Source organism: Pinus tabuliformis, chromosome 9 (genome assembly GCF_031772625.1).
Source record: "Pinus tabuliformis cultivar Carrire ecotype Pingquan chromosome 9, CPIR1, whole genome shotgun sequence".
NCBI classification, from domain to species: Eukaryota; Viridiplantae; Streptophyta; class Pinopsida; order Pinales; family Pinaceae; genus Pinus; species Pinus tabuliformis.
Window position 1 is genome coordinate 1,434,602,808 of NC_142307.1, and position 72,089 is coordinate 1,434,674,896.

A 72,089-nucleotide genomic window follows, 5' to 3' on the forward strand; every position below is an offset into this window, starting at 1 on the left:
TAGGAGGGGATTTGTATTTTGGGAGGCATTTATCAATATCTAATGAAATTAGAGGAATTTTTTAATATCCCATGAATGCACATGCTATGGCATATTTTAACTAAGTGGATGCCCCATGGTTATTGCAAATGATTTTTTGGTTTTACAATAAAGTTCATTAGATTCTTTTTGTTTTGAGATTAAGTTTTAGTGTATATCTAATCATTTTGATCAAACATGATAATTTATTTTTTCAACAATTTTTTTCTAAATTTAATATAATATTTAGTAAAATTTATAAATCTATATGGTCGATGTAAACTTTGATCATATAACTTTGTTCTTCATTGTTTTTATTAATTTTTAATGCCTCCAACTCATGGTTATTAATGTGAAAACATGCTATCAAAGATGTAGGTTAATGATTTTAATATGCAAATAAGAGATACAACATGATATTACATTTTTTAAGTTTTTGGGAACATAATACTCTTGGTTTATGCAAACTTGGGTTATTCACTTGAGAGGAAAATGAAAAACCTCAAGTGAACATGAAAAATCATGAGAATTCCAAGAGACCTATAGGATGATGAAAGCCAAGAATCACACAAATTACATTTATATGTATATTTGTGAATATATGCATTTCATGCTTATTAAATTTGAAGTACAAGTTTAGTGAGTTTAATAGTGTTATTCTCTACCTAAATAATTGTTTCTCTTCCATATCTATGGCATTTGCAAGTCTCTATTTTTGGCAGTCCTATCCTTTGCTATGCCATTCTCATACAACAAGTACACCAATTTGTTTTAGTGAAACCTAGCACTTATCTAGTTTATAATTGTGCTTGCTAGGTCTTCCTTACCTCTACATCTAAGTTTTCCCTAGCTACATTTATTCTTGGCATTACTCTATCAATATCCCACGACTACATATGTATCATAATCGTTGAATGTCATGTGAAAGCCTGTTACTCCTCATATGTCACTCAACATGTTCAAGAGGTGTTATGCTAGTGTGTTTGTGACCTATTTTCTCTACATTATTTCCCTATTGAGCCTAGAAACCCTACTCTTTAGTTTTCTCCTTATCCACTTTAAATGCTTCTCTTTATGCATGAGCATAACCATAAAAAATTGTAAAGGCTCTAGGCAAAGCTCTTGCTACTTCAACTCCAAACTTTTTCACCAACTCCATTCATCTAATTTGTCAGGGTCACCCCTCTCACAATGACTTCCATTGTGTTTTGAGCTTGTGGTCAAGTTACAAGATCCAACATTAAATTTGTGTAACCTATAAATCATTAACAATAAATGGTTTATAATTTATTGAATTCCCACCGCCACGCTGATGCAGGACCATCATCCCTAAGAAACACATTTTGCTTCAGATTTCAGGGGGTCCTGAAATTTCTGAAGGGGAAACATTTTTCCTCCAATTGTAAAATTATATAAATCAAAATTAGTGAAATTTAATATGTGCACATGTATCTTGATTCTGGAAGAATCTAGGACTGACGGGTATTAGGCATTTTTTATTAGCTGTAGGCTGTTTTGATGAGCCGATAGTTTTACCAAATGCGCCTGTGTAAAGGTAACAAGAGTTTTAGCTAACCGTTAGTTAGTTTTAGATTTTAGGGATAGGTGTCCCATATTATTATTCTATGGAGATATTTTGTATTCTAATAATATAGAGAGAAGCACTCTCGGAAAGGGGACTGGGAATGAGGATCTTGGTGAGTGGGTCATTGTTTCCCACTATAAATAGTCCTTTCTGAATTTTAACAGAGTTAGATTAGAAGTACGAGGATTTTGTAATGTTCTTGTTTAAATAGTTTTCATTTGGAAATAGAATGTGGACTTTTCTTCTATGTGTATAGTTGAATTTATGTGAAGTCCATTTAGTTCCATTGGAATCCCTTGTAAGGGGAGTTGTTGGTATAATAAATCCTCAGTCAAATAGTAAGACCGGTAAATGCCTATGTATTATGTTCATTGTTTTTGAATTTATAGTTGTAGGGATTAACAATCTTCTTTTATGCTTGGAGTGAATTTAAGTTGAGTGGTTGAAATTTATGTTCGGGAGAGTGAAATTCTCACCATTAGCTATCAATCCACAAACCACATAAAGGATTTGTGGATGACAAAGCATGGGTATGTATAATTAATTTGTCGAGTTATGAAGGTCGTTTCTAGCAGATAATTCTGGTCAGATGACAATTTCAGTAGTAACGTGTGTCCAAAGGAAATCTAGATTATTATAGCTAATCTAAGTTTGACTTGTCTATTGAGAGGGGTACCTTTCTTTGATTGAATATTGTGTAATTGGCATGAGGAGAAGAAATTTAGGGCTCAAGTGGTAGCAGACTTTGGTTGGTGCAGAAGAAAAAGGAGGCACTGATTCAAATTAGTTATAATCGAGAGATTCATGGCCAATAAGGAAAACTCGTAGTCTAAGTGGCATGGGTGGATCCTCCACCATTGAAGAGACCAATTATTGATTTATTCAAAGTCGAGTAAGGTAGGAAAGGAGTTGGCCTACAGGTTTATCAAAGAAATGTGTGCATCAAAGGAGGTCGACCTCCGACCTTCAGTCGGGATAATTTGGATTGAAGCATAGTTGGTTGACCACCATTCCTCATAGTCGAGTTTCGAAGGAACATCACAAGAATGAATTTTGACTCAGAAGTCGGGGCCGACCCTGACCCATTTTACTGGGACCCATAACGTATATAAACTAGGAACTGTGGTTATATTTATACAAGGGCTATGGTTTCTACCACAAGGATTGATATTTCATGTGAAGGGTCTTGGTGTTGTGATTTTGGTTTCACCCACTGACATACAAAAGAAGAATCTTGGGCAAATCAAAGCAGGTCACCAAAGGAGCCTACGTCATTTGTGGTATTAGAGAATGTGAACTCTCACTAGAGAACAAGGCTTGAACAATATTTATTTGAGGAATAGAAATAGCACATAGGGATCTTTGAAATCCTATTTGGACATGGAAGTTTAATGGAGAACGAGAACGTGAGTAGAAAAGTAGAGGAACCAAAACCAAGGAAGAGACTGAGAGAGACTAAATAAAATTACTCATGAAGTCAAGATAGAGAAGAAGGTTGGAAGAAGACAGAGAGAACCATCCATAAGCAAGATTGAGGAGACTAGAATTGTAGAACTAGATAGGTAAATCCTGGTTTGAACTTTTGATTTAATCAGTAAGAAGCTGAAAAATTTGCAAGTAGCGGCCCATACAACCATAGATGGTGTGAATGAGAATATTTCCTAGATAGAGGCAAAGAATTATGGAAGATAACCTTGGAGCATATAGGTTGCCTAAGAAAAGGAGTATTCCACTTGGGATTGGAAAATAGAGAAGGGGATAAAGGAAGTCCTTAAGAAGTGAGAAAGGTGAAACAACTAGAGTGGAGTAGGGAGTGCTCGATAGGTTCTAGTGGAGGGAATGAGAGAAACACCAATAGTTAGGATAAGGTGAGGTGTTTAGGTAACAAGGGAGGTGAGGCTTGTTATAGGGATAGGTTGCAACTCATTATGAGCATGGAGAAGCTCATACAAAAGAGAAGTAAGAGCCACAATAGAGGAGAGAAGGATGATAACAGAAATGGCATGAGGAAAAATTTAAGCTAAGAATAATTTGATAGGAATATGGTTGAGTTCAAGGAGAGACTCAACATCATAATGCAGTTGCTAAAAGAGAGGGAAGAAGTCCAAAGAAAGGTGTGGGATCTAATAAAAAAAGTTAGAATACCTATTAGGCACCAGGATTTTAAGAAGAAATCCCTAAAAGTTAGAAAGGTTGGAAAAGAAGGATGAGGCATTTGATAAAAGTGTGGATTGAGGAGGAAGAACTCAGAGTAGCTAAGCCTAAGGAAGGGACAATTCATTATTGTGAAATCGAAGAAGGAACACTCCTTAAATATAAGGGGAAGGTATTTGTGGAAGATCCAAGGAAGAAATAGATGATAGAATATGCTTGACTCTACAGCCCAGGACAAGGAAAAATCCTTGAAAATGATGACGATGAGGAGGGGATACTGATGGATAAGTCTCATGGACAATGTGAAGAGTCAGAATGAGCAAGGGGATTTTTTTATAGAAGAGGAGGTTAAAAAGCCTTGCATTTTCTAAACTAACACTTTGTGTGTGGATGTAATTTTTCCCAATGAGGATGATGAATGGAAAGAGATGGGACTAGCTAAAGGTATCATGGACTAGGGGGTAATTTCAAATATGTAATAGGTGTTAGGAGCCTCAATGGAGACCGAAGAGGCTCACTCTTTTACAACTCATCAATTTTGTTTATATACAAACTATGAAGCAGGGAAGCCATCACAAGTTGTCATAAAGGATAAGGGGACTGTAAATATTTCCTTAAAGAAAATAGCTGAGAAGTAGCTGAGATATGTGACCAACGAATTGAAGAAGGAGCATATGATCTAGCATTACATTTTTTAGAGAATGTGCAACCCTTGGAATTTTTCATAAGAGTTGTGGCTGAAAAAAAGAGATAGAAATCTACTACAGAGGGAAGGCACGATGAACCATTGTCTCATAAATGTCAAAAGCATGGAAATATTTCTCAAAGGAGAATGAGAATAAGAAGGAAGCTATAATGAAAAGTGCATACATGTAGAAAATTTATGAAAGAACATGCAAAGAAGAGAAATGGAAACATTCAAATATTTTACTGTCACAATATGAAGAGGATTTAAAATTTTTAGAGGACTCATTGGACAGTCCTAGGAATGGAGAATATTGCCTAGAAAATAGATCCATGGGATTAGAAGAAGTTTAAGTGTTTGGGGGATCAAAATTTTATGGTAATTTGTATGGAGAATAGGTTGTTGAGAGTACATAATAACAAATGTTCTAAAAGGAAGAAAATAAGAAAGAGGAAGAAATGCCTTCCCAAGGCATAGAAAATCATAAATTCATTATGAGAGGGGATGGCACATTATTGTCTCATAACAGAGGATAACATGTAAATCATATACAATGGTTAATTACTATTATAGGAGTTCAATTACAAGAACTTGTTCATGAAGAGAACCATGAAATATTAGGTCATGAATGTGAAGACAAAAAGAAGCACTCAGATGAAATGCTTCTAAAATTTGAAGAAGAATAAAATTGTTGGAAAATTTTTTGCGAGAACCTGAGATTACAATCAAAGAGAAGGAACATTCAATAGTGCCAAGTAGGGAGGGGTGCTTATCACATCCAAGGAAAAGAGGAAGGATCTTTGTTTTCAAAATAATTACATGCTTGTAGGCACGAGAGAGGAAGAACATGAAGTTATACTAAAAGAGATAGAAATGATGTTGTTGTAGGAAGAAGAAGATGAGATAAGGAGAGATGGGAACAGTCTATCCCATAACAATGAAATTACATTTCATTTCCAGCAGAGGGATGTGAACCGTTGAGTTTTTTTGAAAGGAAATCAAAAGGTTGCAATAGGTAAACATGGGAATCAACAAGAATTTAATAAGAAAAGAATTTATTGTAAGGAATGTGAAGAAGATGAGAACCAATCTGTCATAAGGAAACCAAGGAGAAAGAATTAAATTCACTTAAATATCTTTAAAGGTGTGTATAACTGTGGAGATGATGAAATGGGAATAACAACCATAAAGTTTTTAATATTGTAGCTGAGCAATGTTAGCGTTATGTTCCAACAAATAGATAGGTTGGACAATAAAATTGAAGAAATGAGGATGTTGATGGAAAAAACACCTAACAAAAATTATTATAGGGAGAAGGAGGTAAGCAGTGGTGTGATCTAGCTAAATACACAAATGTACATAGGAAAAATTTATGGGAAGATGAAAATTAAAGTGTGGAATCCTGGACAGTCAAAAATGATAGAAGAAGAATCAATGAAGCAATATCAAAGAGTGGATTCTTATCTACAACATAGAGTTTGGGATCTTGGCAAGTGAAACACAACAAAAGAAATGTGGTAGGACAATAGAATAAAAAGTTTAAAACAACATAAAGTTTTTGATCCAAGAGGCTGTGTTTTTCCACCTAGGGAGTCTAATGCAAGAGAATCATATCTAGGAAACAAATTTTTCTCTATATTTCAAGGGGTCTTTAATTTTCTAACAAGATGTTAGAAAGTGTAGCAAGAAAGGCTCAATTTGACTTTAACCTTAGTCTAATTGAGTAAATCAATTTTCCACAACAACACAACAACTTCGAGGCATTTAACTAGTGTGACATGTCTCTTGACACTTAGTTAGCTCAGTAATTTTGAGTTAGTGGGTTTTGAGTTCAATCATGCATGTGTGATTGCTAAATTTTAGCAATCTAGTTCAGTTATTTTAAGTTGTATTCAGTTAACTGGTATAACTATTAATAGGGTTAGTTGAAGGTCAATTAAGTAGTGCGACAATAGTATAACTCATAGATCTCTCAGTTAAATTATCAATAAGCAAAAAATAGCTCATGCATGCATGGAATCCAAATTACTTAGCTGGAGTGGAGGAGACAAAGGATAGTGTGACAACAAGTGTATACTAGTTGAGTGTATAATTGTTGCATGCAGTCAAGAGATCAATTCCTTGGGAATTACACAAGGAAATAGGGGTGTCCTTATTGTTTAGAAGCTTGAATTAGCTCAAGATTGCACAAGGAAATAAGAGGCTAGAGGAGGCATAAAGTGGCTAAGTGTTGGCCAGACGCCCTCATTCAGTAAGAAGAATAATTTTACCTTTGTAGGTTGTGCTTAGCGCTAGAGAAAGCAATTGTAATAGTTTCTCTATTCAACTTATTAATGCGAAAAGGCTTGAGGGGGTTTTCCCAGTTGGGTTCCCCTAGAAATAATTGTGTACTTGTGGTTTTTCTTGTTGCATGTATATGCATCTGTCTCTAAATTGTGATTTCCATTCCAAAACATTGTAGAGTAGAATTGTGTCTCTTGTTTTTCAATTTGAAATCTTGAGTGGTTGCAATTTCTATCAAATTTCTACACGAGGAATCGTTTTCCTCTAATTGTAAAATTATATAAATCATAAGTAGTGAAATTTAATATTTGTACATGTATCATAATTCTGGAAGAATCTGGGACTGATATATATTATCTAGTTTCAATTAGTTGTAGGTTATTCTGATGAGTTGGTAATTTCCTCAAATGGGCCTATGTAAAGGTAACAAGTGTTTTAGCTAGTTGTCAATTAGTTTTAGATTTCAGGGATAGGTGTCTAATATGATTAATATTCTAATGGTATATTTCTAATTATAATAACATTGAGAGAAGCAATCTTGAAAAGGGGATAGGGAATGAGGATCCTGGTGAGTGGGTTATTTTTTCCCACTACAAATAGTCCTTTATGAATTTAAATAGAGTTAGATTAGAAGTGAGAGGATTCTGTAATGTTCCTCTTTAAATACTTCTCATTTGGTAATACAATGTGGCCTCTTATTTTGTGTGTATAGATGCATTTGTGTGCAAGCCTTTTATTCTAATTAGTTCCATTGGAATCCCTCATAAGGGGAGGTGTTGGTATAATAAATCCTTAGCCGAATAGCAAGACTAGTAAATTCCTTTGTATTATGTTTTGTGAATTTTTGGTTGCAGGGATTAATGATCTTCTTTTATGGTTGGAGTGAATTTGAGTTGAGGAGTGGTTTAAAATTTAGCCCGGGATAGTCAAATTCTCACCATTAGCTATCAGTTGATGAACCACATAAAGGATTTTTGAATGATAGATCATGAGTATGTATAATTTGTATAGTTGGGTTATGAAAGTTGTTGCTAGTAGATAATTATGTTCAGAAGACAATTTCAATAAAACATGGGCCCAAAGGAAACCTGGATTATTATAGTTAATTTGACTTCAACTTGTTGACGATGTAGAGTACTTTTCTTTGATTGAATATTGCGTAATCAACATGAGCAGAATCAATTTGGAGCTCAACTGATAACAGGCTCTGGTTGTTGTAGAAGTAAAAGGAGGTGTCGATTCAAATTGGGTATAATAGAGAGGTTCATGACCAAGAAGGACAACTTATAGTCTAAGTGGCCTTAGTGAATGCTGCACCGTTGAAGAGACTAATTAAAGATTTATTTAGATTTGAGTATGCAAGTAAAGGATTTGACCTGTGGGCTTATTGGAGAAAGGTGTGCATCAAAGAAAGCTAACCTCTGACCTTAATTAGATCCAACATCTGAACTTTAGATGGGATAATTGGGATTGAAGGATAGTTGGTCGACTAATAGTCAGTATGTTTGGGTTTCAGAGGAACATCATGATGAGGCTCATCCATAGGTTAATTATATAGGCCTTAATGCCACTCTCCAAGTTATTAAAATCAAATTTTCTCACATTTATTTACATATTTTATTATATTTTTCTTAGTGAGAACGGTAAAGGTGAGATGTTATTTCATGTGGCCTAATGTGCATTAATTGCAAGATTTGGAGTAGATTTTGGCTAATTTAAGTGTAGGAACTCGAAGTAGACAAGAAAGAGGGATTTTAGGAGATTGGGTATCCCTCCTTAACTCCTCAACCACTCAAAGATTCCTTCACCAGATCTCATGAGCTCGAAGTTACAAGCAGCCAAGCCCACCGAGTTCATTTGCAGCCAAGCGAGTGATAGTTGAATAAAAGTTAATCTTGAGTTTGGGAGCCAATCCTCCCTAATTTTAAGGAAGCGATTGGAAGCTTCAGTTGTATAAATAAGAAGGCATAAGGCCTCATTAGGATTGAACTTTTTATTGTAGCCAGGAGGCAATTTTGGGCTTAAGCTATTGTGATTGTTATTCTCATGTTATTTTTGACATTTTGGTTATAATGAAAAGGTTTTATTTGATCCAACACTGAATTGACTCAGAGGATTAAAGCTCTTGGGTTAGGGCCAAACCCTAGCAGTAGAAGTTCCTCTTCTTTTTGTACATGTATCCTTAGATTTGAATCGTAGATTAGCTACTGAAATTATTCATGTTTTGTTTAATTTGCAGTTATTTGAATGATTGGTTAGTTTTTCTTCCATTAGTTGGAGAAGTAGATCAGTGTTATAGTAGTGAAAGAAAAGACTTTAGAAAATCTTGTGATAGTGGGCTCATCCTCATCTCCCTCATGGGATCATGGTTTGAGGGTCCCACTCCCACATCCCAAAAACATAGTTATCTTTTGGTTATTACATAGATTAGGGTTTCTTTTTGAGTAGGTGATTGTTCATGATTTCTTAGAAGCACTTGCAATTGTCATTTTTGTTTCTTAAGTTTGTTGTAGATTAGAAATCACTCCATTCCATATATTTGATCCACTAGCCATCAATAAACCAGTTTCTCAAATTCAACTCATCTTTTTAGCATTTACATAAAGTTGTGCATAATTGAATAAATGAACGTGTTGTTGCAAGGGTTTTTGATCTACAGAGAGAAATCATTCCACCAACCTCATCTAAGTCTTCTCCACCTCTCGCCAAGCCTTACCAACCACCAATTCAGACTTCTGTTTTGTATCCACCGTGAATAGCCACCTTGAGAAAATCCAACCATCCTGTAGAGTTAGGTTGATCCTTGGGTAGTGTGCACCTTCCCCATACCTTATTCCACCATCATACACTTCCGAGCACTTCCTTTCACCTTCCCTAAATTCCTACAACTTTCACCTAAGTTTCTTGTAGTAAACCAGGAAATCCTGTAGCAACTACAGGAAAACCTGTAGCAGCTTGTTTTAGACTATTTTGTGTAGAAATAATGATCAGAGCCTAGGTTAGGCCTTCAACTTGACCTTCATACCCCTCAATGCCATTTTTGACTAGTTTTCCCATACCTTCCTCCCCTACAAAATATCAACTTGATTAGATTAACATTCACATTTCTAAATTGAAAATCGAAAGATTCTTTTCTACAATATTTAGCTAATGCATGCAAACATCATTCTTAGTAATGTTAGGATCATTTCCATGCCTACTTAGTCCAGATAACTAGATGATATAATGAAAGCTTAAATTAGGCTTCTTTAGCATGTAATGCGTGTTAATTCCTATCTAGGTGATTTCACGTCATTTTCATAGCACTTTCATTTCCTTAACATAGGGAAGCCTTTACTTTCTACATTAAAGATAACATTACATTCACTGTCAGTAGTTAGCTTCCTTCTAGTCAATAAAAGACTGGTGTGAAAAACCCTAGTGGTCTATCGCCCTAGTTGAGAAGTGACAAGAGAAGATTGTTAAATCTGTTGTGCATAAATCATTGTCTCCTCCAATTTTTTACAAACCCCAGGTTAATAAAGTGAAGTTGGCCACCCTAGGAGTTGCAACATCCTTGCTGCAATACTAGGGCTCATCACTTTTTGGCACCGTTGTCGGTGAGGTGTCTAGGTAGATGGGGTTTCTACTTTCCTTTCTATTTGACATTCATAAAATAGATGTAATTCTTGCTTTCCTTTTGTTTTGCATTCAATAGATAGTTTCAATTTCTACTTTCTTTACATTCTGCAAGTAGTTCCATTCAGAAAATAGTTGGAATTTATGCTTTCTTTCCATTCTGCAAGTAGTTCTGAGAAAAAACCCTAAAAAAGAAAAGAAAAAGCTTTCATGCCCCATAGGAGTAGAGACAACTTAGCTGGAATTTTTTTTCCAAATACCCCAACACCATCAAACAACCAACCTTCTCTCTTCTTTGGTGGCTATGAGGTAGAGGACCGATTAGGTGAACAACCAGAGATCTTTGAAGACCCTATTGGGGAAGAAGAAGAAGAAACCATTCCAACAACCTACACCATGGCTGAAAATAGAAACGGGTTTGAAAATAGAAATGGAGCTGAAAAAATAATTGAGGGTGATTGTCCCATCAAAGAAACTAATAGAGATATTAGGATTAAAAACATAAGCCTCTCTTCTCTTCCTCACTTCCATGGCTTAACCTCAGAGGAACTTGATACCTTTCTGTTTGCATTTGTTGTCATCTGTAGAACTTATGATTATACCTCTAACGACTAGAAGTTGAAGTTGTTCCCATCCACCCTTAAGGATTCAGCCTTGTGCTGGTTCATGGGTTTACTTGGGGACAACATCACTACCTGGGCTTAAATGCAACAAGCCTTCAACAACAAGTATAGGGATTATTGTAGGTCCAAACACACCAAAGAGGAAATATTTAGAATGACCTTAGGACATGATGAATCTTTGGAAAATTATGAGGAAAGGTTCCAACTTAGCTACAAAATGGCCAGATGCACCCTCGACCCTAAATCACTCAAGTTATTCCTTCTTAAAGGGACTAGGGAAGATCTCCTCGAAACCCTAAACATACTGTCAAGAGGGGACATCCACTAGTTATCTTATGATGATATCAAGGCAATTTTATAAAATCATTCTATGGAAGCCAGAAAGAAGGGTAGGGCTAGTCAAGCTTTGGCTAGTTCACCCTCCTCCAACACATCCATCAAATTGAAATCGGGAACATGTTGGAAGACTTTAAGAGTGAAATGTTGCATACCATTGCTCAGAAAATGGACACCATGCGAATCAGGAGGAAGTAGGAGGAAGCATAAAGATCCTTAGCTATCTCTTTCCCTAAATGCATCAAGAGGCACCCTAGAAATGAATGTCCATTGAATCTTATAGAGATCTTCTCAGTCTGTGAGGAGAACCACTCCACAGACAAGTGCCCTTCTCTGCCTGGATTGAAAGTTTTGTATCAAGGAACTGAAGGTGTGATTGAACAACTCTAATATATCAATCAGAGGAGGCCTCAAGGACCTCAACCATACTATCAAGGCATGCAAGGGGTGTCATATTCATATTACAACCCTAACCAGAATGCATCCATTCCCCCTTAGTGTCATCCTGCTCATCCTTCATGGTCCACACCTTCTCCCTGGTCTTTTGCACCTCAATACCATTCCCAACCTACCAATCAATCATTTCATCCATATTTTCCCCACAACCTTAGTGGAATACACCGTCATAGGGTTGGAGGCCCCCATATGACCAATCTCCAACCTTACTACCTCCACCTCCATCTCAACCATAACTCCTTCACCCTGCTCCACCTAAGCAACCTCAGATGCATGCTCATACAAATCCGAACCTGAACAAAAAATAAGAATAACAGGTCTATAGTGGAGAGACATCCAACCCTGCCTATTATGTGAAAATTCAAGAAATCAACCTCAGGTCTGGAAGATTTCTTCTAGATAATCAACCTCCATCTCCACTTGAGGAGCTTAAAGAGGAAAATGAAGAGAGTGTTCCTCAAGCCAATCCACCTCCTTTTCCTTAGAGTTTAATCCATCCTAGCCAACACACCCTCGAAGAGATTAAACTTCTGGGTGAGTTGAAAAACTTGTGCATTAAAATCCCACTCCAACAAGCTATCAAGGATGTCCCCATCTATAACAAGTTAATCAAGGAGAAATGCTTCCAACATCTTGGGAGGAGAAAGAAAGACACCCTACCATTAATGTCATTGGACAATTGTCTGACTTAATGTTGGGGTGAGTGAAATTCTTGAAGTATCTAGACCCTGGATGTCTTGTGGTAGATGTGCACATCAATGGTATATGTTGTAAGGGTTTGATAAAAATGAAGTTGTGTTCCTATCAGTAAGCGAAGGAAAGGCTTTGCATCTGAGTGTGTGGAGGCCTAGAAGAGTCCATAATTGAGTGCATGGACCCCTGCAGCTGAGTGTATAGGGTAGTTGAAGTCTGTACTGGAAAGAATATAATTAATTAAGACTAACTTTGGGTTGGAAATACTTGCATCTATCTATTTAATTTTTATGTCACTTTCACTACTATTTATGTAATTCAATGTGTTTTCTCCACGCAAATTTGGTTATTTGAACATCTTTATGCTTAACAAGGTGATTGAATGATATTCGTGAAGTTCTAAATCTATGTTGGGTTAGTTTCTAATAAGGAAGGTAGGTCTACACGATGACAAATCTAGATCTCAGAAGCCCTAGAAGAACTATTCAGTTGCGCGAGAGTAGCAAACATATCATGTTAGGGCCTAATTAACACAATTAGCTGGTCGCGCAAAGAATTGAAGGTATCTAGGGATGAATTAGGAGTTCTAACTCCATCGGAAGCATAAATCTGCACGTAAGCAGACCTAAGGCACTGAAAGACATCACACCACTCTCTAGATGTCGAAACTTGGTTCCTACATCCCCCAATACTGCTTCAGGTGAGACTAAAACCCGTGCTACATAGTTTTTTTTCGAAAGGGCCAACACTTGAGGGTTTTGGTGGTTGGCACGAACAACTCTGAACTTGTGGCAGGCTCCCTTAAGCCAACATAGACACTCTATTCTTCTCCTTAAGAGATTATTTTCCTTAAAAGTGTTGCTTTCCCTCTCTTTCTCTTGCATGTTATTCCAAGGGATTTCCTCCCTCTCTTTTGTGCTGAGGGATGCCTCTGTCTTCTCTGCTCTTTGCACTAGACTCTCTCGACTATTGTCGAATCACCCCCCTTTCTTCCCTCTCTTATGTGCCTCCTTTTGATCCCTTTACCTTCCCATCATGTTGTGCGGCCATTGAAGGTTGTGGGAACATTGTCCTACTAGTGCAACCCATTCCATCTAATTAATTTATTTTTCCCTTTTCTTGTGGTTTTTTCCCAAATAGAGTATGGGTTGTCCTTGTTTTTCCAACCAATTTATTTATATAAGAAACCATTAAAATCACACTAGTCATTCCATGACTGATATCATTAACCACTTTCTCAATCTTCCAACTTCCTCCCCAAGCTCTAAAATTTGTGTACCTTAGCCTTTTATATTTTATTCATAGAATTATTACAATAGTTTATAAGAGGGGGATTTACCCAAAAGGAATGTCACAATTATTAGGGTTGAATGGGTCCTTCAAATGTATGTCCTTTGTTGCCATCTTCCACTGTTGAGCGCAACCTTCTATAGTTGTTTTTTCCAATACTTATATTTGTGTTATGTAGTGCTCAATGGCTTCTTGTATATTATGGGCCATGAAATCTGCATGTTGTTAGGAGTTCACCCAACTGTCATGTGTGATGAGGATGTCCTTGGGCTTGTAATATTCTCCCCTAATCCATAGATTAGAACTAAATTTATTTTCTACTACCTTGTGTGTAATTTCCTAGTCATCATGGTTATTTAAGTAAGACACAAAGGCTCTTAGCTAGATATCTCCCACAAAGTGGTTGGTATTCCAAGCTAGATCATGGTATAAAAAAATGTTATGCTAGTATAGTTCACACAACAAGTTCCTATCCTCATTTGTTCTTGCATAATAGGCCTATATGAAGGTGCTCAGAGAAGTAATATCATATGATTTACTGGTCATTACGGCCTTTCTTTGAAACATGAGATATTTTTCCTGTAGATACATGTTATAGATAAGGGAGGTTGCGATGCAACTGATTACATATTCCACCAAAAATCCAATATGAATATTTTCAATCTCCAACTTATCCACTTATCTTTAGAGCTTGAAATTTTTCTCTACTTCCTCTTTCATCTCCTTCCCCTAGTGATCATGTATGGCACTATGGGCCTCTAAGTGCTATGCCCACTTCTCCTTGAGGATTTTAACATCTTGGTAATGTTCCTTGATGGGAAACACCTTCTCCATAAGTTTCCATCATCTCCTTCCATATGTCTTGGATTTTACCCACACATCTAGAAGGTCTATGTGAACAACCATATCCTCCATTAAATTAGGCTTTTTATGAGTGGCTACTTTTATCAATTAAAGTCTGTAATTTTCTGTTTGGAAAACCTTTTCTTGGGTAGGGATTTGATGTGAGTCTTTCTAAACCATTACCTCTTCCTTAGAAATGGGTTCTTCCATGTCCCTCATGTCAAGGAACTCTAGTTCCTAAGAAAGGAAACCTAAACCCTTAGAGGATTTATTTCCTCTTAGTTTGGCATCTAAAATTCTAATTTTTTTCTACAAGTCCTTGTTTTTCTTCTCCAATATTTTATTGTTCCAGAAAATAAATGAATGTAAAGAAGTGAAGTATAGATTATCTATAGGCTTATTCTTCTTTCTGGCCATGTAGATCTTCCTCAGGCTATAAAAAATATTAGTGGTCTAGGGAGTTTTTATTTCTTCTTGTATTTTTTCTTCCACACTTAGTTTTGTAACCCTTCCTCCCTCTTATTTTTTAGAAAAATATCCCTACATTTTTCATATATTGGTTCTTGTCTTGTAGTAGAGGCTTCACTTTCTCCTTCCTCCATCCCTGCTACTTTTTGTGGTTCAATACAATATTTTTCTTCTTTAATTTCGCCTACAGGTTCTTTTATTTTTGCAAGGGTTACTTCTTTCTCAATCTGTGTTACCATAAACACTTCTTCTTTAATCTTTTTTGGGACAAGAATTTTTTCTTCAAGCCATGCTGCAACATGCACCTCTTCTAAATCTATTTGTGTTGTAGGAGGTATCTCTTCTTCTTTGTCCTCTTGTCATTCTTCTTGTCATTTTTTTTACCTTATAATCTTTTTTTTTGATATAATCGTAACTGTAGGTCTCTCTTGTTAATTCTCCTTAGTCTCCTTGTTGGAGGTTGGCTTCTAGTGATCTCTACATCACTATCATGACCTCCCATGGATTCTTCTTCCTATGGTTTTAACTCAAAAACTTCTCCTTCTTTGTGAGTTGCAACAACTACCTCCTTAGGGATTGTAGTAGCTACATATTTTGGTGGAGTTGTAGCAATTGCAACTTCTAGTGGAGTTACAAAAATTGTTGCTTCTACTAGTGATGCTTCAACTTCCAACCTCGGTGCTTTCACTACATCATTCCAGATGAAACATTCTCTTTGTAGTGCATGTTCCATAAGTAATTTGATCGAGCCATGATGTGAAAGGGAATCCTTTAGCCAACTAGAGTTTTAAATGTTGGTGGCCATCTATTGGAGTGTATTCCAGAGGAAGAAGGGTATGTTGACTAGTTGTTAAATCCTCAAGTGATCTAGCAGCCTCAAGTGGTGCTAATAGATGACCCCATGACACCCCTGATGTGAAAATTATCTCTACACGATGAGAGCTACATCTAGGGTGTTGGTAGATACCTTTTGTCCAATCCACTCTAGTTCTTCACCAAACCCTCAATTATGGCTTCGTATTTTTCCTAAAATTCCATCATTCTCCGACTTGTTGTAGCCTAGACATTGTTTCTCTGGTTTCTTCATCTTCCTGAACCACTATTCCCACTACCATAGACCTAGCATGTTGGAAATTGAGTGCAAATTCAAGGGAAATAACATCATCATACCCCTATAATCTCTCAACATACCTAATCCATCCCGTGACCTGAAAATTTTCTGAAATATTGTCACAATATTATAGAAAGAGGGAATTTATGGGCTTTATGTGATTCAATGAACCTCCCATTGTTCTTGCTCAGATTTCATATAGTCTACTAGGTACAAGTTTGAATGAATAGTTCATTGGGGGTGAAATATTTTAATTAAGATAATGAAATCATAGGTTGATGGTGTAGATCACATCATAGACTTATGGTGGTTGTGGAGTATTATGGTGAGTGATCTGTGCAATCTTCTTGAGGTAAGTGGAAATTATGTCCATTAATTTCATTCATTATGTAAAAGAAAGATGTTCCTTTTGTTACTTACTATGACTTGTTTTCCTTTTCTAGGTTGGTAATGACATGTTGTCATGTTCTCAATTGGTCCTTAGCCATGTCTTCATTCTCTTCCTCCTCATTATCTAATTCTAAAGACTCTTCCTCTTTACTATTCAAATTTTTGTTATTGTTTGGTTTTTCATTGTCCCTCATCAATTTGTCATCTAAAAAATGAAAGTTCTCCATGTATCCCTCTAGTAGTTGACTCACATCAGCTTTAGGACCCACAAGAACCAATCCAACACTTTAGACAACTTGTCCTTCGGTCCTACTGAAGTTTTGACCATCGTAGGCCTTAGTCACTCTTATACTATAGGCATGACAACATACATATGCCCAAATTCACTCTCATAGGCTTATGTGCTAGTGTCTAGAGACCCAAATTGTGAGTTATGTGCTAGCGACATTGGGATTTAAGCCACTTTTTTAGGCCCAGAGCCCAGGTCACTGCCCAGAATGGAGTGATAGCTTAATATCAGTAAACGTATAGGGAAACAATGATGCAAGAAATATAAGTTAAACAAGACCTTCATTAGACCCCTACTAGCCATGACATGCATTTCGTCAAACATATCGCAAGCATGTAATATACATGTGTAATCAACAGAATTAACATAGGGATCTTGTACTTATCTGAGAATCACTAAGAACCATTGTTCTCTCATTCAATTTTTTGCATTACCATCAATTAGGCCTTAGATACATTATCCATCTATTTACAAGAAAAAACATGTTGAGATCCATACATAGTTGTTGTCATAAAACACACATATAACCAACATAATAAGAACATAAATACTCATGAAATTACAACGATATAGACCACATATAATCCATCAAAATGCTCATAGAAATACAAGGAGAAATAACCTTTCATTAATGATGCAAAATCTAAGCCCAGGATGGGACTTCTACATTCCGCTTGACGATAGAATGGTGGGAAAAATCTTTGTTCATCCATTCATTGGCATACCATATTCCACGAATGAATGTGATACTCAAACCAAAAGAACTCAACTGGGGCATACCGATGTTAAACCACCTCACTATCATCAATATAAACCAGTCTTTACCATAATCCATCCCAGATCACTAGGCCAACATAATGAACACATCATAATAGGTTTTACTATGATCTCCACCTGATCACTAGGCCAAACAAGCATGGATGCCACCGAATTTCTCAAACTTACACTATGAGGAATTTTCCTATCTCCTAGTCTCTCGGGCTTTACCACAATCCAAACCCGTATCACTGGGCCCTAAATCAAGACCCACTCTCCATGATTTACCACATATCCCCAACCTAGAATTATTGGGCCCAACAGAGAGAAAACCACATCTTCTTTTTACCGTATATCCTACCGTTCACCGACAAGGATTCTTAGGCCACCAAGATAACCCAATCCTAGATTTACTACAACCCACAGTTTGGCTCAGGGGTCACTAGGCTAGTGGCTTTACCGTGATCCACAGTTCGGTTCACGGAACACTAGGCCATGTGCTCTATCATTACAATATCCACCCTAGTTAGCTTCGAATCAATCTAGCAATCTAGCTCAAACAAAACACACTAGTACAAAATGGCTATTAAAAACTAAAAAAACAACTAAAATTGCATATAAATGACCATTTTTCAATCGGTGACCAATAGTGGCTAATTTACAGTATCTTATAACGTGACCAACTTTTAGTCATATTTAGCTTAGTCATTAATTGGTTGTCTCAATTTTATCGTCTAGTAATATATTTAGTGATAAATTTCATCATTAATTTAATCATCAATTATCACAATTAATGACCAATACACAACAAAATATACTAGTACATGATCACCCAAGAAAACCAATTAATAACCAAAGAAATATGACCAAAATGTTGGTCATGTTATAAGATACTGTAAATTAGCTACTAACAATCATATATATGCAAATTTTAGTCATTGTTTGAAACCAATTAATGACCAAAGAAATATGACTAAATTTTGGTCATGTTATAAGATACTGTAAATTAGCTACTAATAATCGTATGTATGCAAAATTTTGTTGTCATTTATAATCACAAATATATCATTTATAGTAGTCATTTATCTTTTTTTGGTAGTTTCATATTCATTATATAAATGTCTGATTTAGTAATTTATATTCATTTCATTTACTTTCATTAATAATAATTATAAACGACTAATTTAGTCATATACTCATTTTATTTGTGTTCATTATTAATCAATATAAAATACTAATCTAGTAGTTTTAGATTGATTTTATGTGTTCATTATTAATCAGCATAAATTAATTAGTATAATTTTGCAACTAAATTTAAAAGAATGCCATACAATGTGCACGTTCATCTAATATGAAAACGCAAAGCTACAGATGTTAATTACAATACTAAATAATATCAAATACGACTATAAATAATTTCAACCACATAAATTATATTATATGAAATGTCAAGTATTACAGTATGAGTTTCCAACTTAATATTGGTTGGAATACAATTTACACATGAAATATTGTATCATCACTTCAAAATATTATCATTGTGTTTCCATGGCATTTCAAGTGAGTTCACTAGCTCTAAATAATTTCTCATCAGTCTATATGTGTGTGTCTCATGTAGGATATTGGTTTTAAGAGTATCACTAGACCGGTTCTCTTCTCTCTCTCTTTCTACATTTGTCGCTCCAGTGTTATTGTTCTCCTCTTTCTTCAATTCCCGATTCTTACCATCAATAGTGAGTTCCTCTTCTGGAAATGAAAGAAGAAACAATGTGGAGTATAAGACATGAAAGAGGATGAACACTATAATATAAACTAAATTATACTATAAAATATTTATACGACATATACCTCAACATCAGCAATGTCAATGTTATTTTTCCCTAGAAAAGAAAGAAACATGAACAATTTTTCTTCAATTAGTCAATAGTGGTCACCATGTGGCTAGATTACCTATATAAACAAATCAAATAAAACGTCGCCATAGAAAGAACACCTTAGGAACTTAGTATTCAACCTTCAAGAAAATCTTAGGCACAATCATGCCAACTAAGTTACATGCTAAAAATCTCAAACTATTGATAACTTGTGAAAACAAATGGAAAGAAAAAGACAACATATAATAAACAAGAGCCACGTGGTGGCAATGTCACTGATTTTTCTTTTTTTCACATTGCCACCACTTGGATCTTGTTATAATAAGTTTAATAAAAAGATAAAAACAATTAATATAATATCTTAGAAGAATAAAATATGAAGTAAGAAATTTAATTAATTAAATAAAAATATAAGTAACTTGAAAAGCAATTGGTTCTACATAGATAATTTTAATAAAAATATTATTTTAAAAATTGTATAACAATTTCTTATTATTAATATATTGAAAAATTATATAAATACAAATAGAGTTTAAAGTGGAACTTGTTGCAATGATCAAAGTGGCGTATTTGAAAGTTGTACATTTTGGTGGAAATTTCAGTTTTCACCACCTCAATGCTAAGAATCATCTCTATACCTATAATATCAAAATTCATAGGCAAAATATGTAGTCAATAATCTATTAATCAGGACAACTACAATGAATGACTTCAAATTTATAAAGACAAAAATTCATTTGCAAATAAAATTGATTAGAGGAATACCCTGAACTACTACAAACTTCAAACATCTAATCTTTTCCATTTCCACAAGGGTAAGCATAACCTCGAAACAAATATGGTACAAAAATAATAGAAAAATATTGATATAACACTCTGGTAGATACCTCTCTCCTCCACTCCCAACGTAGACATGGAATCTCAATAGTCATGCAACTCCTAAAAGCAACAAATACCAATGTTCACATCTCTCTCTCTCTCTCTCTCTCTCTCTCTCTCTCTCATGTATGCAAGCAAACATACATAAGGATGCATGAATGCATCATACATCCTATAACAACACTATCATGGAGAAGAAAGTTGATGATCACATGGGATCAATGCTTGTTTGCATCAAAGGTGAAAATAGGAACAATCAATATAGGGTTGGAGAATGGAGAATGACTCATATATTTTACATTTATAAGATACACACATACTGATAAGATGCACAACATATGAGTCCATAAGGGATAAAAATAATTTATACAAAGGAAGGTAATAGAGATATGATATAGTAGACTCTTAAAAAAGGGTATGTTAGGATCACTTCCAAGCATAGGCACCAGCTGCTAAGTAAAATTCAACAATGATTGTAACCCTTGAGACATTAGAGTCTACTTGTGACTTCACATAGTAGTGACAAACCAGATAGATCTCCTTAGTACAAAAACCATTGTCACATTGAGATAAGAAAAAAATTCAAATATTGACATCTTTCTATTATTTTTAATCTTTCGTATAGTTAATTTACATCCAACGATCCTGTGAGCATTAGTGACTATCGGTCTCTCCATTTTATGGATAGAAAGGAAATGCCTTGTACGAGCAATATGTCACTAACTAGATTTCGTATCCACAGTCGCAATATTTGCTACAAGAAGTAGAGCATACATTCCCTCTAGTCTTTGTGCAGGCTTAGAAGCACCACTTTTAGCAAGTTGTATCAATGGCTCCACCAAAGGTATCATCTGGTTGAAAAATACAAAGCAATTAATTCAATTAATACCATCTTCAAAAGAAATTTCAAGATGGGCATATTTCATTTAAAACAAAATATTTAAAGCTATAAGATCATTTATAACTTGAAACTTTTGAACCATTAGAGCTAGACCACAATATTTACCCATATCAAAATCTTTGAGTTCTAGCATGCTAATTTCAAACTACGAAGGTGTGCTCTTTGCAAATTTTCCTTCTCTTTAAGTCCCATAGCAAAGAAAGAAGCAACATCTTGTACAAAGCCATCTGTTGATTTTTCAATCCAAGAACCCAAAGACAACAATATTGCAATGTGCTCCTCGACATCCCTATATTTTTTTCCAAGAAAGTTACTAAAAAAAAAAATCAAATAGTATACTAGAAAAGAACAGATAAAAAAACAGAAAAGAAAACCAAACCTGTACAATGGTTGTAGGACCAGGAGTTATGTTCATGCACATCTTGAGTCCTTCTTGGATCTGTCATTCAAACAAAGAAGTTATCCATTGTTTAAATATTTTTTCTAAATTTCTCCTGTCAACTACCTCCATACACTCAAAGATTCATTTCTCCTTCTGCACCACTAAACATCTATCACCATGTAGAATCCTAAGAGAAAATTCAGGTGCCATGTCAAGAAAAAGGACTAGGAAACCGCATTTGCACTCCTCCAAGGGAATAATTATGGATTTCAAACATCAACATCATAGCCAGTGTACATAGGCAGAAAATGGGATATAAATGCAAATGATGAAATGTCCATTGGGACTGAAATGTCTCGTATAGACCCTTTTTCCATCACAAAGGCCTTGGACCAGGCAATTAATGCTTCCAAAATATCCTCCTTGTTAGTATTAATGAATAGCAATGTGAGACACTCGAAGCAGAGAACTCAACCTTTGATTCCTTTCACAACTTCAATAACAAGGCATGTGAGTGGCCTGTTTGGCATGTTGTTGCCATTTTTCTTGGGATTATGACTTTCTACAACAAGTTTCCTAGGGGGCACTTATGTTTTGAAAGTGAACATTGGGTGTTTATCCTTGTCCTCCACTCTATCTTACAAGTTTTGATCAACTGGTATTCCTTCATCACAAATTTATTTATCTAGGCAGCTGTTGGTCTTGCTTCAGCAATGGCCCAAACAACTAGTGATTATCCACATCTACAATCACCAACAACAAAAACACCATCAACACTTGTTGCAAAATCACCAAAGTTGGCTTTGAAATTTGACCTGTTATCCCTTTCCATATCAAGCTTCTCTGCAATAATTTGTCAAACCAAATAAAAACCTAAAATTAGAGTGAGGAGGTAAATGGAGAAATTCTAGAAAATATGGTGTGTATGTCTAGTATCTTTTAGACACAAAATATAAATGTTGAAAATATGTGTATTCAATGTTATGGATTGGGAAGGCTGCAATATCACTGAATTACTTAATTTTCGAAAGAAGAAAACATAGTCCAACAATGAATGTTGTCAACTAAATTCAGATTGGACCTGAATCGTTACATTATGCTTATCAATAAAAAATTAAAGTGTTATATCACCTTAGCAGAAAATTTGATGCTTAGAAAAATACAGGTTAGTTGTTTTAGTCCAAGAAATCCCATTACTAAGAAAACAAGTTTTGATTCTATAATCCAGTTTTGCTAAGAAAGCATAGTGTGTATCCAGTTATGCTCTAGAGCCTAAACTTTAATCTTGATCACACAAATACCGACTATGAGTACAAATTATAAAGAATGGTAAACAACCACCCTAATTTTGTAGCCATAATAGTATGGGGTTGCTTTCCAGGAACTTTCTTTGTTGGATTGTAGATTTCTGTGGAGTGGTTTCTGAGAGATTGAATTCGGATAATCCACAGTGTTCATCTTTTCATTTGTCGACGTTTCGAGCCTAGACCAAGACTCATCATCAAGACTGATTTACAGGAAGAGAAAAGTGTGTAATAAAATTAATAATAGCGCATAGATAGTAATAAATTCAATAAATATAAAATGATAATATTACAGGAATTAATCAAAATAAGATTAAAATATTATTAAATAATCAATTGGTCAGCTTAACAGCTTAACGACCCACCTACACCATATTTATCACACACTTTTCTCTTCTCTGTAAATCAGTCCTGATGACGAGTCTTGGTATAGGCTCGAAACGTTGACAAATGAAAAGATGAACACTGTGGATTATCTGAATTCAATCTCTCAAAAACTTACTTTGTTGTTTTTTTTACGGGTAGAATTTTTGGTGGCATTGACATTTCAGCCACTAACTTTGGTGGTCTTGTCATTTGAAGCACTCTGATAGTTGTTTGATTTACAAGGTTTCCATTTTCTAGCACACCATTTTTTCCATTAGTACCTTCTTCCCAATTATTTGGTTCCCCATTTTCTAGCACAACTGGCATCACATCCAATGGTTTGAATTTCTCGAATGCAAGAACTTTGTCAAGAGAATGTAAAGCAGTATTCAACTCTTCAACTTCAACTCTCTGCTTTTGTGTTTGTAACAAATGCCTCGTGCCATCCATCTCCTCTCATTGAAGAGAAATTTTTGTTTCCCTGTATTGATCAATTAAATTTAATCGTTGTTTGGCTCTTTCATGCACCTGTTGCTAAAAGTTGTTAATATCAATTTCCCTTGTTGCAACTTTTGTAGGAAAATATTGTAATCTCTCATCGTTGGTGGGAGCCAGCCTTTTTTCTTCCATACAAATCAGTGTAGCATTATATTGATTCTCTCGGGTCTTCAATAACTTCACTTCAGTGCGTAGCTCTATAATATTTTTGATCATGAATTCCATTTCACCAGACATGAACTCAAAATGTTCTTGCAACTCTGAAAAATATCTCTTTTCCTCATCTCTCAAATGCCTCTCTTCTTCAATTTTTCTAAGAAAATACTAAATGATTTCCTTGGCTTCATTCAATTCAAATTGCAAGTCAATATTTTACCTCATACAATGACCTTGAACACTCTCATTTTTCTCCATCCCATTTTCTAATTGGGGCAATCTAGCATTATGTAAATTCAACTAGGCCCTTAAGCACTTCGCTTCAATGCTTAAACCTCTATTTTTTCTGGTTCAGTAATCCCTTTTCACTGACCATCAAATAAGGTTTCGTTTGCAACTCTACAACCTTGCTTTCCAAATTTCCATTTTCAAAAATCCACAATTGTTTCACTTCAAGTAATTCTTATGTCCTTGACGTATTCAATCTCGATTCCAATTCAATCTTTTCTACTCTAGATTGAACTAAGAGCCTTTCATTTTCCATTGCCATCTCCTCAATTTGTTTCTCATTGGCAGCCAATGAAGATAAAATCTTCTCCTTGTCAATGTTCTATGCTTACTCTTCCCTTTGACTACTCTTACTGATCTCCTCAGTCCCCTGTCTTGTTGCTACAATTTGTGATGAAAGATCATCTTTTTCCAATTTCCAACCTATATATGTTGCCTCTAATTCTGCATATATCACCTCAATTTTACCACTCAATTGCAAAACAACAGATTTTGGATTTATCATATCATAAACCAACATTGTGAAGTCCTTTTATAACTAAAAAAATCACTTCTTGAATCTCTCCTCAGGTTCCTACAATTGTTTAGAATAGGTAGCCCTACATTCTTGATCATCTCTCCTTTGACATTGTTCTCTGTATTCCTTCTCAACATTCCCAATGATAATGTTTTCTTTAGGATCAACATGGCTTCTTATAGGAGGGTAAACCACTATCTTGTCTCTTGATAAACCATTACAAACATAATCACTTATGTCCCCTTCCAACTCTAGGGTAACACCTGAACAAAGGAATGCCCGAAGAATTTGACCTGCACTGCCCGTTATTTTACAAGAATCATGTCTGTGGGTAAACCTATCATATTGTATCTTTTTGTAACTTCATGGATAGGCATCATACCAAAAGCTCTATTGACATTCCTTATGGGCATCTCCATGTAAGCAGGTATACCTTTCTCTAGAGTTTCCTTTGAAATTGTGATCAGCTCTTGGTCCAAGGCCATATCTAGACCATAATCTTGGGCCTTAACACAATATTGAGCAACTTCTGGGCGAATCTCCACTGCAGGCCAAAGTAGCAAAGAAATATTGATATTTTCAAGCTTCTCATTATTGTCTATAACCTCTTTATCCATATCTATCATATATGCATGGTCGACCATCTCCTTTACAATTTTGAAACCCATCTCAAACATAAGTTCTCAAACCTCTTTGGCAAGCATGAAGAAGAATTAATGACATGTTCTAGTTCTCCTGGTTACATTGTTCTTATCAATAAAAATTTAAATTTTTATATCACGTTAGCAACAACTTTGATTCTTAGAAAAATATAGCTTACCTGTTCTAGTCCAAGAAATCCCATTGCTAAGAAAACAAGTTTTCATTCTATAATCTAGTTTTGCTAAGAAAACATAATGTACATCCAGTTATGCTCTGGAGCCTGAACTTTAATATTGATCACAAGGATACCGACTATGAGTACAAATTACGAAGAATGGTAAACAACAACCCTAATTTTGTAGCCATAATAGTCTGAGGTTGCTTTCTAGGAACTTTCTTTGTTGTTTGTTTTATAGGTAGAAGTTTTGGTGGCATTGACATTTCAGCCACTAACTTTGGTGGTCTTTTCATTTGAAGCACTCTGATAATTGTTTGATTTACATGCTTTCCATTTTCTAGCACACCATTTTTTCCATTAGTACCTTCTTCCCAATTATTTGGTTCCCCATTTTCTAGCACAACTGACATCACTTCCAAAGGTTTGCATTTTTCAAATGCAAGAACGTTGTCAAGAGAATGAATATTAGTCTTCAACTCTTCAACTTCAACTCTATGCTTTTATGTTTGTAGAAAACACCCTATGCCATCCATCTCCTCTCATTGAAGAGATTTTTGTTTTCTTGTATTGATCAATTAAAGTTAATCATTGTTTGGCTCTTTCATGGATCTATTACCAAAAGTTGTTAATATCAATTTCCCTTGTTGCAACTTTTGTAGGAAAAGATTGTAATCTCTCATCGTTGTTGGGAGCCAAACTTTTTTCTTCCATACAAATTAGTGTCACATTATACTGATTCTCCCGAGTCTTCAATAACTTCACTTTAGGGTGTAGCTCTATAATATTTTTGGTCATGAATTCAATTTCGTGAGACATGAACTCAAAATGTTCTTGCATCTCCGCAAAATATCTCTTTTCCTCATCTCTCAAATGCCTCCCTTCTTTGATTTTTGAAAGAAAATAATGAATGTTTTCCTTGACTTCGTTCAATTTGAATTGCAAGTCAATCTTTTCCCTCATCCAATGACGTTGAACACTTTCATTTTTCTCCATCCCATTTTCTAACTGAGTCAGTCTAGCATTATGTAAATTCAACTGGGCCCTTAAGCACTCCGCTTCAGTGCTCAACTCTCTATTTTTCTGGTTTAGTAATCCCTTCTCACTGACCATCAAATCAGGTTTTGTTTGCAACTCTGCAACATTGTTGTCCAAATTTCCCTTTTCAGAAATCCACAATTGTTTCTCTTCAAGTAATTCATGTTTCCTTTCCATATTCAATCTGGATTCCAATTCAATCTTTTCTGCTCTAGATTGAACTAAGAGACTTCCATTTTCCATTTCCATCTCCTCAATTTGTTTCTCATAAGGAGAAAATGAAGATAAAATCTTCTCTTTGTCAGCATTCCATGCTTACTCTGCCCTTTGACTGCTCTTATTGATCTCCTCAATCCCCTATCTTGCTGCTACAATCTGTGATGAAAACTCATATTTTTCCAATTTCCAATCTATATATGGTGCCTTTAATTATGCATATATCACCTCAATTTTACCACTCAATTGCAAAACAACAAATTCTGTATTTCTCATATCATAAACCAGCACTATGAAGTCCTTTTCTTTCTAAAAAATTTTCTTCTTGAATCTCTCCTCATCTTCCTACAATTGTTTAGAACAGGTAGCCCTACATTCCTCATCTCTCCTTTGACATCATTCTCTGTATTCCTTCTCAACATTCCCGATGAAAATGTTTTCTTTAGGATCAAACTAGCTTCTTCTAGGAGGGTAAACCACTATCTTGTCTCCTGATAAACCCTTACAAACATAATCACTTATGTCCCCTTTCAACTCTAGGGTAACACTTGAACAAAGGAATGCCCCAAGGATCTGACCTACACTGCCTGTTATTTTACAAGAATCATGTGTGTGGGTAAACCTGTCATATTGTATCCTTTTGTAACTTCATGACTAGGCATTGTACTAAAAGCTCTATTAACATTCATTATGGGAATCTCCATGTAAGCAGGTATACCTTTCTCTAGAGTTTCCCTTGAAATCGTGATCACCTATTCGTCCAAGGCCATATCTAGATCACCATAATCTTGGGCCTAAACACAATATTGAGAAACTTTTGGGTGTATCTCCACTGCAATCCAAAGTATCAAAGAAAGATCGACATTTTCACGCTTCTCATTATTGTTTATAACCTCCTTATCCATATCTAGCATATCTACATGGCTGACCATCTCCTTTACAATTTTGAAACCCATCTCAAACATAAGTTCACAAACCTCTTCGGCAAGCATGAAGAAGAATTGATGACATGTTCTGGTTCTCCTGCAATTTTTTCCCTTAAAATAGGATCCTGAGTAGCAATACCTAGCAGACATGTGCTTTTGTGACATTTGCGCATCATGATGCAACCTAGACTGATAAGGGGTGATGTACTAAAATCAAACTCTTCTGCACCAAGGAGAGAAACTATGACAACATCTCTTCCTTTTTTCATTTGACCATATGTTTGTATAATTTTACGACCACACAAGTCATTATCCAACAATCTCTGATGAGTCTCTGCTAGCCCAATTTCCCATGGCATCCCAATGTTTTTTATTCCTACCCAACGAGATGCTCCAGTACCACCATCATGTCCTAAAATAAATACATTATTTGCATGGACCTTTACTACACCACTTTTTATCACTCCATCTCCAACTTCAGAGACTAGATTTATGCTGATTCTAGCTCCTGGATTAGGATTCTGTAGCAAAATCCATCAAAATAATCAGATACATATTTCTCACCTTCCATCAGTGCAAACCTCATATCTTGAACATGAAACCTTACAACATGCAAAGGCCCCCAACGTTTGGTTTAGAGGAAGGTATATGGTTTTGACCAACTTTGGTTGATGGTCCTTTTAGGAGATGTACATTTCATTGTTCAGGCTAACAAACATTGGAAATTGTGTGTGGTTCAAGAAAAGAGGGATTGGGAAGAAATATAATACTCAAAGAAGCCTCCAAATTCCAGACATCTAAAACATGCACATCAAATTATAGTCTACAATTTAGATGAAAGTTGTGCCTATGCATTTCATGTCAGAAAAATGGCCCTACTAGTATTTAAGCATAAATTATGAAATGCATTTTGCACAGATTAGTTGATAGAACTACATATAAATTTCAGGAACAAATCCTTCTAATCTTCAACTGGAATGCCCAACCCATCTCCTTCTAGGATATCCCAAGGCATGCCAAATTCTTAGACCATTGTAAGAACTGAATAAAAATAAAATAACGCATAATAGAACAATGTGTACATATTCTTTAAAAAGTAAAATGAAAATTCTTCCTTTAAGTCATTACTCTATAATTTCCTTAAAATCATAAATAAGTTGTGCTAGATCTTCAACAGAATAAATATCGATATGTGGAGGGATAATAAGCCCCACATCAGTAGTTGAGTTTCTTGTAAACAACAATATCACCAATGAATTTATGGCCATGAATTTCACCACCCTCGTCAGGCTTTGCACCCTGTAGAGGAACATTTAAAATAAATTTTAATAGAAAATATCTAGTCTAATATAGGAAGGAGCCTTCACATGAATGCTTGAAAGTATACCATGCACAAAACATAATAGCCTAACAACATGTCTTGGTAGTAAGTGAAAATCATGATGTTATCTCAGAAGATGTTCTCTCCCAAACCGCCACCAATATCATCTATGAAGTTCCTTCATGTTTAAAGAAAATAAAAATGAGAAGTTGGTCAAATGGCCAATGGAGCAGCCTCCACCATAGATGGAATTCTCAAACTTCAACCAACAAGAATTTCCTGATGGTATCTTGTTAAAACCACAAACAATTGTTAAAAGGAAACCTCTTCAACTCCTATCCAACACCCGAAGCATCTATGGTATACCCTTTTACCAAGCAAGATATCTAAGGTACATGCATATACAATCTACGATGCAAGATATATAATCTAATATAATTAATCACCTAGAAAATTCCATTCTTTTCACACAGAAACGTAGATAAGGCAAACTGAAAGAACTATCATCATATCAATGCACATACCATTTCATTCCTAGAATTGGCTTCATAGAACCTACGGATCTCAACCAAAGTACCTCGCAGACCACAAAGACTATTATTGTTGTTGTTTAGGAAAAAACACTTGGCTTTGATGTTGCTGCTATTGTTGGGCCTTGTATTGAAGTTTCTATTGCTTCACATGTAATTTTTGATCTTGGCATATTGGCATACTTGGAACCTCCTTGCATGGAAAAGGAAATTTCACTACAACACTGATTAGATTGTCACTAGTAGGTAAAAGAGGATAGCTTGGCTGAGCTATACGTGAATCATTTCTCTCTCCATCATTTGATGGTGTGTATCCATCCAACCAACTATAGTCATCCATTTGGGGTTGTTCATTGCTCTGAACCATATGTTCACTTACACAGGTGACTCCAGGATTAGAATGCAATAAATCAGCCTTGGAACTATCTGGCAGTCTTGAAGGTACAGGACCAAAGCCAGGTGGAGGTCCAAAATGGTGAACATGTTTATTCACATGTCCTTTTTTAATGCTTAGTTTAGGGGTGTTTGTCGGCTTGGTAGTTATACTAGTTTTGGTAGTTGGTGTATCAACCTTGGACAGTGTTGATGATTCAAAGTTTGTTACATGAGGTTCACTGGAGATTTTTGGTTGACCGGAGTTTTCTTGAACCATGGCTGAGGAAAGATCATTGGAAATTGGCTTGTCTGACATGCCAGCAACAACAGTACTCACAGAGACTCCAAGTGGAGTTGATGAATACAAACTTTGAGAAGGAATCCAATTTGAATGTGTAGAAACAGACTCAACTTTTCCCAGAGTACTAGCAGGAAGCTCTGACTTTAACAAAGATCCATTTTCTTGAAAATGATGACCAAGATTCAAGTTTGTCATCCCATTAAAAACAAGTGCTTCATCATCTCTATACCATGTAGGATGGAGATGATTTATCTACTGAGAAGGTTGTTGACTAAAATTTCTAAAGCCGGTGACACCTGCATGACTATTAAAAAATGGTGCAGTGTAATTTTTCATACCCCAAACTTTCAAGACAATTGGTTAGCCCAACAGTAGACGTTCCAATACTAGTTGACCAATTATCATAGAACTTGCAGAACTCTCAAATAATTGGGAAACTTCATGGGGAGTTGTATATGCCCCCAAAGAAAGGTTTGTCCCAATGGTCAATGTTTAAGAATACCCAGAAATCTGTATTGGCAAGTCAGTTGGAGGGGGGAAATTGGAGAAGCTTTCCTGAGGTTCTTGAGGAAGACACAATGGAGTCAGATTCTGAATACTTAAAGATGCAACAGGGTTCTGTTGTGAATTTGAAGCAATATTTAACTTTGAATGCTTTTCTGTTGCAGTGGGTTTAAAGACAATTACTTCATCTTCTTCTTCTTTATCTGAATCTTCCTTCACAGTAGTAACTTCTGAAGCACATAACACATGTTTTTCAAATGAAGAAGCTTCTTCCTTTGCACAATTGGATACAGTCTCTTGTAGAATATTATCAAATTTATTCATGGCATTAGAGACTTTAGGCTTGACAACTTCTGACTGGTCTTCAATCTTGCATTCAGGAACCTCTCCAACAATACAAAACTTCATCAAGTTTGCATCAAAATATATTCCATACCTTCTATCTTCTACTGAATTTGCAACAACCTTTGCAGCTGCCAGAATCCTTTGAACCCGAATGTTCTTTTCTTTCTTTCCAGCAAATCCACTGTAAGAATGTCGCTTGGAAAAATCTAGAGCAAGTTGTGTTGGGGCCAATGGAAGAAATCCCCTCAGTTCAAAATCCTCCCACAATGAAACACCCCCTCCTCTCGCTTCCTCATCATTATACCTCTTAGGAGTAGAAAATGCAATCTCACCTTCCACCCTACTTCCATTGGAATCTTGGTGAAGACATTCAAATACCAAAATTTTGTTAAGTAATATGACACAATGACTCCAGAAAGATGATCTTTCTCTGGCTTGCTTCTCTTTAACATCATTACATGCTACAATATCTGGTATTTGAGCCAACCATTCCATAAAAACTAGTGTTGCTGGCAAAAATGGACTAGAGGAAACATCATCTGATTTCTCACATTTGCTAATTATGTGCCCCACAAAGTCAAAAGAAGCAGTAAAACATTCTGAAGAAGAACAAATCGTTGCAAAATTTCTGCATAAGACAAACTTTTGTTTTCAGTTTCACTAATATTATGAAATTTGAATATTAGAATTGACACAATCTGAAGAACCACAAGTCCACTAAAATTCAAGCCATTGACCAATGTATCCAAACCAATCCCCATCTCTGAAATGAATTTAGGTTTGGAAAGCTCCTCAAATTCATTTATTAGAGAGGAACAAACTTCATCAAATGTGTTGGCAATTAAAATATTTGAAATTTATAAGTAAAGAGGCATATATGAACTAGGAAAACACCAAACACAATGTCAAAACTGGTTTGAAAAGTTGAAAGCTTGAAACAAATCATACCTTGTGCGTGTAAAGAGAATCCCATTAAGGTGAATGAAACGAATTCGAAAATCCTTCTTAACCTCTAAAATATTAATTTTTTTTCTCTTTGATATGGTTGCCCCTTGTTTCTGATCCTTAAGGGAAAACCTCCCATCCCCTCTCCCTCTTCCTCTCCCACCAACACCTTTTGTAGGGGTCTGCTTGGTTACCGATACTTCCATCTCAGGAAGCAACTGAGAATAATGTTGATGATTCTGTAGAAACACAAATCAAACTAAATCCTCAATAGATGAAAGAAATGAGCAAGAAAAATGCTCTTAGCATACACTATGGAAGAATAAAGCCCAAACTAAAATTGGAAATTCTCATAAGATATCGATGGGCATGCACAAAATTGGCTCTAATAATAAAATGTTCAATGCAAGACAATCAACAATTTGTAAACATAATGTACAATAATAAAATGTTTGGTATGGAGAAAGATCCATCATCTCTTATTCATGCAGCAAAGTCTTGATTTTCATGGAAGTTAACTAGTAACAATAATCTTCAAGAGACTAAAAATATAACACACTAAATGAACATACCACTGCTTTTAACACTTAGGTGAACAGCCATACCAGATAAAAATTATATTCATTATAATCAGATTTACTTCCAAAAAAAAAGACGAATACCATGTCAAATATAATAATCAAATTGTCTCTTGTTGTTGAAAATGGAATTTCAACTGCCAAGCTTAAAAAATACCGATAAACTGCAACAAGTTCATCTCCCATGTATGTTTCCAATATCGCAAGATGGAAACTACAAACCACAAAATGATACAATACAAGATGAAATTGTTATAGCTCAATGTTGGAAAATAGTTTGATACCAATATGATTTAATAGTACAAAGATAAATTAATTTTATAATAGGTGTTGCAGTAATATAACAATAATACATCCAGTTACTTCCCACAACAAATTAATACTTTAGTTTTCTCACTTTGGAGGCAGATTTAGATAAACTAAGACAAAATAACAAGAACAGACCCACAAATTGAGATCAAACCTGATGATGGGGATTTCCACTTGATGGCCAAAGTGAGGCAACCTGCACATAGTAGCTTGTTGCAACTGAAAAATCATAGCTTGAAGATTCCCCTTCTCTATAAAGTTCCTTATAGCTCATTGTCTTTATGAGACACTAAATAATGAGCTTAGAATTTGAGAGAACCCTACAAAGACTACTTGCCAAAAAATCATGATTGATTATTGAGGTTTTATAGGGATTTTATAAGTCTCGGGGTCAATTTTACAAGCTTGCTTGTGTTAGTCTAGCTTCTCATTGACTTGGAAATTTAGCAGGCATAAAATGTAGCTAGAGTCAAAATGGTTGAAAGTTCTAGGGAAATTAAAGTATTTCACAAAATCAGTACAATTCTCACTAAAGGAAACTTCTTCCTTGGTTGGTGGCACATGCAAGATATGAAATTTCACCCTATCCTGGTTGTCATTTTCACTTCGAAAAAAGAATCAAGCAATTCAAATTTCTCTTAAAAGGTGAAACTAAGACTAGATGGAACAATGGAATGGAAAATGTTGGTATTTTGGGTTTTCATAACAACCGCAATGAAAAGTCTAGCTTCTACTCATCTGATGGGAAACTGGGAAAACCAATCTAGGCTCAGAGTACTTTGAATTCTTATTAGATTGTTGTTAGTGCTTTCTAGTTAGCTTATGCATTTTCAGATCTAGAATAAAGAAGCGGTTTAGTGAGTGCCTTTAAGTTTTAGCTTTCTAGGCTTCATAGTTATGAATTTGTTTACCATATATTGAAAATGTTAGAAATGGAATCTTTCAGTTCATGATTTTCCCAGATAAGAAGTCATGTTTATATTGTACAAAGCCATTTATGAATTTGTCAACATATCTGAAAGACAGTAAAATATGTGTGGTATCACATTTTGAATTATCACAATGATTTCAGTTCACCATTAATTTAAACCTTGAGGATGAAATGCAACTACAATAAAGCAACAATTTTCCTCATAGAAATTTTTTCCAAGTTGGAAAATGATACAATAGATATTTCATTTTTTTACTAGTTTTCTCAAAATAAAGTGGCATCAACATGTTTACATTTAGATTCCAGATGCCAAATCTTATATGTCCACAATTAATAAGAGAGATTACAAAATATAAAATGGGAAGCAATGATGAGAACCAATTAAAGTAAAATTTCATTACAACTTCTGTTGCTTTAGCCCCATTATCACATATTTAAGGTTTAGTAATTTTTTAAAGGAATGGAGAACAAGATCCTTAACTTAGAACAAATTGGAGGAAAATACCTAGTTCTTAAATAATAATTCAAGCATCAAATAAGCATGCTTCACTTCAACTATAAAAATGGATTTCAGGACAAAGAAATGCTTAAAACCTGAGTCGTGACCAAGGGTGTTTTCCCCCATCAAGGTTTGAGCAAAACTCATGCTTGTCAGCATTGATAAATTTCTTTTCTTCAACTAGTGGCAATCCCAAGGACGGTAAACAATAATAACTACTTTAGAAGCTTACAAATTCACATTGACAATTTCATCTTCTGTCTTGCACTGGATCTCATCGGCCTTAGTATAGTACCTCACAAGAAATAGAGAACTAAAACATTTGTCAAATTAGAAAGGCAATAAAGATTCATGATCTCGGTCATCCATGTGTCTATATCAACTGGCATTACGATCAACCAAATTTTTACCTAACTTTAGAGTAGATAAGTGCTAAAATAAAGGATGGTACAAGTAGAAGGAACAAAAGATCATCCTAAACAAAGAAACAAAAATCGGTTAGGAAAAATGCTAAAACATTTAACTATATAGAGAAACTTCACTACTACACCTAACAAAAGAAATCAAATATAAACCAAGCATTTTGTTTAAAGCAGTTTTTTGTTTGGAAATGCTTTGAGAAACATGCTTTGCAGAGTTGCACTATAAAGAGTAGATTTCCCTTGCCCTAAGTGCTAGGCTTGGGGCTTGTGTATTCACCTCACTCCCAAGATTTTAACCGAGTCTCATCCCTTTGACTTTCACACAATTCATGTAGGGTAGACCACAGTGAGAATGGAACCCTAATAGATGCCTATTTGACTTCAGCAGTGGACCAATTCACCATTGGCATTGAAATTAGTTGTCAAGGACATAAATTTCAAAAGATAAAACTATTAGTAAAAGACAAAATTTAATATGACAAGATATGAAGATGCTTATATTAGATATCAAACTATAGTACTTGAAATTCCATATCATAAAGTATGTCTTAAATGTTAAAAAAAAAAAAACAAGTCACAAATCAATCTATTTGGTACAGTAAATACCACGATCCCTATTAGAATGAGGTTCATAAATTAGTAAGTATCTATTCTTGTAACCTTTCAGAAGAAACCATATAGTAGATCATAATACCAGAGGAACAAGTGATGGCTTAAGGGATAAAGCTTGGCAAGTGAAGCTATCACCATGGTTGGAAAGTCACCATCCCAACCACACCACAGGGAGTAAAGGTTATTTTTAAAAATGGAAGATGGCATTCACCCATATATTCTGCAATTCCATACGATATATTTTACTAGTAACAGAGTCTTTGAGGGGAGGTTTACACACTTTAGTTGATTACGCGCTACTAAATCAAACTCTAATTTTCTTTTGGTTAAATATGAAAGAAGACACATATAAAGAAATAAGCGCTCTATAGATATAAAGATTTAATGCATATGGTTAAAATTGTAGTTGTCCATCAACTCCTATTATGTTAGAGGCCTTATCAAATCTCTAGTTACATGATAATAACATAAACAAACTTAGTGTGTAAGAGCCCAAAAACAACTATACATGCAAGATGTCATTGTTTATCATCATATCAGTAAAAAAACATAAATAACCATTGATGTCATTATCAAAGGATCTACAACTAAAAGACAAAAATAGAAAAATAATTGGAGATATTTCCCTTATTGGTTTTTTTAAAATGTGGTAGAGAAATATATGTTTCTCTTATGCCTTCAACATGCAAACTATAGCCCCAATAGATCCCTCCCATGCATAAAAAACTTGAAGAAATTATTCTTCACTAGCTAGAGCTTGGTCCATCTCAAAGGTTGAAATTTAAACCATAGTTTACTATTGGCCAGACCTTCAATCAATGGGTATGCACAAATTATTCTCCAACTGAAAATCAATGGAAAGTGGGAAATGAAAAAAAAGGTCATGGAACAAACAACAATGAAAGAGGAATAATGGAAGGAGACCCACGATTCTAGAGTTGTCCTCTCGTTATGTACAATATGACCTTGTACTCTCAAGTAGGGTCAAAAGTGATGGCCAGTTTGATATCTTCGAGATTAATTCTTCCCCATCCCCAATCATATCAACATAAACCAGCTTTCCCTTATGGGTAAATTAGAAAATAAGCACGTGTGAGCTACTACATGTACAAAGAGGGAAATGTAAGGAGAACAACCACAAGACAAAAACTTTGCAAAGTTTCTAAGGTGACAAAATATCACAGTCAAAAGGGACATACATGACCGAGGTGTTTTCTGCAATCAGATCAACCTCACCATGGGGAAAAGGTAGTGGATTGATAGAGACACCAAAAATTGAGAAAACTACACCTGGTCGAGAATCAGAGTTTTATCTACGATAAATAGAATGATGACTTATGAATAGATTCTTGTTTCATTGTATTATCTTATGTAGAGCTTTTTTCAAATAAAGATATCTACTTCGAAGAACATGGTTATTAGAGTGTATGTGACTAGAATTTTACTTGAATTTTATTTTCATTGTCAATGAAATAGATCTGATGTCTTTCGAATTTCCAATTCCTTCAATGCATCTTTTAAGTCTCTTTCTATTTTCTTGTTACTATGATAAAATAAAATCAAGGAAGACGTCTCCACCATATCGTGTATTATTGCACAATGATAATTATAACAAATGGGAGCATGATCTGCAAGTTTCTATGGAGGTTTTTCCAGGAAAGACCCTTGATACTATTGTTATTATCCTCCAAAAATCCCACTACAATGGTCTCACATTCGTAATTATTTTTGCTCAGGTTGATGTTGAAGAACACTATACACAACTTCAAGGAAATATCTTAATTCCATTGAGCCTGCCAATGATGGTTGCTAAAGATTTCAATCATATTGACTTGTCAAGAGCACTGCATACTCTGATTAGGGTAGAGTTGTAGGTATGCACATCAATGTTAGTCATATAATTCCAATATGTAAAACTAACTGTAGGAATATTAGAATGTAGTTCCTTGAAAACGGAATGCTAATACCTCTATAATTCTGAATGCACATATGTATCTCTCTGTAAATGAAATGAATCAAAGAAAAGAGATCATGCTACTTATGGTAGTTCAGGAACTTGTATTATGAAGGCAATGATAGAGAGTATTTTCTGTCTTCTTTTAGTTTGCATGGTTAAATTTTTGTAGTGAATATCCTTGTCTACAATTCATGGAAACTTGTCTTAAGTTTTATTCTCTAAATTGCAAGATAATTATTTTCCCTTGTAGATCATTTTGGTGACTTGGTTAAGTGTTTGTGAAGAAATATTACTTCTATGATTCTATCTAGTCAATCATTACACATTTTTATGTTGCTTTGCACCTTTAATGAGGTTGAAGGGGAAAATAGAATTTGAAAAGATTTTCAGGTAAGAGAGATATAAATTTAGTATGTATTTTTCTTATTTTGATGATTTGATATGCAAGTTGTTCTTGTTGTAGATTTTTTTATCTATAGCCCGAAGAGTACTTAGGTTAACTGAGAGGTAGCATCACATGATTTTGAGGGGTTAAATGTCTTAACACAATTCACAAATTTGTCAAAGTGGATATGCCACTATGGGAATAGTTGCAATTATCCTAGACATCACAAAGATGACAACAATGAGCCAAAGAGGGCCACAAGGCACAACATAATGTATGGAATTGAAGCGGATAAGGATATTAATTCCAGATTGAGGAAGGACACGATCACATCCACCTGGTCTTACTCACCCTAAAGCCAACTTCTAAATTGCCAAGGCTCTAGAAAAAGAAATTCATGTCTAGTTGTAAGATACCCTTACTGATATTTAAGTATGCCAGAACCTATTGCTTACAATGTTCGAACCTCAAACAAAAAAAATATTCATGAGTACTATGTGAGTTAGACAATGAGGATTGGTTGAAGGGAAAGTACCCCTAGGGTCCTTTGGGCTAAGACTCTACCAGACTGAAAATTGCTTATTCAAAGAAACACACACACATCCATCATTTTTACTTTTAAGCAAATTCTAATGTTTAGGGTACGTACCTAAGGTCCTACGTTCGAGAAGGCCTTTAGGGTCCAAACCCTTCTTGGAGTTCCCTTCTTCTTCCTTTGACCTGCAAGACAAACAAATCAAAGAACACAACAGTACATGTACAAATACTTATATATAAACCATCTTTATGCTATAAAGTTAGTTATAAAAATCTTTAAGTAACCACTTGCATAAGAATTCAAAACAAGAATCTCATAAGCATAAAGAAAGATTATTTCGGGAACAAAGACGTGTTTCTTTATATATAAAGGCAAATAAAGTACATATAACGGAAAGATATCACCTGAACACCTTCAGCAGGCTCCAAGCAAAGCTTCCTCCCGGATTCGTTCCAGCCTCAAGCCTCCAACAAGAGCTCCTTCCAAGTCTTACTCAATGATGATATCAAGGATGAATGATCACCAATACACATGGAAACAAGGGTTTCCTATGCAAAATGGGGAAGTGCAGAAAGCACCAAGGACTTCAGACCTGGTCTAAAGGAAAACTCTCAGCATAATAATCTTGCTCTCCTTTCTCTCTCTTTGGCCTTCCCTTTGATGTCTTTTTATACCCTCTCCAAAGTAGTTTTTTAGTTAGGAGTTGGTTGGGAACAGTTGGGCCACGGGCACTAACAAGTGATCCAGCAGGTAAAACCCGCGATCTCCGCCCGAAAAAGAGGAATTTATTATTTTTTAAAGTGTTTTAATAGATACACGCGGGTTGGGTATGACAGACCCACGTGTACACGCGTTTAACTCAGGTCAATGTCGCGTATAGGGAATAAAACACAGTTTTTTAAATTTTTGGACCAGGTCTGGAAGGAGGGGTTGCCCTAGGCCATAAGTGCAGCATCACAAACCATAAGAGTGAGATTTGGAGCTATAACAGATGCCCCCTAATGTATGAGGTCAGAAGGGGAACATGATGGCCGAAATATATTAAGTAAGTACAAGGAAAGGAACTCTGCCGAAAAACCGAGGAGGACTTCACCAGAATTCAGCCTGCCAAGCCACCGAAAGGAGATCCGAAAGAAACACTGTCTGAGGCGGGCATACCCATGCTCAGGAAAAGTAAAGCATGTCCGCATATCAAGTACAAGCGGATCCACTAAGTATACAAGTATAAATGACTGGAAAATACATAATGGATCATCTGATCATAATGAGTAAGTACATGTCTGAATACCACATATAAGACTGTCAATGATGCTGAAAGATGCAACGGATCACTGAAATCAAAGACTGATCCCATAAGGTACCAACTGAACATGATGGAATAGGATGGTACTACACTGCAAACTCAGGTGCCAACATATAGAATGTCGCCATGATTGACTGCAACATATAAGGTGGAGTGGTATCAACTAGCAGTAACAGGAGCAACTGTCAAGTGAACCAATGAATGCTGATACAACCTGAGGTCTTCACCGACCGATGTGGTACATTTCTACATCATGGGAATAAATGATCTGAAGTCGACCATGTGAGAAATCGTTTGATTACCGGTCATTGATGTATACCGTTAACAAACGCGAGACTACTCACCGATAATGATAATGAGCGTCAAGGTACCCGGTACAATCTAACAAGTGTGAATAGATGAGCTGAAGTCGAACACCTGTAAGAATCTATCAATCAGGAGACAATGATGGTTTCCCACTGTCGATAGCGAGGAATCTGCCACTAATGACCGCAAACCCCAAGGTACTGCCAAATGGACTCTAGATCTTTGCCCCAGAGCAATGAGTCGGAGTCGATAGGGAAAGATCCGCTAGAAGGAAGGCATTAAGGCATCCTTCATCAATCTAGCGCGAGTGTAACCCGTAGGCCAATAATGTGGAAGGAATCGGACGAAAAAGATGTAGTAACCCAACCGAAGTACGTTTCCGGCGTACACAATATGTGGCTAGCGCACGGCAGAAACCCTCTGAACCAACCAATAATGAAAGCCGACACAGAGGCGAGGTATCCACCAATAGGGTCAAATGGAAACCAAGGTACTGCACGAATCCCAATGTGTGATAATGTATGCTGATGTCGAACACAAGGGAAACCACTCAGTCAAAGACCCATGATACTGATCGATGCTGAGCACAAGGTGACCTATCAATAATGAAAATAGGGCCAGGGTGCGGCTCTAGGCCTGTCCTCAGAGCAAGGTGTCGTCGTCGATAAGGACAAGACCCGCCAGCAAGAAGTCAATGGGGACCTTCTCAAACCGGCACGAGTAAAGGACCAATATAACTGATGTGATGATAGACATGACACTGACAACCAGGGATGGCCGACTGAAAAATGAGTCAAGAGACACCACAGAAAGGCCGACTCAGGCTAACTTCCCTTGAACAAAAGCACGACTCAATGTGACTATGTGGCAGCATATGATGAATTGTATAAGTTCGTCATGCAGGAGGCACGAACGAACCCTCCATATGATTGGAAGAGATAACCAATCGGGGGAGAACTGACTCGATAACAAGCTTATGGCGTACCTAAGTCAAACTAAATCCCACCCATGTGGAGGAGACTTTGTTTTGAGTGCTTTGTTCAAGGGCGACACGACTGACTCTAGCTGCCAACAATAAATGGAAATAATGTCCCTGTTCCCACTCTTTTTTGGAATATTTAATTTTTTTGTCTTTTTTTGATAAGCCGGAAAAAGAATAAAAGAATGCTATGGTACAGTGGAAAGAACGAGTGTCGGTGAAACAGATGATCTAGTTCCTGGAAAGGAACGTTCCTATGCTCAATGCAGGGAGGTGAAAACTGGTCAGTGACACTCAAAGGTATGTTCCTTCCACGGATCAGGGTATGTCAAGCTGCAGAAGTCAAAGGTATGCAAAGTTGATTTTGCAGACGTCATGGTCAAAAGTTGGCTTAAACACGAGTCCAAGTGAAGCCGGCTCTAGGCCAAAAGGTGCAAATGGTCAACATGCAATGCAGAAGTACAACTCGACACACATAGGAGCCTCTAGGGTATAAGGCCAAAATGAAGCGAAGAAGCAAAGAGGAATGAGTCTTCAATGCATAAATCATGGCGGGACTACAGAGGACTCCCGAACCTAAGGACAAAAATCTGCATGAGTGCCAAGCGACAATAAGGTACTAACTAGGGCACCCATGATAAGGTAGGCTCTACCACACAAGTCATGATACTTCTAAGCAATGAGAAGGTTCCGCACCATAACTTGGTGGGGTCGATCCTAAGGAAAAATGGGAAAGGAAACTGATAAATGCACAATGCAAGCGGAAAAACCTAACCTATATGCCAGTTTCGAGAACCAATACCTGTCAAAACGGACCAACCATAAACTTCCAAAGGAGAAATCTTCCAAGTTCTGTAAACATAAATAGGAACACTAGACACGAAGTTAATACATCCCACTTATAAACTCCATATAAAATCTTTGTGTTATAGGATACAAAACTTGAAAATGCGTACCTCATATATACAATATGGTACAGGGAACCACGCAGCCTTGTGTCTTACGCATAATAGTTCTGCTGAACAAACCCCTTGCAGGGCTCAGGCCAAGGGCTCCTTTGGTAGTCACAACTCATGGCTTCAAAGAGTTCCTCCTGTGAAGGCAAAACACGTTCTAAGAAATCATGAGAACTACAAGGACGAAAAGAGGGAATTAAAGGGTCCCATGTCCCTATAGGAAGAATCTCTCGGTCAACTGCTGGGACCAAGTCCCAAGAAGGAGAATAATAAGTCAAAGGATCCTTCTTAGAAGCAATTGAACATTGAGGATTCAATGCCACATAATTGACCCGTAGCGGGGTAGAGTCTACTTGAACACTTGGAACAAACCAAGGGGCATTCTGCAGTAAAGTCGAATTAGGGTGGTGATTATCAGATGCAAGCTGATCAATAGTGACAATATTCCCGTTATGAGGAAAGCACATTACTCGAAAGAGTGAAGACACCATAGCATTCATAGCATAGACATAATCACGCCCAAGTAGCATATTAAAGTCTAAAGGGCTATCAACCACCATCATATCGATTAAGACAGTCTTCCCACCTAAAGTGATAGGCAATTGAGGAAGAACACCCATAGATTCACCAGGCCTTCTATCATAGGCTAACAACTGACTCTGAGCTGTCAACAACTTTGGGGAAGCCAAAGCTTTCCAAGTCAAAGAGGATATAATACTTGTAGAGGATCCTTCATCCACCATACATCGATAGACATTTGTGGAATTAACTCTGACCTTTATTTGGAAAGGTGCAGCGGAAGGAAGACGAGGCTCAACAAAACTATCCCAATCAAAGGAAACACTCTTAGAACTTGGAGGGGGAACATCTGAAGAAACTGGAATGCCCCCTATAATAGAAGACTCTGTACTAGAGATCAAACAGACTCTTTTGTTAGGCACTTCACCCCCCAAAAGAGGAGTGTAATCGGCTAGCGATTGCACTGGCTCTACCACATTATCAACCAATGGTTGATGGGATTGATGAGAAACCATATCAGATCTAGGAGCAGAAGTACTTTCAGACTCGGACCATATCCTTTGAACCTCTGGAATACCAGGGCATAAATGAGTAAGATGGTCTCCCTTGCATATCTTACAAGGGAACTTAGGTTTAAAACTTCTACGTCCAGGTTTCTTATCAACCTCCATTCTGCCAACATGACTAGCAGTGGTTTGCGGAGAGTCCTGAACATGACTTGCAGAGGTCGGTGACTCTTTGCTAGTATGACTCGCAGTGACTAGACTCATGCCCCCAACATGACTTGCAGCGGCTGAAGACTCATCCCCAACATGACTTGCAGAGGTTGAAGATGAAGTGCTAGTGTGACTTGCAGTGACTAGACTTGTGCCCCCAGCATGACTTACAGCGGCTGAAGACTCATCCCCAACATGACTTGCAGAGGTTGAAGATGAAGTGCTAGTGTGACTTGCAGTGACTAGACTTGTGCCCCTAGCATGACTTACAGCGGCTGAAGACTCATCTCCAACATGACTTGCAGAGGGTGAAGATGAAATGCTAGTGTGACTTGCAGTGACTAGACTTGTGCCCCCAGCATGACTAGCAGTGGCTGAAGGCTCATCTCCAACATGACTTGCAGAGGTTGAAGATGAAATGCTAGAATTATTCTTCTTCTTTGACTTCCTTTTTCTCCTCTTTTTAGATTTCTTGTGACAAGAAGGAGGAGAAGAAGGAACCCCAGATTTCTCTTTGAGAGAAGATGAACAATGAGCACCCATGTGATGCCCTTGAAATAAAGCATTCAACTGAGAAGCTTCAAGAGCATTCGGAATATTCGGAGTGGACCACAGCCAAACGGGTAGTCCAACATTCAACCCAGGAATATTCAAAGTGGCCATCAAGGGAGTACCAACGTTTCCAAAGAAAGGAAAAGCACAAGGATCCCCTTTTGGGAGGGCACCTTGGTTGGTTTCCACAGGAATATTGGCCATATCTAACTATTCCAAAGACCCTTCCCCTATGGGAATCTAGAAATAACTCTTCAAGGAATATGGATAAGCAATCAAAACCTTTGCCCTTGAGGAGGCAACTCTACAACTTCTGAAAGAACGACCAAAAGCCTTTCAAGATTGGTAGAGTGGTAAGCCAGTCACTCAGAACACAAAGTCCAAACGCGACTAGACAAAAATACCTAAAGCCAACTATATACAAGGAACAAAGAGCACACACTATAAAGTCCCTAAAGATACAGCCAATCAAACAACTTCCAAGTATTTCCGCTCCGGGTGGTGAGGACCAGACACCAAAATACAAGAAAATGGAGTCAGGGGCCTTCCGAAGATAGTCTGGGATAATGACAGCCCAGTCCTATCAGCGAAGGTAACAGAGGAAGTTACGCTGACCTCCTAACAACAGCCTGCGCCGGTGCAAGCCCCCAAGCTTCGCAAGGGTGCCCTCCAATAGTACTGTCGAGAGTGATGCAACGTCAACCTCAGGTGCCACGGGATTCCCCTCCGCAGCCACCTGTGTAGTTCCCTAGGAGAAGCAACTATGGATACCAACTCGTCGCAGAAGCCAGGCGGAACAGTCGTGAGGTAAGTTCGGACAAGTAGGAGAGGGGGTATCTCTCTTCCCTGTCTTCACAGACCCTCGTGCTTAACTCCTAGATCCGGAGCTTTCCTGGTCTTCCTAATGCTATTGGATTTTCTCTCGTTATTCAGACTCTTATGTTTGACGTTTTATGTGGCCTTGGAGAGCTAACTCTCCACTCGCCTAATCCAAGGCCCTAAAATCCTAAACTTGTTGGTGTAACTGACTAAAACAAAAAGTTCTAGTGGATTTTAATTAGCGCTTGATTTTATTAGGCTGTTCTTTAAGTCACAAGGTAATGGAGATGAAACTCATGGTGTTTTTTGACGCAAAAGAAGTTAAACAAAACTTAACTACATGCACATGCACTTTTCGTTTTTCGATGAAAAGTAATCTCTACAGGGTTTAGAGGAACTTCAAATAAAACAAAGTTTTTTGCTTTCTTTTCAGACTCCACACTCACAAAAGCTAACAAAGCTATGTATGCATAAAAAGGGATGCAAATCTATCCTAATACAACAACTATATGTGAATGCAAGATTTTAAGACTACTCTGCAAACAAAGAAGGAAAGTTGCTCACTTATCAAATTTGTCTTGCCACTAAAATGCTTAGATAGAATATGATGTGCTACCAATCATTTCGTCCAAACAATAAAAACAAGTTCTAAGATAAACACAAAGCACTTTCACTTCGCAAAAAAGGAAATCAAATGAAAAGCAAGTTTAAGAAAGCGAAACTCAAAACTTTCAAAAGATTTTCTTTCAATCAAGCCAAGAAGTCTTTTTCAAAGGAAAGCTCTCAAAAATACTGACACCAATGATTGATAAATAGGCAACCAAACACTTTTGTGAATTGACATCTTTCAAATGATGAAAACTCAACAAAAATAAAATGTGTTTGAAATCGCTTTTGACAATCAAAAGCAGCAATGAAAATCCCAAAAGATCAAAAGACAAGTTTCAAGAAAATGGTAACAAACAACTTTCCCGAAACGAAGGAGCAAATGGTCACAAAAATGATTTCGTTAAGCAAACAAAAGTGTCATCAAAGCAAAAAATGGACACAAAGATTGAACCCAATCTTCCTACTCTGCCGAAACAGAGCAATCAAGATTCTTAAACAGAAATCTTGTGTGTCAAAAATCAATGACGCTTGCAATCAACGAAAACAAGACTAATACTCCTTATGACTAGAGAGAGTTCAGAACAAGATGCCCCCTGTCAAACAGAGAACTGTTACTGGAAAAGTGACTGCTTGACACTGACCCAAACCACCAGACAAACATTCAGCCAAAAGAAAATTTATAAATCTTGAAATTTATGTAATATACGCACCTGCAATTAAGTGCAGAATGCGTGTCCACGCGACTGTAACTAAGGAAACCTGCGTATATGCGGGTTCACTTAGTGCAACTTGCGTATATACGCTTCTGTAATCCAGGAAAAGAGCGTATCTGAAGTCTTTCAAGAAAAATAAAAAAACACAGACTGAAAAACTGGAAAAGCTTGGGGTTCAAGAAAAGATCAGACAGTCAGAGCCAACAAACAGAGGGGCTGAGCCTTGATTGGCTTGAAGACTACCCAAACTAGGAACAACAAGAGTGTTGTCCCCAGCAAAGTCGCCAATTCTGGTTGAAGGGAAAGTACCCCTAGGGTCCTTTGGGCTAAGTCTCTACCAGACTGAAAATTGCTTATTCAAAGAAACACACACAGCCATCATTTTTACTTTTAAGCAAATTCTAATGTTTAGGGTACGTACCTAAGGTCCTACGTTCGAGAAGGCCTTTAGGGTCCAAACCCTTCTTGGAGTTCCCTTCTTCTTCCTTTGACCTGCAAGACAAACAAATCAAAGAACACAACAGTACATGTACAAATACTTATATATAAACCATCTTTATGCTATAAAGTTAGTTATAAAAATCTTTAAGTAACCACTTGCATAAGAATTCAAAACAAGAATCTCATAAGCATAAAGAAAGATTATTTCAGGAACAAAGACGTGTTTCTTTATATATAAAGGCAAATAAAGTACATATAACGGAAAGATATCACCTGAACACCTTTAGCAGGCTCCAAGCAAAGCTTCCTCCCGGATTCGTTCCAGCCTCAAGCCTCCAACAAGAGCTCCTTCCAAGTCTTACTCAATGATGATATCAAGGATGAATGATCACCAATACACATGGAAACAAGGGTTTCCTATGCAAAATGGGGAAGTGCAGAAAGCACCAAGGACTTCAGACCTGGTCTAAGGGAAAAATCTCAGCATAATAATCTTGCTCTCCTTTCTCTCTCTTTGGCCTTCCCTTTGATGTCTTTTTATACCCTCTCCAAAGTAGTTTTTTAGTTAGGAGTTGGTTGGGAACAGTTGGGCCACGGGCACTAACAGGTGATCCAGCAGGTAAAACCCGCGATCTCCGCCCGAAAAAGAGGAATTTATTATTTTTTTAAGTGTTTTAATAGATACACGCGGGTTGGGTATGACAGACCCGCGTGTACACGCGTTAACTCAGGGCAATGTCGTGTATAGGGAATAAAACACTGTTTTTTAAATTTTTGGACCAGGTCTGGAAGGAGGGGTTGCCCTAGGCCATAAGTGCAGCATCACAAACCATAAGAGTGAGATTTGGAGCTATAACAAGGATAAATGAATGACTTTTGCAATCATTTAAGGTGTATGTCATAAAATGTTTCTAACAAAAAACTGTTGATAAGCGTCCACAACCTAGTACATCTAAAATGATGTTTTTCTCAAAACTAGTATAATTTCACAATGTTGAAAATGGGAACAAGAAATGCTAAAAATAGAAGTGTTGAAAATAGCACTGCTAAAAATAGCAGTTTGGGTACTAGTGCTGGATCAGGCAACAGGGAATGAAAAATAGAAGTGCTAAAAATAGACTCTCTATTTTTGGCAATTCAGGATGGATTCCTATTTAAGTCAGTCCCTGGACTAAAAATAGGAAGTAAAATTCGAATTTGAACTTAACAACTGTTTGAAAATAAATTAATTAATTCACCATGAGTTAATTAGTTGTGAGAAATCAAACATGAAGTCTATGTGAGGACATGCAACAATTTATCTATTAATTGATGAATTTATCCATTATTTAAAGAGATAAGGATGAGTTCTAATTTGAGTAGTAATTAGTTGGCCCGGTTAACTGAGTCAAGTCTAGTTATATTTGATTTAAACAATTTGTTTAAATTAAGTAAGTTTAGTTAGTTGATGCATGTTTGCATATAACTGCTGCACTTCAGATAACTAAAGATTCTCTCATGAATAACTCATGCATGTCAGTTCAGAAAGAGACCCAGTTGAGATCAGAGAAGGGAGAGTGTAGTATCAGTTGGATGAATATTTTTCCTAGAAAGGAAGCTCATCCATGATGAGGATTTATCTCCTTCAGGACTGCGTAGTTGGATCATAGGTTAGTGAGTGTGTGAAGAGGCCAATTCACACAAGTGGCTGCACTGGACCCCAATCAAAATTACGCAAAGAAATAGGAGGCTTGCAGGGTAGACCAGAGGTTAGATAGAGTCCTTTCACTATCTATGAGCAGTAGAGGTATTACAGAGGGAGCAGGATAGCTTTTGAGCTAATTCTTTTTGTAATACTGGCTATATTTCCACTTGTATGATAATACAGAGTTGGGGTTTTAGGCTGAGGCTTTCCCTGGGTTATATCTTCTATGTTATGTATGATTGATTCCTTCTTATTAGTTATATGTGTTCTTATTGATGTTGCTCATATTCGATTAAGCTTCTGCTAAATTGGTTGTAGAAGTAGATCAAGTATTTTTCTTTAGTACATTGCATTATCAGGTGATCTACAGCTGGGAATTTCTACATGGTATCGGAGCATAGGTGATCAAGGAAGAATAGTATACAAGAAGGGAGAAATTGAAGTTTGTGATTCCTGAATATGCAAATCGAGTTCTTATCACATCTCTATTTCACCTATGGCATTCTATGGTTTGAGACTAAAATATGCCCTTGATGGCAGTTCGAATTATATAGCCTAGAAGGATCGCATGGAAGTAGTACTAGAGGATAACGGTCTAAAGGACTTCATTGATCAAGAAGTTGTCAAGCCAACTGGTGCTACTGAATTGGCTGAATGGAAGAAATGTGTGGCTAGAGCAAGGATAATCCTTCTGGAGGGAGTTCGAGATCACATAGTATCGAGTCTCCATGGGAAGGAGACATCGTTTTCAATGTGGAAAACATTGAAAGATCTATATCAGAATAGCAGTGATCATAGGAAGCTGGCACTGAAAGACAAGCTTTGGAAGATCAAGTGTGAAAAGGGCGACACGATCTCTACATATTTGAACAAGCTCACCACATGCAGGGATGAGCTTGGAAGCGTAGGGATTGTGACAACTGATGATGACATGGTGAGTCTTGCACTCCTCAGTCTTCCTAAGAGCTAGCATAACTAACAGGACTCGCTTAATGGAAGAGAGAAACTACCATATTGGGAACAACTTTGGTCAGATTTGATGTAGGAGGAGATAAGAAGAAGCACCAGAGATGGATCTTCATCCATGGAGGATGAAGAAAACTATGCCTTAGAGAGGTGAAGAAGGGGAAGGAGAAGGTTTCTCATTCCAAATCCAGTTCTTCTCATGGTGGGAAGAAGTTTGACAAATCGAAAGTATGATGCTTTCATTGTCATGAGGTGGGCCATTTTGCTACAAATTGTCCACTGAGGAAATCCAAGAAGGGATCCATGGAAGGATTAGAAGGTGAGGCATTGGCCTCACAGTTCGAGTTGGATTTCACACTGTTCACATGCATGGTTTCATCCATGGTGGGAAGTGGTTGGTTTCTTGATAATGGAACTTCTTTCCACATGACTGGCGACAAAAGTTTGTTCAGTACTTTGGAGGAGAAAGATCTCCAGATACTCATAGCGATGGGTAATGATGAAAAGTATAGTGTCTCAGGTGTAGGCACAGTTATTTTTTAGAGGGAGCATGGAGCTCGCCTTACCTTGACTGATGTCAATTATGTACCAGGACTGAAGAGAAACTTGGTGTCGATCATGATGTTAGACGACAGAGGCTATGATGTAGTCTTTAGTAAGGGAAAGGTTTTCCTTAGACACATCATCACTAGACAAGTGAAGTAGATCAGTTCACGGGTCAAGAACCTATATGCTCTTGAGGTTCAAGATGCATGCAAAGCCTTGAGGAGTAAGGCAAGTGAAAGATACTTGGTGGTTGAGAGGGAGAGTACATTACCTCTCAACATGTAGTGCCTGAGACGATTGTGGACAAGCCACGATTGGTGAAGAAACTTCAACAGGTTGTGGAGCAGCCACAACTGGGGAAGCCTAGAGGAGACATAGTGGAGGCATCCACTCATGCAGAGACCTCTAGTAGGGGGAAACTTCGAGACAGGTGTGAAGAGGGATCACATGCATCCACACCTCCAGGTAGGAGGTGGGGTGATGTGGAGTGATCGTCCCAAGAAGGCTGGAATAGGGGCAGGATCCTTGAGGTACCCAGCCTCTTTGATTCGAATTTGCTACAGGAGCCCCGATGAGGAGTAGCAGGATTAGCTAAGTGGATAGATACAGATGCAGATGGAGCAGCAGAGAGAGCTACAGTGCAGAAGTCCCAAGACTATGTAGAGCTAGCAAGCTGCAGCAATGCGAGAGGCACAGGAGTGTTGCACCAGTGCAGGATAGCATAGAGAGGTGTGCAATGGTGCGAGATGCATGGACTATTGTAGCAACTCAGAGGTCAGAGAGGGAGCACTTGTCAATAGCAGGTAGAGCTTCAGCGTCAGAGTATGTTTATAGCCCAACAGAGAGGTCAGTGGGGAGTTTTTTTTTGTTCGAAGAGTTTCTAGAGCAACCACACTTGGTAGAAGTGTTGCATGCAGAACATTCCAGTGTTACAGGATCAAGTTCGAGTTGAAGCCTTTCTTGTTGAGAGGGAGTGTTGAAAATGGCAACAAGAAATGCTAAAAATAGCACTGCTAAAAATAGCAGTTTGGGTACCAATGTTGGATTGGGCAAAAGGAATGAAAAATGGAAGTGCTAAAAATAGAATTTCTATTTTTAGCAGTTTAGGATCGATTCCTATTTTAGTCAGTCCCTGGACTAAAAATAGGAAGTAAAATTCGAATTTGAACTTAACATCTGTTTGAAAATAAATTAATTAATTCACCATGAGTTAATTAGTTGTGAAAACTCAAACATGAAGTCTATGTGAGGACATGCAACAGTTTATCTATTAATTGATGAATTTATCCATCAGTTGAAGAGATAAGGATGAGTTCCTTTTTGAGTAGTAATTAGTTGGCCCAGTTAACTGAGTCAAGTCCAGTTATATTTGAGTTAAACAGTTTGTTTAAATTAAGTAAGTTTAGTTAGTTAATGCATGCTTGCATATAACTGTTGCACTTCAGATAACTAAAGATTCTCTCATGAATAACTCATGCATGTTAGTTTAGACAGAGACCCAGTTGAGGTCAGAGAAGGGAGAGTATAGTATCAGTTGGATGAATATTTTTCCTATAAAGGAAGCTCATCCATGATGAAGATTTATCTCCTTCAGTACTGCGTAGTTGGATCATATGTTAGTGAGTGTGTGAAGAGGCCAATTCACACAAGTGGCTGCACTAGACCCCAATCAAAATTGTGCAAAGAAATAGGAGGCTTGGAGGGCATACTAGAGGTTAGATAGAGGCCTTTGACTTTATATGAGCAGTAGAGGTATTACAGAGAGAGCATGATAGCTTTTGAGTTGATTCTTTTTGTAATACTGGCTATATTTCCACTTGTATGATAATACAAAGTTGGGGTTTTAGGCTGAGGATTTCCCTCGGTTATATCTTCTGTGTTATGTGTGATTGATTCCTTCTTATCAGTTATATGTGTTCTTATTGATGTTTCTCATGTTCGATTAAGCTTCGCTAAATTGGTTGTAGAAGTAGATCAAGTATTTTGCTTTAGTACATTGCATTATTAAGTGGTCTACAGGTGGGAATTTCTACACACAGAATCCTCACCCATTTGTCAATATCCAACCAAAAAGTAATAATAGATTTTATGCCAACCAGTCCCAATAACAAGTTTCATTCCACACTATTCAACCCAGGTGGGATAGTTCAGTTTGGACCAGTTGGTTAAAGTAAGTAATTCGCACAAATTCAAGAATTCATTTTGGTAATAGTTTGAAAGCGAGTTTACCTGGAATTAGTAGATTCCACAGCAGCTTAAGCAATAGGTCTAGTTCCAGGTGCAATTGATCTGGAGCCGGTGAATGATCCAGTGGCTTACTCAAGAAAAAAGGTACTAGATCCAAATCCAAGTAACACTGAGCGATATATAAGTGAAATGATTGAGTTTGGGGTTTGTAGAGATCATATGGTCCCTTACTCCCCTGGAAGTAGAGATCTCACCAACTATGACCAGGTTGTAATTCCAGTCTGATAACCATAGAAAGGAGTTTCAGTCGACCAAGTGAAAATAGGGGCACCACCACCCATAACACTCAATAGGACAGACCGTCACTATAAGAACCATCAGTTTTAGCTTCCATTTAGCCACCTATAGCCTCTTGCTCAGTCTCATGCCCAAAATATGAGCCTAAGGATATTTCTTGAAGGCATGAAAGGTGAGGATGTTTTCTTCCTTCCTAAAAGTGGAATGGGAATGCCAGATTTAAGAAGGTGCGGGACGACTGGCTCACTGAAATGTGTTGAACATGAGAACACTAAAACAAAATAATAAAATAGAGACCCCATAATTGAATGCAAGGAATAACAAACCAATCAAGCAAAAAGGAAGATACAGAAAGGAAAGAAGAGACCACATGAGGGAAAAAGATGTGACCATGGAGAATGTGAAGGGGAATTAAATTCCACTAAATAAAATATTGAGTCTTTTCTTTTGTTTAATGGGAGGTGTTTATGATTATAAATAATTATTAATTGTATGAAAAGTGTTAGGTCTTTGTGTCATAAAATATTATCTGAGGGGATTTTCGTTTATTTATCAAAAGAAGTTTTGTGTAGTTAAAAAGTGCAGAAATGTAGTATTGTCATGGTAATGATCAATCATCATTTCCATTTAAATTATTGGTTTAATAAGGATAAGTAATTTATGGATATTTTTTATGATGTTCAATAGAGGGAGTCAACATCGGAAGGGTAATACTTCGGCTCTCACATGTTTTAGGAAATCGATATCTCTTTGTCCATAAACGTTAGGGGTTGAAAAATAACATAGGTTCTATAGCTAAGTTTGTTCCAACTTAGTTATATCTTGAACCACAAATTGGCGTTGACCTCATGGATATGATAGAAATTTGGTGGCTTGTAGGGTAGTCTTGTCATGAAATAAGAAGGGTAGACATCAAAATAAGGTCTGTGTGGTAAAAAAGTATAGTGAAGTAGTAATGTGTTAGGATTAATGATCATTTCCAATTAAATGTTTGTTTTAGTAAGGATAAATAATCTATGGATATTTTCCATGATGTTCAATAGAGGAAGTCAACATGGAAAAGGTGATAGTTTGGCTCCGACTCCAACATGATTTAGAAATTAATTTCTTTGTCCATAAGCAATAGAGGTGGAAAATAATCCTAGGCTCTAGAGCTAAGTTTGTTCCAAATTAGCTATATCTTGAACCACAAATTGTTGTTGACCTCATGGATATGATGGAAATTTGAAAGCTTGTAGGGCAGTGTCATCATGAAATAATTTTGTCACTTATTATCTAGTCATATTTTTTAATCCTATACTAAATTAGTCATTTAAGTTAGTCACTTTTAGTTTAGTAACTTATTATCTAGTCGTATATTTTATCCCTAGACTAAATTAGTCATTTCAGTTAGTCATTTTTAGTTCGATCACTTAAAACTGCCCAAATTTAGTAGTAATTCGCTTGAAATAGTTACAGTGACTAACTTTTTTAGTCACCTAGTCATTAATTTCATCATTTTCTACTAGTGATATGAGAACCCCATCACACCATGGCTATCTAGAAATGGAAATGTTAGGCCGTAAACATTGTTAAACCTGGAAAAACCCATGCCACAATAACAAAATAACCACATGAAATAACATGCATTCCAAGTCTAGCAAGGAAAATACACATGCAAGTTGATACGAGCAATGAAGCCTATTGTGTCTACTTGATCCTTCCTTTCCTTGCTTGATCTTTGCTTCCTCTTTCCTTCTTTGCCTTTCTTGATCCAATACAAAAGTGCCCCAAGAAAACTCTAAGTATCCAAGAGTATGAGAGAGAGAATAGTGAGAAATCTCAAAAGCTAAACTAACAAAAGGTTACCAACTTATCCATAGAAGCCTTTTTATGAATAAGGTCTCTATTTTCTTCATTTTCCTCCTCATGTGCAACCTGCGACATTTCACCTCCTTTTTCTCCTAATTTCCATTATTTTCATAAATAAATGTGCCAAAATATCCATTTTTTCTTTCCAATGACTTCGCCATTTCCTTTTCCATTTTCCTTATCCATAAACAACCAAATGAACACCCACTAGGAAATCTTGCTCAACATTCACCTTGGAATAAGTGTGCCATCAACCATGGTTATTTTTTTTGCCTTTATTAAATTTTATTACATGGAATTTTTACCAAGGGCATTACAGAACCCTCCCCCTTGGGGAACACCGTCCTCAGTGTTAGACCACACTAGGACCTCAATAAAACCATTGAAAAGCAAACATACTATCCATGGAGCTTTATAACATAGCTCGGTGCAATATCTACAATGATCACCCTACTGAAAAGAAAACCAACATAACAACATAATAACAAGACATCATAATGACGTGACACCCATACCGCTTATTGGAGCTTTATAACTTATCTCATGGTGGTATTTACATCCATATACATATTTACATATACTAAAATCATCAAAACATATATCAGAACATACACTAAAGCATATACTGAAAACACCAAGCCAAAACTACTTTGACTCAACCGGAAAACAAGGAAGGATACATGGTCTGCATCTGATATGCAATCCCCATGTAGCTTCATTGGGCCCAAAGTGCTTCCACAACACTTTAACTAGATCAATTGCTCGGTTCCAGAGCATGAGAACCTTTTCTTGCAATATACACTAAGGCTTCGGATGGAATTCTCCATCTGTTTCAACCTGCAATACAGACTAGTCAATCACATGATCAACATACTTAACATACTTCTTAAGAAAAGATACATGGAAAACATCATGAACTTTCACTATCAAAGGCAATGCAAGTTGATTGGATACTGGCCCAATCCTCTCAATCATATTGAAGGGTCCACAAAATTGTGGTGCCATCATGGCACATGATCTAATCTGCTAGGATCTCTTCTTTAGTTTGATGCGTAAGTACATTTGTTCCCCAACTTGGAACTCCTTGAACAACTTGTTCCGATCTGCATATCATGTTCTTCCTTTAGATTCTTCTTGATCACCTGCATTTCCTATTCCATGTCTGCCAACATATCTGGTCCAATCAATACCCTACTAACCGGATCACTCAAACTGATGGGAGTATTGCAACTCTGCCCATACAATGCCTCAAAAGGACTCATACTCAAGGATTCATGATACCCATTTTTGTATGCGAACTCTACCCAGGGTAGATACTCTTCCCACTTCCACTACTGATGCATCACATACATCCTCAACATGTCCTCCAACATCTTATTGGCCCTCTGTATTTTTCCATCTATCTGCAGATGATAAGTTGTGCTGAAGGCCAACTCTATGCCAAAACCTACAAATAACTCCTTCCAAAACTTGGAAGTGAACTTCGCATCCCTGTTTGACACAATCTTCTTTGGAACACAATGCAACCTGACCACATCTCTGATAAATACTCATGCCACATCTCTAGCTGAGAATTTAGACTTCACTAGAATGAAATGTGCAACCTTTGTTAACTTGTCCACAATAGCCATGATGGAATCTTGATGTCTCACTATCTTCGGAAACCTTGTGATGAAATCCATGGAAATGACCTCCCATTTCCACTCTAGAATCACGATCAGCTGTAGAAGTCCACTTGGATGTTTACAATCTACCTTTACTCGTTGACATTCGAAACACCTAACCACACATTTTTCTACATCCCTCTCCAATTTCTGCCAATAATAAAATTTATTCACTGCAGTCAATGTCTTTTGATAACATGGGTGACCTGAATATGATTTCACATGAAGCTCCCTCAAGATCACCTTCTTTAAATCACTGTTATTTGGCACATATATCTTGTCTCTGAATCAGACCAATCCATATGTCGTAAGGCAATAATCCATACCCTGTGCATCTGCACATGTACTTGTGCATGTACAAGTACTACCTGTACCACTACATGTACATGTACCTACACTTGTACATGTACCTGCACTTGTACATGTACTTTTAATATAACATGTACCTTTACTAGCACCTTGTTGCAACCTATGCACAATATCCATATACCTAACATCCTGCTAACCTACCTGTAAGATCCTATCCTATAGATCTGTCCTATAGGAGCTCATAGCTACCAAGTGATTTACTTGTACCTACTTGTTGAGAAAATCTTCCACCCTATTCTCTTTACTTTTGATGTACCTGATCATGAAATCAATCTCACTAATCCTAGCCAACCGTCTAGCCTACCTAGCATTCAGATTCATCTGGTCAAACAAATACCTCAACCCAACATGTTCACTCATCAGTAGAAACCTCCTGTTAAGAAGATAGTGCCTCCACATATTCAATGCATGTATAATCATTACTAACTCAATATCATGTGTTGGGTAGTTCTGCTCATGCTCGTTTAGTTTCCGCAACTCATAACATACCACCTATCCATTCTGCATAAGGACTCCACCAAGTCCTCTCTTGGAAGCATCTGTGCATACTATAAACTCTTTGTCTAGACCTGCAATATTTAGCATTGGTGCATGTGTCAAAAACTACTTAAGTTTCTCAAAGCTAGCCTCACACTCCTCATTCCATTCGAACTTCTTACCTTTCCTTTGCAATGATGTGATAGGAGAAGAAATTTGCAAGAAGTTCCTGATGAACCTCCTATAGTAGACTGCCATGAAATATCTCACCTCATCCACACTCTTAGGAGCTACCCACTCCATGATGTCCCTTATCTTCTCTGGATCTACTGCAATTCCCTCCTTAGAGACGACATGCCCCAAGTTATGTACCTCAGTCTGAAAGAAACTACACTTGTTGATCTTAGCATATAATTGATGCTCCCTCAACAACCTCAATATTGCTGCTAAATGATTGACATGCTCTTCCTCGTTTTTAGAATATACCAGTATGTCATCAATGAATACAATAATAAAATTATCCAAATATGGACGCAACACACTATTCATCAAACACTTAAATGTATTTGGAGCATTAGTTAAGAAAAATGGAAATACAACAAATTTGTAATGCCCATACCTGGTCCTAAACTTAGTCTTGTAAATGTCCTCTTCTTTTATGTGTACTTGATGATATCCGTATCTCAGATCAATCTTTGAGAACACTATTGCTCCCTTCAACTGATCAAACAAGTCACCAATCCTCAAAAAAGGGTATCTATTCTTGATAGTCACTTTGTTCAACTACTTGTAGTCAATGCATAATCTCAGTGTACCATCTTTCTTCTTCACAAACAATACTAGTGCACCTCACGATAATACACTTGGCCTAATGTATCCCTTTTCCAACATTTCCTTCAACTATATATTTAAATAAACTAACTCAAATGTGCTCATCCTGTAAGGTTCTTTTGATGCTGCAATTTCCCCTAGAACTAACTCAATCGAAAAGTCTATGTCCCTATGATGTGGAAACTTTGTAATGTCCTCAGGGAATACATCCTAAAACTACTGCAAAATTGGGTACCTGTTCAACACATTTTCATCCTCAACCTACTTACCCTTATCACTAGAAATTTGTACTATAAATAACATACACCCTTTCCTATGGCTACGATTTACTTGCATAGCTATCACCATCCTAACTGATGTAGCTTTCTTCTTACCTTATAAGACTTTTGGTTCTCCATTATCATCAACACACTCAATGGCCTTGTCATAGCAGTCTACCTTGGTTCCATGAAGATACAACCAATCCATTCCCAACAACACATTGTATGATCCCAACGGTAATACATTTAAATGTGTTGTAGTAGGCGGTATATTCAAATCAAACAAACAAACTCTTACCCAATGATGAAATAGCTTCTTCGTACTTATAGCCAACTGCACTAACTAAGACTTTGCATGCAATTCCTTACTCAAACCACACTTATCCACCAAGTCAGGACTAACATAGCTATAATTAGATACAGAGTCAATCAAAATAGAAATAAATTGATCACAATACTTACGCCCATCTCAATGATAGATTCCTAGTGTTTTATTTGCCTATTTTCGACGGTTGCATAAACACGAGGAATACTCTAGAAAACATCCCCAATATTCTACACCTCCTGTGCACTGAATATATGAGGCATAACACCCTGATTTTGTGGAAAATCTCTCTTAAAGTGTTCCTTGCCACATGTCCAACACTCCAACCAACCAGTAGCAACACCTCTATGCTACTGCTATGACTCATGTCCCTATTTAGCTCCATTAAACCTCTTTTGTGGTGTCACATTCTCTTTCTCATCTGCATGATGTGGCCTTTTCCTCTTAGGTTGTCATTTACCTTTGCCTTTGTCTTTTCCATTCCATCCTTGCTGACATTCATTCTTACGCTTTGATTGTTCATAACAATTCTTCAGTTTCCCAATAACTTCGTCAAGTCACCAAGGCTCCTCATACTCAATCCGATATATAAATGCTAATGGAAAACCATTGACAAATCATTGACATTTAGCCTTCTCATCAGTAAGATATGGTACATACCTAAATAGCTCCATAAACTTGGTCATGTACTCTTCATCTATCATTGATCCGATCTTTAGCTCGTAGAATTCTTTGGCCTTACTGTCATAGTACCTCTCTGACAAGTATTTCTTCCTGAAAATCCTCTTGAACTCCCCCCAACTCAAGTCATCTGTCTTTATGTCTTTAACCTACTTAACATCTTCCCACAAAATGTATGATTTACCTTTCAACTTGAAGACCACTACTCTGGACTTCATGTTATCAATGTACTCATGAAACTCAAAGAATTTATTCATCCTAAGTATCCAAGCCTCTTCATCTTTAGTCTTCTTCACATGTCCATCAAAATTAGGTGGTTTTTCTTTTTTTAATTCATTCGGAAAGTATCCCCTATCATTCATCCTGTAAGGATGATAATGATGACGATCATGTTGTCTATCAGAACTAGAACTAGAATAGTACCAATATCCATCACCTCTCCTATCCAAAGTGTCCAACAACCTACCATCTCTTACCATGTCAAATCTATTCAACATGTGTCTACCTAGAGACCTACTACCATATGCCCCATTAGTTTTATCCTCATGTCCATGGCTGATCCAAAGTGGCCCTTATCGCTACAAGTCTGATAAACTCTGAAGAAGTATAGCATTAACCTCTGCTTGTTTCTCTTGTGCCTATATGATCCAGTTATTATCTACCTTACAACTCCTTATTTATTCCTTTAATATTTTCAATGTATCTACTAGATCAAAAGAGTGCCCCACACCACGCTACCCATATGATTCATAGAGAGATTTTATGTACTCTACCACCTCGCCAACCATTTGATCTCTTTCCTACAATGCATAATATGTCAGATAAACCAAATCACAATAAATCAACGTACCTTAGTATGATTTGGGGAGAATACCTTGTCTACAAGATCAATAAATCAGCGTGATACATGTATAACATAAACATAATAACATATAGACATATGCAACTAAATGTATCAACACATAAAAATCACTCTAGTTAGGGCCTAGTCATCAATGCAAGGCCATACCAATAATGCATGCTATGACCTCATGCATGACAACAACCATTACTCCATTGTACACATTTCCACATGCAACTATCAACATGCATAAGAAATGCCTAAACAACTACACATACACATAAATGCATGTAGTTAAGAATAAGCAACCAGTTCTTGTAATAGACCTACAAGGCTGATACATGAAATCAAAACATACAAGAGTGTAGCCTAACATTCAAGGATGTAAGTAGGAGACATATCATCAATATGTAAATGACATATAACCATATGCAACCAATCATATACTCATGAAGATGCATTCCACAAAATCAATCACTCAGTAAGAACATGTAAAAAGCTCATGGAATGCAAGTGTAAGAGACACATGTGCAATAGACATGTATGCATGACCAACACACACTGCCCATCCAGCCCGAGGGGTGAACCATGCTCTGATACCACTCTGTAACACCCTCCTCCCACATCTACCCAAGTAACTAGACAACTAGGGTAAAAATGTGATGAGAGGCTTCTATGATTGGATTCAACCTCCTATAAGGAAGTGTTATCGACAAAAACATAACACACATCCATCCAACATCAGCTTCAGGACCCATAGCAACCAATCCAATGCTCCAGACAACTTGTCCTTGGGTCCTACTGAAGTTTTGACCATCTTAGGCCTTAGCTGCTCTCATGATATATGCATGACAACATCTAGAAACCCAAAATCACTCTCATAGACTTATGCACCAGCATCCAGAGACCCAAATTGTCAGTTATGTGCCAATGACCCCAGGATTTAAGCCGCTTTTTCGGGCCCAGAGCCTAGGTCACTCCCTAGAATGGAGTGATATCTTAAGGTTAGTAAAGGTACAGGGAAACAATGATGCAAGAGCAATAAGTTAAACAAGACCTTCATCAGACCCATACTAGCCATGATAGGTATTTCGTCAAACATGTCACAAGCATGTAATATACAGGTGTAATTAACAAAATTAAACATAGGGATATTTTACTTATCTTAGAATCGCTAAGAACCATTGTTCCCTCATGTCACTTGCTACATTACCATCTATTAGGCCATAGATACATTATCCATTCATTTACAAGTAAAAACATAATGAGAGCCATACATATTTATTTTCATAAACCACACATATAACTAGCATAATAACAACAAAAATACTCATGAAAATACAACCATATAGACCACATATAATCCATAAAAATTATCATAGAATTACAAGGAGAAATAACCTTTCATTAATGATGAAAAATCCAAACCCGTGACGGGACTTCCACATTACACTCGACCATAGAATGGCTAAGAAAAATCTCTCTTCATCCATTCAACCTCGTGCCATATTCTAAGCATGAATGTGGGACTCAAACCAAAAGAACGCAACGAGGGCATACCGAGGCTAAACCACATCCCTCTCATCAATAGAAAACAAGATTTATCATAATCCATCCTGGATCACTAGGTCAACACAATGAACACATCATAACAAGATTTACCATGATCTCCACCTAATCACTAGGCCAAACAAGCATGGATGCCACAATATTTCTCCACCTACACCAATAGAAATTTTCCTGTCTCCTAGTCTCTGAGTCTTTACCATGATCTCCACTCAATCACTAGGCCAAACAAGCTTGAATGCCACCGGATCAATGGGCCCTAAAACTAGACCCACTCTCAAGGCTTTACTGCATATCCCAAATCTAGGATTACTAGGCCCAACAAAGAGAAAACCACCTCTTGGATTTATGGTATATCCTGTCATTCACCGGCAAGGATTCCTAGGCCCACCAAGGCAACACAGTCCTGGATTTACCGCAACCCATAGTTTGGCTTAGGGGTCTATTGGGGCCTCGAAAATCACTACGTCAACATAGGGGGAAAACCATCCAGTCTGTACCTTAAGACAACTCCTTTTTCGTTTAGATAGTGGCTCCAACTGGGGATAATGGGACTAGTTTCTGAATGAAAGGTTATTGAATGAATGTGTAATGCTTATAATGAAGTGAAATAGATGGGTTTGCAATAATGAATTAAATGGAAAACACATGCATTAATCTACACTATAACCCTGGATTGTTTAACATTTATCTGGATGCGATCTATAATGATTTTCCTTAGTAAATAACAATATATATTGCTCAAACACCAATGGAAATGAAAATATTTCAAGATGATTAATTTGATTAAATAGTTAATCAAAATAATGTGTATAAATCATATCGCATTTAAAATATCAAAGAAAATTGTTGAACATGTATTTAAAAATATAATTGCCAACATGATCATAAATGAGTACATGTAACACTGTTTTTTAAATACTGTGTAATAAGCAATCTGAAAAGATAAATTAGCTATTTATTTATGAACAAAACAGAGGCACAAATATAGAAATACCAGATGTACATTTCTCAACTCATAAAAATAAATAGAAGTAGTTTATTCCTTCCCACAAATTTGATTCCAGGAGTACAATACTGCAACTTCTCAAAATTATTTATGAAAATTCTTAAACAATGTTCTAGTCGTTCTATTGAGATAAGTATGAAAGTACAGTAGTGCGAGCTTTCATAAGCCTTGCTTCATAAAATTCAAGACCTTAATTTCTTACAATGAGTAAGCTTAAATAGTAGAAAAACAACTGAATCTATTATGCCAAGCATTGAGGTCATTTAAACAGATCCATTCAATATGTTTAAGGAGAAACAATTTTTTTTGGTAGCAATTTTCTGAAAGTGATTTATTGTCTTCATTAGCTTTGTTTGTTCCATCAGATTCTTTGGATGTTTTTCTGTCTGTTTGAACTGAACTGCTGCTTATAAACACAAATATCCTCTTCTTTCATGTACCTAAACAAGGAAAACAAGAATCGATAAGCTAGAAATAAATGAGGCTGATAAGAGAGTTTTATTTGAAACAAATCACTTTTGCATGAAATCAGGAAAAACATAGAGTTGTAATAAATTCCGAACACAACCATTATGGAGAGTAATGCAGAGTGAGGTCTATGGTAAGACAAGTCAGAATTTTACGATCTTATCATAGAATCGAAATCATTTTTAGACTAGACTAGGGGTAGAAATTTGAATAATCGCAATTGTTTTAAGACCTGGAGTACTCTAAAGAAAAATACAAAGGGGGCTTTCTTAAAACATATCATAATCGCTTAGAGGCAGGGAGTACTTCAAATAAAATCATCGCAATCGCTGAAAGGTGGATGGATAATTGTTTTAAAAGGGGGTCAGAAGTGGTAAGTGGTTTGTCAGGAGGGGGGTCTGAAAGAACAAAGGAGTGATGCATGGATATATGGTTTGGACAAAAAACCACTTTTCAGACCCCCCCCCCCCCTGAGAAACTTAAAATCAGCATAGGGTGTTCAAAGTCTTCTCCGCCATTGATCTCGGTAGATCTGAGCTGTTTATTAAATCAAGGCAAGTCGGGCTTTTATATTTCAATTGGTATTTGAAGCGAAGGTAAAGGTATAAGCAAGAAAGTGAAATTTGCGATAAACCCAAATGCAAAATCATTCATATCCATTTAAATATGTGTCGTGTCCGGGTGGCCTAATCGCAATCGCAAAATGGCTGGGGTGAAGGATTTGCTATACCTGTGTCCCTTTGAAACTTGCAATTGTGAAGTCCCAGGGTGACGTGGTAGTGACGTCATGATTTGATGTGGCGGGTGACGTGGCAGTGACGTCATGAATGATGTCATGATTTGATGTGGCGGGTGACGTGCTGATGACATGGAGTTTGACGTGGAGGATGATTTCACAGATGACATCATATCGCAATCGGCATGAGGAATGATATCACAATTCTAATTCAAATCAGGCATGGCTCTTGGAACTTTGAGATTCCGTGGACATTATATTTAATGTAATTGCATTGTATAATCTCGGTGCGTCCGGTTATATCGCATATCGCAATCGAGATAAGGCAAGAGTATGGAATTAATATTTTTGGAAATTTTGTGACAACTACAGATGTAGGAAATCTATGAATTGCAGTGGATATTCCCATCGGGTCTGAGGCTTATATCAAAATCGCAATTGGCAGTGTGTAGCGGGTTTTGGCCTTAAGCCTTTTGATTTTGCGATAGTCACGGATGCGGAATTTTTATGAACTTCACTAACTCCACCATCATGTCTACTTTATATCACAATCATAATGGAGTTGGCAGAGGGGTTTTTTCCTTATGACACTTTGTTTATTTGTGATGCAGGGATTTCTTATTCCTTAGAAACTTTGAAATGCGAGATTTGGATGAGTCAGAGTTTATAAAGATAAAACCTTTGGGAATTAAAAGCTCTGATTATTTTGTTTTTTAATTAAATAACCCATATTTTTTAATACTTAAGGTTTTTGAAGCCTAAGTATAGTTTTGGTCTCAGGGACTCTTAAAATTTGGTTTTTTGGATAATCAAGTTTTAATAATTGGGTTTTAATTTAAAAATCCTAAATACTAAACTTTGGTTATAATTCTTTATTAACAATTTTTTTTTTAAACTAAAGGGTCCCTATTTTAATATAATAAATTTCATAGGAAATTTATAATGTATTAATATGGGTTTTGTTGAACAATACAAGAATTGGTGATTCGTTAGAAGCACCAGTTATCTCTGATAAATGAAATTTTCCAAAAAATCAGTAAAAATAATCTAAGTGAAAACTACTTTTCGAAAAACTTAGATAAATAAAATTACTCTCACTATAAAACTCATTAAATTGCAATTTCTTTTAAAAACCTTTCGTGAATGAAAAAATCATATCTACTTGTATCAATCATTAATTAGTTTATAAAAATAAGGTAGGAGTCCTTTTACGACTTAGTTTGTAGTGTACTCGTTTTTCACAGGTAGAGTCATTGTTGCAAGCATGCATTCATAGCCTTGACAAGGTTACCTTTTAACCAACAACAATTGAATGTCCCATCGATCTAATAGTGCAATAATTAGAGGTAAATTTTATTTTTCTTTTTTAATGCTAAAAGGCCATTGTACTAGTTTGGTGGCTAGATAACGACAATGTCATTCACCAGTAATAATTAAAATTGAACAAGATGGCTTGTGATGAGACCCCTTATCTTACAATTAAAAATCATAAGCCATTACCCTGATTTGGTGTTAAGTATGGCAATGTTAGTTTAATTGGTTCCCTATGAACATGGTAAGTAGGCTCGTGATGAGACCTCTTATCTTTTTCAGATTTATTATATTTTAGAATTACACTCTAAAAAATTCCCTTTTTAATGGATGGGGAGGACTATTGAATCCTTAAGAGTTTTGGATGACAAATCCAGGTTGAAAGTACTTAAGTCATAAGATAGTCTTTACTTTTTAAGGATAACCTTTTTTTACTGAAACTAGAGTAAAAGGATCTAATTTTTGAGGTTTTTTAAAGATTTTACAACTTACTGGAAAATATTTTTAGAGTTCTATAATTTTTATCTAATTTTCAATTTTGGTAACCACTTCTTAAAAAATCCTTAACTTCAAATTGAAAAATTAAAATAACTTCAAGAGATGTTTGAAAAATCAATAGAATATTATTTAACATTTTATTAGAAAAATCTGTAAAAGGAAAATAAATTGCAGCGGGATGTACAATGGAAGTGATTTTATAGATTTTATTATTATTATTTTTAAGAAAATAATTTCTTGAAGATGAGCCACAGGGAGAAAATATCTCTTTCTTGATAAATCTTGAAGTATAAATGTAGATGGGCTTATCTGTTCAACAATCTGAAATAGGCCAAGCCATAATTTTTTAAATTTGGTACATTTCCCTTTTTCTTCATGTGCTTTGTCCCACTTGAGAATTAGATATCCAACTTGGAAGGATCTTTGTGTGACTGAACTTGAATCAAAAGAATAGTTCACCATATGTTGATGTTTTGTGTGTGTGAGTTTGGCCTTTTCCATTTCTTCTTCTTGTTTTAGGATTTGTGAATTTCTTAATTGTAAGGAAGAAGAAGTTGTTTCTTCAATAAGTTGAAATAGGGATAATGAAGGAAGAGCTAAATGTGATGGAATGATGGATTCCTTCCAATATACTAGGTTAAATGGAAAAGTTCCTATAGCAACCTTTTGAGTTATCCTATTAGTTGTTGGAAATAATACTGAGAAGGGGGGGGGGGGGGGGTTGTGAATCAGTATTATCAAATCAAACACTTTTTCATTTTCATACTCTGATTCATATATGCTACTTCAGTTAAGGGAACCTACATGTACATGCAACTGTGTCTAATGCAACTAGCATATATCCAGTAAACTTATAATTTAGTTAATCCATTAAATGTTGATCTATAGTTAGTGCATCAGAACTTCATTAACCATATGAATAGTAAATAGGTGCAGTAAAATAGAACAGATCATCACACACAAGAAGCACACATGAACACCATGATGTAAGGTGGAAACCCAATGTGGGTGAAAACCACCTGCTGCAATTCATCTCTATCTTCTTTTAATAAGAAACTTCTTTTTACAATATTTCTGTATTGGTGTAGCCTTATATCAGTACGTAGGCTTCTACCTACAAAATGTTACAACCTCCTCTCGTTCTCCAGCTTCTCCTGGAAGGGAGCTAAAACCCCCTTAGCTCTTGTACTAGCCAATCTTTTTACTAGTACGTAGGCATCGACCTACTGAATGCTCCAACCTTCACTTGTTTTCCAGTTACTACTGGAAGGGAGCTACAACCCCCTTAGCTCTTGTACTAACTAATGTACTAGTATGTAGGTGCCGACCTACAAAAGGCTACAACCTTCTCTTTCTTCCTCCAGGTACCACGTTTCATAGATTTTCAGACTGGATACTTCTGAAGTACAACACCATAATCTGAAGGCCACATTTCATCCAATTTTCATACTGGACCCATCAATATCATTGAAGAACAAAATCAATCACCACTTGCATCATCAATCTCTGAATCACCCAATATTGAATCACTGAAACCCTATCAACAAAATGCAATCACCAGAGCATAGAGCAGAACACAGAAATCTGCAACAATATTCAGAACCAACTGTATCATCAAAGAAATCATGCACTAGAGTGCATACGCTACTTGGAAGTGCCGAACCAGCATGTGTATGCAACTTCACCAAAGCGAACCAGTGTATATGTCATCAATTACTTACTTATAACTTCGATGCACTTCTTGACTTAAGACATACCCAGATCATTACATATACAAGGATAATATGTATGTTAGTAACCAGATCTAGTCCATCAAATCACATAAAGATAAGTCATTATGATCCTGATCCATTATAGATCTCATCCATCAACACTGAAGCTAAACATAATCAACCAATCTGAATATGCAAAATACTGACACCAGTAAATAGTCACCAGAACTCAGACTTTGCACCAACAACCAGAATCACCTGTAACGTCAAACATCATAGTTTATATGGTATACGCTATTCAGATGTATCTAACCTGCGTATATACGCGCTTTTATCATAGTCAACTAGCGTATACATCTGTAAATATTCATTCATGATTTGCAGCTATTCCAAACTTGAGTTATTCCCAGATCATAATATTTACAGAACATTACATGCATCAGTATATAGATCTAGAATAAGCGTGATCAAACTGTATAGAGATGATTCATTCCACGCCATTAGATCCTGATCTGTCCCTAGATCTTTTTCTCCATCAACCGCTGAGATTCCCCTTAGCTCAGATCAAAAAAAGCATTATGAACCCTTAACTTGCATACTAGATATTCAGGACTTTCTCAGTGCCCTTGCCTAATGATCTTCTCCTCCTTTTATAGTCCTAGGCCTTACTCAATACCATGGTCCGAAACCACTTAGAACCAATACCTTGGACCAAATACCTAGGGTCAATACCTCGGACCAAATACCAAAATACCATGGACCAAATACCACGGACCCAAAACTTTGTTTTCTGACATGTACATGCCTTTCCTTGTGTGAAAGTGCATGTATACATATACGCACCTTTTGAATGTCGATCCCACGTGTATACGTGGCTTTATCAAGAGGAACTTGCGTATATCCCTTTTTCTTCATTCTATGAGACTGAACTAAGATCTATTATCTTAGTAAGTTGCCATCAAGGACAACACCTATATCATAATGCCAACAATCTCCCCCTTTGGACTTGATGGAAAAGCTAGCTTTCCATACTGAGAATTGTCATCTAATGGACTGTCATTGTACATTACATCTGAACTAATTCCTTTGAGCTTCCTTGCATCCCATGTATTCTATCACATCTGATATCTCTTCTATAGATTCATCTAATTATATATAAGTGAGTTGTTCTATTACAAGATGGTTACCATCAAGTACAACATATGCATCATAATGCCAACAATCTCCCCCTTTGGACTTGATGGAAACAACCATACCAAGTCACTCTCCCCCTTTGACATCAAGGGCAAAGGGCGGACCAAGATATTCTCTTCCTTGATATACATTCCGCTGTCCATACTCCCCCTGAGTACCTGCTTAAATCTTTGATTGAGCTCCCCCTTTGTATATGCCAAGGTGTACCAATCTTTCTATGCTCCCTCTGAGTACATGCTAAAATCTCTGCTCTACTGAAGTGTGCTATTCATGCTCCCGCTAACTGTAAGCAAGGTCTACAAAAGATGTTCTACAAGAAGAACATGACTCTATACATCATAAATGACCTTCCTATCACCAAAGACTCATACATACATCCATATCCCAACTAAGTGGAGATATACCAATATTGACTCATCCACCCAACTAAGTGGGGATACACTAGGTACCAATTGCTTATACATGACTGGAATATTACACCATCCTTCCCATGCATAGTGTGAGTACAAATTACATCATATGACCAAAAGGGATTCATCAAATGACTACAATAGATAGAGACAAACTATTGCATAATGAGTCTTGATATGATATATATGACATTTATAATAGAGACCAAATATCTAAACAAGACCATGAGAGTCATCAACAACTATCACACACACTGTATGATCTGATCCATTCTATCAACATCATCCAGACGAGCAACATGTATATGTACATTAGTGTATAAGTCAACAACCTGTAACAAGGTATGTCTACATATAGGTATCAACTCATCCTTTTGAACATTATCATAGCCTTCCATGAATGAATTCTGCAGATGACATACAAAATCATTCACATTATATCATATGTGAAAAACACCATAGCCATCTTATCATCAAGATCTGCATGATCTTATATATCATCCATGTATCATCACTTGGGAACATCTGCATCAATCAACGTATGTAAGTATCAACCTATCATCATATAGGTAAGAACTCATCGTCATCATGTCTCCAACAATGCAACTTTGAGTAATCATCAATGTATTCAACATACTGTATATAGCACTATGTATCTTGACCTCAAGATATTTTGTCAAGACTTCTTGATATCATCAACAACAACAATCTTCATCCACATAAGCTCCAAGAACTGAAGGAATCCTGCATCATAACTGTATTATATGATCTTTATGCATATGACGATAGCATATGAGTGACTCATCATCAAGTAATGAAGTTGTGTATTCAAGATTTGTACTTCTCCTTATCCTTATGAAGATCACCATGTAAGCAGCATATATGCATCATCAGAGAAACAACCACAAATCTGATCTGAACACCAACTATGTAAACCCCAAGAATCATATGAGATTTTGTCATGGACAACTCATAACCATATCATAGCAAGATGTATCATTTAGCCATATAAACATCATCACCAAGGACTACTAACCATAATGTCAACAATGCATTATTAAAAGTATATGCTCCTCTTGAACCTGTACCATCTGTTAGATCTGATCATGCATATATCAGCAAGAAGTATCAAGGAATCATCATCATCAAGTTAGGATCAAACCACTTCTAAACATCTTACAAGTATCAAGATATTTCCACACGTCATCAGCAGATTGTAACCATTATCAAACAGAGCAAATAATGGACTGGATCATATCAAACCCTTTTCCTGAGCTGTCCGACTGCTTTTCTCAAACTAACACATATGCAACTGTGCATGGTCTAACTCACGTATATACACGACTTCTATTTATGAAACTTGCGTATGAGATTGAGAACACTGAAGTTTTACACTTTCAGCTTCCTCTAAGTCTGTTATGTCTGTACATTGTCCTGTGCCACATCTTTCTGACTGTACTTCCTTCTTCTTCCATATCTTCAAGTGTGATGATGTTTTCTCCTTTTGGTATGGTGCCCGTACTTTGTTTCTGCATTCCTTTGCTATATGTCCCAACTTTTTACATGCATAACGTCTTACATCTTTCATATTCCTTCTGTAGCAATCAACAGCTTTGTGACCAAACATATTGCAAGAAAAACAATATCCCTTAAAGTACCTGGAACGTGATGATCTATCTGTGTGATGGTCTTGAACCATTCTACTTCTGCATTTGGCTACAACATGTCCAAGATTATGACATACATAACATTCAACATTACTCATCAGAGGAGTAAAAGATTTTCTTTGAAGAATTTCTTTCCTTGGTTGTTGATGAGATTGACCTCTCATCTCCTTGTTGAGTATTTCATATTGTGCATTAGAGTTCCTTGTCTTATTTTGTGAACTAGATTCACCTTCAATAGATTCATGAAAACCAAGACTAGTTTTGATAGTAGGAGACATTTGACTACTAAGGATGTCATCCAAGATCTTAGTACTATCTTGAAATCGTAAGAGCTTGTCCTTTACTTCTAAGTTATCTTTTAGAATATTTACCTCAACCTAAAGTTGCTCTTCCTTTTCATGATACTGCTTCTTCATGTTTTCTTCAGCTTTCCTTCCTTCTTCCAACTAATGTTTTAATTCATGAACTTCATTTTCTTGTTTTTCAAGAGCTTGGAGTAGTTCTTTATTCTGCTTATTTGATTCTTCAAGATCTTCTTTTAGCGAGAGGATCGTAGCTTCAAGACTTTCATAGTAACTGGATCTTTCTCTGAGTTTCTTGATTGTTGTGCTCCTTTCATTTACTTCATTTCTTAATGATGTCACTTCATCCTACAACTTTTGACATTGATCTTCCTTTTCCTTGAATAGCTTCCTTACCTTGTTTCCTTCCTCTAGTTGAGCTTTTAGTTTGGTAACTACTTCTTTGGAGATACATTCCCTTTTGTGCAATAGATCTTGTTGATCTCTAATTTTTTCTGTAAGCCTTTTAAATTCTGCCTCTATTTGATATCTTTCTTTCTCACCCATAAGAGAAAATTTAGTTGTTTCACTATCACTTTCATCATCTTCAAATGGATGGATAAATGTATCACCAGAGGATAACAAATCCATACCTAATAGTTCTTTTGCTTGTTCATCTTCATTCTGAAGTGATTCTGAATCTGAAGTGCTTCTTACAAATATTCCCCAATCGATTCTTCCACTGTCACAGCTCTTCTGAGATGTCTTCTTCTTCTTAGGCGCTTTCTTCTTAAGCTTCTTTCCCACTGTTCTACGGATCTACTTCAGGCGATCAAGCTTATACCAAAGGACCTGCTCTAATACCAATTGTTGGAAATAATACTAAAAGGGGGGGGGGTGAATCAGTATTATCAAATCAAACACTTTTTCATTTTCATACTCTGATTCATATATGCTACTTCAGTTAAGGGAACCTGCATGTACACACAACTGTGTCTAATGCAACTAGCGTATATCCAGTAAAATTATGATTCAGTTAATCCATTAAATGTTGATCTATAGTTAGTGCATCAGAACTTCATTAATCATATGAACAGTAAACAGGTGCAGTAAAATAGAACAGATCATCACATACAAGAAGCACACATGAACAACATGATGTAAGGTGGAAACCCAATGTGGGTGAAAACCACCTGCTGCAATTTGTCTCTATCTTCTTTTAATAAGAAACTTCTTTTTCCAATATTTCTATACTGGTGCAGCCTTATACTAGTACGCAAGCTTTTACCTACAGAAGGTTACAACCTCCTCTCATTCTCCAACTTCTCCTGGAAGGGAGCTACAACCCCCTTAACTCTTGTACTAGCCGATATTTTTACTAGTACGTAGGCACCCGCCTACTGAATGCTCCAACCTTCACTCGTTTTCTAGCTACTACTGGAAGGGAGCTACAACTGCCTTAGCTCTTGTACTAGCTGATGTACTAGTACGTAGGTGCTGACCTACAGAAGGCTACAACCTTCTCTTTCTTCCTCCAGGTACCACGTTTCATAAATTTTCAGACTGGATACTCCTGAAGCACAACACCATAATCTGAAGGCCACGTTTCATCCAATTTTCATACTAGACCCATCAATATCATTGAAGAACAAAATCAATCACCACTTGCATCATCAATCTCTGAATCACCAAATATTGAATCACTGAAACCCTATCAACAAAATGTAGTCACCAGAACACAAAGCAGAACACAAAACTCTGCAACAATATTCAAAACCAACTGTATCATCAAAAAAATCATGCATCAAAGTGCATACGCTACTTGGAAGTGCTGAAGCAGCGTGTGTACACAACTTCACCAAAGCGAACCAGTGTATATGTCATCAATTACTTACTTATAACTTCGCTGCACTTCCTGACTTCAAACATACCCAGATCATTACATATACAAGGATAATACATATGTTAGCAACCAGATTTAATCCATCAGATCACATAAAGATAAGTCATTATGATCCTAATCCATTATAGAT

The 72,089-nt window shown here is 36.6% G+C and overlaps 1 protein-coding gene and 2 pseudogenes across 1 annotated transcript; 1 reads left to right on the forward strand and 2 right to left on the reverse strand.

Moving 5' to 3' along the window:
- Window positions 1-24,820: 24,820 nt before the first annotated feature.
- Window positions 24,821-30,482, reverse strand: LOC149153948 (glutamate synthase 1 [NADH], chloroplastic-like; annotated as a pseudogene).
- Window positions 30,483-30,779: 297 nt separating this feature from the next.
- LOC149153949 (nonsense-mediated mRNA decay factor SMG7-like) lies at window positions 30,780-32,845 on the reverse strand. Its single transcript, XM_089443985.1, has 3 exons — window positions 32,687-32,845; window positions 32,085-32,320; window positions 30,780-31,764 (listed from the first exon to the last, which is right to left on the reverse strand). Exons 1-3 carry the CDS (start codon window positions 32,843-32,845, stop codon window positions 30,780-30,782), a joined length of 1,380 nt encoding a protein of 459 aa, XP_089300111.1.
- Window positions 32,846-36,425: 3,580 nt separating this feature from the next.
- On the forward strand, window positions 36,426-37,245 carry LOC149153950 (ATP-dependent Clp protease adapter protein CLPS1, chloroplastic-like; annotated as a pseudogene).
- The last annotated feature ends 34,844 nt before the right edge of the window (window positions 37,246-72,089 follow it).

Bases quoted from the DNA above. Each gene is read 5' to 3' on its own strand.
- LOC149153949 (XM_089443985.1), bottom strand. From the start codon at position 32,845: ATGGGAGATGAACTTGTTGCAGTTTATCGGTATTTTTTAAGCTTGGCA. The intron at 32,321-32,686 runs GTATGGCTGTTC...GTGTTTCTACAG, and splicing joins ATGAATATAATTTTTATCTG to AATCATCAACATTATTCTCA. The intron at 31,765-32,084 runs GTATGATTTGTT...TGTCTTATGCAG, and splicing joins ATTCTCTTTACACGCACAAG to AAATTTTGCAACGATTTGTT.